The 60,948-nt window shown below is 37.5% G+C and overlaps 1 protein-coding gene across 5 annotated transcripts; it reads left to right on the top strand.

The window, feature by feature from the left end:
• The first annotated feature begins 3,307 nt into the window (after positions 1-3,307).
• On the top strand, positions 3,308-41,274 carry FAR1 (fatty acyl-CoA reductase 1). Of its 5 annotated transcripts, none has more exons than XM_084519834.1 (12): positions 3,308-3,331; positions 16,282-16,476; positions 19,576-19,751; positions 22,386-22,565; positions 23,547-23,724; positions 24,742-24,786; positions 24,878-25,005; positions 25,560-25,627; positions 27,132-27,303; positions 34,346-34,475; positions 36,175-36,302; positions 38,383-41,274. In XM_084519834.1, exons 2-12 carry the CDS (start codon positions 16,288-16,290, stop codon positions 38,543-38,545), a joined length of 1,557 nt encoding a protein of 518 aa, XP_084375960.1. In that variant the 5' UTR covers positions 3,308-3,331; positions 16,282-16,287; the 3' UTR covers positions 38,546-41,274. The 5 variants fall into 5 exon arrangements, with proteins under 5 accessions (XP_084375960.1, XP_084375961.1, XP_084375958.1 ...); XM_084519835.1 differs by lacking the exon at positions 3,308-3,331 and adding an exon at positions 3,724-3,847 and having other exon boundaries at positions 24,878-24,996; XM_084519832.1 differs by lacking the exon at positions 3,308-3,331 and adding an exon at positions 3,724-3,847.
• The last annotated feature ends 19,674 nt before the right edge of the window (positions 41,275-60,948 follow it).

The following is a 60,948-nucleotide window of genomic DNA, read 5'->3' as shown; positions in this document are numbered from 1 at the left end:
ACATCGTGGGAGAGTGAAATTGTAACAGTTTCTTCTCATGAGAGGTTTGCTCTGTTTTGAAGCCAAAGAAAGCTTTTAGTACTGTAACTAGTTTCAATACACAGATGAAAATAATTTCCTGGACTTTTCCTAAACTGGTTTAACTACTTTTGGTCAGGCCCTTTGCTTTCAACCATAGTATCTCAAATTAGAAAACAAATAGTTTTACGTGTATTAATTACAGTATCCTGTACCTCATACAAAGCCCTGGATTTGTGCTTTTGCAAAATCGCATCTCCCATATCACAATGAACCGCAGAAGCAAGTTTGTAAATTCTAGTATAAATTCTAGCATAAATCCCAGTCCTGGAATGCACTGCAGCTTAAGGGTAAGATCTGTTAATGCTCATAACATCATAAATACACTCTTTATAAACACCTATACATACAGCTGTTAACCCAATTCAAGTGTAGTATCAGCACAAGCACAAAAGTGCTACTACAATGTAAGTTTGCTGAACAGAAACTGTCTGTGTCCATACTTCTGGCAGCATGGAAAGTAAAATTTGATGATGACTAATACTTGAGCTAAATGGTTGCATTTACCATATAGAAGCTCACCAAACAGAAGTGAACATCCATTTGGCTCTCACAAGTAGCTAACTTGTGGTAAATACATGTCTTAGTTTATGCAGAAAAAAGCACCCTTTATAGTATGTCCACAGCCTATCGAAAAAAAAAGAAAAAAAAAAAAAGATGGTTGTTTGCCTAAAAACAGCTGTTTCTGAGGTATATAGTGATGAAGTTATGCACAGAGAAACAAAGTTTTTATATGAACAGCTTGTTCCTATGGCATGGCTGTCATTTCTAGTGATACTTCATGATTTTGGTACTTGTCCTTTCTCACTTCTGCTGGTGGCACTTTTCTCAGTTTCCAAAGCAGAGAGACTGGGGCACCTAGTCTGGGAAGCAGGGTGTAAAAGTAAAGACTTAAAGGTCAATAAAATGCACAACATTTTTACAACTCTTGGGCTCACTTAAAATTGGAGAGATGCAACTAAGTTAGTCCTTTGAACATTCCTGTGAATGAAATAACTTGTAGGTAGGTGTCAGAAACCTGAATGGATATAAAGACATGAACTGGGTCTCAGTCTCTCTTTCTCTTCCCCCTGACTGCGAATATGGGGGCATTTGTTTCATACTCTCACAGAGAACAAACCAAGGTTTGCCTTTGGAGGCTCTCTTGTTTGTTCACCTGGAGATTTATATAACCCTGTGTCACACTACATTTTTGTGCTGGGTAACAGGCTTTCAAACACCTTTTGTTTAAACTGATGCAAACCTATGTGTTAGTTTTTGTTTGTTTGTCCTTTTTTTTTTTTTTTTAGTAATTTATTGAGCATTCCCAAACTAGAGCATGTTTATGCGCCTTCTCATTTTTTTCCTCTGATGAAGATTTCACATTGCTACCTAATATAACCAGTTGGGTAGGTTCTTTGAGAAGCTGTATGTTACTGCACTAAAGTGCAAATGTATTGTGCTACCATGTCACTGTGATGTTTTCCTGCTCATAAATAATTCAGGAAGGATAAATTAATTGTGACTTTGACAGGATTTTCTGGGAAAAAAAATAATCAGATCATTGGATCTCACAGTATTTCTAAAATTTCTAAGGCTCTTGAGAAGATGAAAAAGTTTTACAGCATTGTGAACTCATTCCATATCACTGGAATGCTTTGCTTTGTTGAGACATTTTGTCATAGTGCAGCAAGAGGCTGAGTCAGACAAATGTTACTACATTGAAACATGTTGATATTTGGAGTTCACTGAACAGAATTCACCAATTATCAGTGTGAATGGATAAGGCTGTGCTATGGCTGCTCTTATACTTGTAATGATCTGATGGCATTGAAGGTAGCTTTGTGATGTTGTGCTCTGCTGTGTTGCCGCTAAGTCACCTCGTGGTGCTGCATGCACCTGATGTGTGCTGGTGATGTGGTGATCTCGTCAGAGGTATGGAGCCCACAGAACCCATGAATGTGAAGAAAAACTGTGACTTTCAGCCTATCGATTACATGTTTGATAACTTCTACATGTATTTTTCTGGTTTTCCCCTATTCTGCCAAGAAATTTGATTTAAAGTTCTGATGCCAAAATTGCTTTATTATTATTATTATAGACTACAATTTATATCGAGTGCATCAGCTAAGGTATTGTCATTGCATTACATCATATCATTAATGAGCTATGACAATCATTAGATTATACGGCATTTATTATATAGAACGTTTAAAACCCCACCATTTTCTAGCTGTTATCAAATGAGAAAATGAGACTGGACAAAATATACTGCTTTTCCCTTGTTGGAATACCACTAATATCTGCCCATTTACTTCCAACTCCTGTCATACACACATTTTAAAAAGTGACTTCTGAAAAAATGCACCCGAATTGAACCACTGTAATAATTTATTTGTGCCCAATAGGATGTGGACTTTTTTTTTTTTTTTTTTTTTTTTTTTTTTTAATAATCTTTTTGAAGAGTACGTATGCTGCACTGGAAGTAACTCTGCAACTGTATCTCTGAGCTGCTCCACCATACAGGGGAATCTGAAATGCCTATTTCACACAGGCATTCATTCCTATAGTCAGAAAGGCTACAATATGTCAAGATTTCACCAAAACAAGAAGGTGAAACATCCGTGCCATAATAGCTAAAAATTACTATAGTGAAGCAGTAAAATCTTTTAGCAGGATCATGGGAGATTTGAACTCAGATCTTTGCACTGCCTGAGTTCCCTGGTTCTCCTGTGTAGCAGATGATCGGATAATGCTTCAGCTTCGATAAGCAGGTATTACCTGAGGAATAACGTCTTTGAAAAACTGCCCACTAGATGTTCTGATATCCAGCGTTCTATGATTCTAAGCAGTCTGTTAAGAGATTAAGGTTTTCATATCCAGAGCATGGTTTAACTGCTATGTAATAAATAAATCACAAGAGACTCATCTAACGAGGAAAACAAACTGAATAGCTGCTAATTACACGAGCAAACCTCCCATTCTCATGGCCTGGATCAGGCAGAAACTGTTCCGAAAAAGTAATATGCAGTTGCACAAGCAAAGTCAATGTTTACGGCAGCTCTCATGTAATAATTTATATGCACTGTAATGTGAGCTAATACCAGTTGGGCAAGCTCATATTGGTTATTTCCTAACTTTTGAACACTTGATGTATTTTTTTTTTTAATCTGATGCATGTCCACCTGTGCAATGCGTAGTTGTGAAATGAATGGCGTACAGTGGCAGTGGATGGCACAACGGCACGTTGCCCCGTACGGCCCGGCGATATTTGGTAACAACCGTGGGGCAATGTAGCACAATAGCTTTTGTAACGGAGGCGCGATGTGTATGGGCAATAGGCCGGTAATCAGAGCCGGGCACAGGGTCCAGGGGCGTCTGGCTGGCTGGTTTCTCAAGCGTCAGTTCAGCCAGTGACGGCCGAAGCCGGCCTGGCGCCTCCCTGCTCCAGCCCGCAGCCATTACGCACAGCCGCGCGCGTTGCGGAGGGGCGCGGGGCGAGCGGCGCAGGCCTCGGGCCCGCCTCACGGAGCCGGCGTGGCGGGGGCCGCCCGGGGGCGCTGGGTGTGGCTCCCGCCCGGCCGCCAACCCCCGGCGTCCTCGTCCCTCGGAGCGGCGGGGCCGGGAGCCAATGGGCGGGCGCGAGCCGCGCGCGCAACGGCCAACGGGAGCGGCTCTTTTAGGACCGCTGCGTGGGGCCGCTCAGAGCGCCAGGGAGTGGTGGCCGGCGCGGGGGCACGCGTCCGGGGAGCAGCGCAGGGGGCTCGGCGGGGGGCGCCTTCCGCAGCAGGTAGCGGCCGTTGCGGAGGGGCGGGGGCCGCGCCGCGCCGCCCCCGGCCGGGGCCGCTCCTGCGAGGCGAGGCAGTGGGGGGGAGTCGGCCGCTGCCGTCGTGCGCTTCCGGGGGCTGGCGGCGGCGGCGGGGGGGATCCTGAAGGACAGCGCGGGGCTGCGCTGCGGGCCGGGGAGCTCGGCTCGGTGCGTGTGCAAGGGGCGAGATCCCGGCCTGCTGCCGCCGCGCTCTTGCGTGGGCGAGGCCTGCGGCCGCCGCTCCACCTGCAGGCGGGCCCGGCCCTGGCATCGCGGCCCGGCGGTTCCCCCTTCTCGGTAACGTCGCCGGGGGTGGCCGTGCGGGGGAAGGGAAACGGCCTCGTTCCGCGAACGGCAGTGCCGCTCCTGAGGAGGAGATCAGAAGTCGCGGCGGCCCCTGACCGGTGGGGGAGCCTGGGAGGGCCTCGGGGCCCGCGTGGGGCCGGGAAGTGGGGCTGGTGGGTGGCCAGCTGCAGCGGCACGCTGACTGGTAGCAGGCTTGGAATTGAAGCCAGCCTGAGTCCCAGGGAGGTAGAAACCTTTAATTTCACTTAACCTATTTCACAGCTCTAGCAACTGGAAGCTTTTAATATTTTAATAACCGTTTTAATAGTAATTAAAACAGAATTGGAGCACGTAGGAGTTTTACTGGCTAGGGCATCTCTGTACAAGCAAGCTCTAAATGCCTCTGCCCTCGTCTCCTCCAATTTGTGATATCTTGTCTACACCTCATAACTGAGGTACCAATACTTTAACAACTTGCAGGTTATGTATTAGGAGTATATTTCTAAGATTTCATATCTTATTTTTTTTCTGCTCTGTTCTTGTACTATCTACCCAAATATAAATCACTTAAAAAATGCGCTTTCCCAGCCCAAAAACTCTGGATATGAAAGATAGGCTGTATAGTCTTGCAACAGCTAGAACAAACTGTAAAAGCAATATGCAAATGCAGGTCTGTAACTTTCTACTGCGGGTACTGGGTTTAGTTACCTTATGCAGGACTGCAGGTCTAATGAAGCTTTACTAGAGACAATAGTTTCAACAGTAACTGCACCATGTTCAGTTGTTTTCCATTTTGTGTGACTGATTAATTTAGAGGTGTATATTTGCTAAATACTCCTTTCCTTCCAATAATTGCAATGGTACAAACTATCTTAATTCTCCCTAGGAGCTGGTACTTGAAAACTAAGTTAGGAATGAGGCATAACTGTGACTGGTAACAGTAAATCTTTTTTCTTCATCCAGTACTTGGTGTTCCTCAGATTTCTTTTTTTTTTTTTTTCTTGCAAGTTTACAGGATGTCTGCTGGCTAGGTGTGAGTAGAGAGCATCATTAAGTGTCAGTTCTCTAGTGTGTTTCCTGACAATACTTTTAAAAGTTGGAGTAACACATATCTTGAAATACGTGTACTAACATATCTCCTGGAAATGGAGGAGATGGAAGTGTCTATCCATAGAACCTCTTGGCTCCTGACAGGCTGAACTAATGCTTCCTCTGAAGCTACCGAGTGCTAGAGAACACACTAGATGTAGTCAAAGGCACAGCTGTATCATTGCAGGGAGCTCAGGTTTGGCTAGCTTCTCACCTGAAAGAATGTGTTAGGTTTTTTTGTGTGTGTGTCCCAAAATATTCGGTGTCTGAGGAAGGTTTGTGTTTGGTAAAGCATGCCTCTTGTCTGTAGGAAGCAGAGCAGCTTTGGAACTTTAAAATGCAAACAAACCTTTTGAAAAGCAACTAGTAGCATCAAAACTTGAACTTTGCTACTTTGGTACTCTGTGGATGGATGGATGGTTTATCTCATGTAGTACTTTAATGGCTGAGTATGGTTAGTGCTATCATGTACATCCATACTGTTTCTCCCAGTTGCTAATTTTGAGCCTTGCAGCAATCTGGCTGTAATGTAGTCCTCCAGCTAGGTTTTATTTAGCCTCAACACTTCAAAAGTGTAGAAGTTGCAAGCAGTCCTAGCAAGCACTGCCTTCCTGAATCAAATCGATACTCTTTTTTTCCTTCTTATCTTTCTGAGTAGGTCCAACATGGGGTTTCTTGTGAGGCTTTCTTTTATAAAACTTCCTCCTCGCCTTTGAGCTTTTCCGAAATCCTTACAAAGAATGTGACTCTATTTGAGTGCCCTATTGTGTTTTTCCTTAGGGTGTGGTTAGAAAGACTGTGTCTACTAGGTCTTGGTAAGCAGGCTTTGGTGTTACCTATACACAAACTACATCATGCCAACCTTTCTGTGTCTTTACTTAGCTTGATGTTTGTAAATTTGTAGGAATTCCTGTGCAAAATGGGTGTAATGGATAGATCTAAGTAATGTATGGAGCCCGTATCATCTACATAGTCAATAACAGCTGCAGAATTGGAATAAAATCTCAATTCTTTTGAGAACATGAATAGGGGCTCTGTATGCCATTTAATTGGTGTTCACTTGTGTTTGTCTTATGAACAGGACAGGTAGGCAGTATGTCAGTAGCATTTGCTTTAACTATGTATGTGTGTGAGCTATTTTTTCAAGACACACAAACTGCGGAAAAAGGTCTTTTAATTTTCTGATAGGGTTTTATTCTACAAGTTTTGAGAAAAGGCAAAGTAAACTATTTTTTTAATAAATATATGATTAGGCTTCAGATACAACCTACCAGAATGGTTGTCAATGAATGGGTTTTTAGGTTCTAGAAGTATTCTTGGGCACATCTGCAGGAAAGTGTTGGGAAAAGAAGCAATCTTCATTGCTTTGCACTGGAAAGCTATTGAATTACTTCATGTTGAAATGTTACATTGCTTGATGGCAATATACTTGTATGAAAAACTTTGAAAATGGCTTGTTTAATGTTAAAGAATTAAATTCATGGTTACGGAGGACTTTGCTCTAAGTTTAATGGCTGTAATTTCTGGAAGTCTTAACTTGCCTTTTTTTTTTTTTTTTACAGCTGTTCTACAACTTGCTCATCAGCAATGAGTGTGTTTATTAGGTGTGTCCTTTACTACAAAGGCATTAGAAGCCAGGGTTTGGTGAAACATCAAGGGCATTTGAGGATTTTCTTGTGGAAATGTAGGGAATTAGTACTAAACATGCAGGTGTACCTGTCAAATGAGGAATTACGGTATTTTTGTACCTTTAAATCTCTCTTAAAATACCTGAAACTATTTCAGTTGGGAGAACTCAGAGGATCACAAAGACTAATTGGTAAGGATTTCCTTTTAAATTGTAGGAATAATGGAAGGAGCCTGGAAGTGGTGATTCCTAGGACTTCAGATTCATTGTATAATGTCTGGTAAAATGTGACTCACACCTTTGCATTCCATGATAAATGTGTAACTTTAAAGGAAGGATAAGAAGGCTTTTTTAGATAACACAGAATTTGCAGTCAGAATGTTTTAATAAAATTAATCACACAGTTCAAGGAAATACTGCTAAAAGAGTAGCTCCAATGGCTTATTTTTGCCTTCTGATATTTTGAACGGCATGTCACAGAGGATGCAGTTTGAGCTGTTGTCTCTGTCCTGGCTGATCAGCGTGAGGAATGTGAATCTGGGTTTTAATTAAAACTTTTGTCTTTGTCTCTTAGCTATGAAACTAGATGTACCAGTGAACCCGTTTCTGTTGTTGTTGCTTTGGTTTTGTTTCTTCCTTCTCTCTTCTCACTTTTTCTTTTCTAAACTATTTCAAAGAATCTTCCATGCCACTGCAAAATGACAGTATCACAATAACAACTGGAACAATAATCCTGCTGCCATTCAGGCTTTTCCTAGTGGATACATGGACCAGTTCTCAGAATACTCTTGTATGAAGTTTTAATTGATGCCTTCAGCGTGTTTTCTTGATGCAATGAATAAACATTGAGCCATCTTGCAGCTTCAGCATTTTCAGTGGTAGGCAACTGTGAGACAGTGTTACTTTGTCCATCAATGTTGCAGACAATTCCTCAGGCAGGTTTTAATCTTCTAGGGTTAGCAGTAGAGCTGTGATTTATGCAACTATCTTGATACACAGTAAGACTTTCTTATAATGCTTTCATAACCAAAGTGCAACCAAGACATCTAATGTTGATTTCTAATTAACTTAAATAAAACAATATGGGCCTATGGTCCTGTTTGGTGAATCTTGATTGAAGCCTGGCTCTTGCTTCCTAAAACAGGTTTGAAAGTTCTTGTGGTATAAGTCTTAAGCACAGTTGCATGTGAACTGGAGATGAAATACAAGAAATGTTTTTTCTCTTATGAGGTATGTGCTTTATTGTAATAGTGTGTTGTTTTTTTTTTTTCTGGGCTGATTTATGCCTTTGCGTTCTGTGCAACTTGGAGAAATAGGTTAATTGTGTCAAAAGATATTTTCTTTCAACATGTGCTTGAAGACCAAGTTCAAACAGTAAAGAGTTTAGAAAAAACATCAGGTTACAAATGTGACTTCCTATAAAGGAGTAGTAAAAGCCTTTTACTTAATTGAATTAAACTAGCTCTTAAAAGGACTTTTATTTTAATTCCTTTTCAGTGCCCTTACTGCAAAGGAAGTGTAATTACAGCAGAGCATGGGTCTCTCCAGTACTCTTTGAAACATGATGCTTACTAGATGACAAGAATAATTTCCGGGTTAACTGGTATGGAATCCCTGGATAGAGGCATAACTGAATGCAAACTTGTAGTAAGATCAGAATTATGGGTGAAAGGTGTGCAAACATGCACATAGGAATTAGTTGTATAACTACATGCATCAAATTTGTGTAATGATGAAGTTTTGCTGAGATAACTCAAGTGGCCTGCACTGAGACTAACTTCCTCTAATCTTTCTGTATTACTGCAGGGAAGGTAAAGACCCCATGACTTAAGGCACAGCTCTGGTTTTCAAGAGTCTTGTTTTCACAAGAGTGTTTTTGTACTGCAAATCAAATAATTTGTGGGTTGGGTTGAAAGGGAAACTGATTACTTCAAATTCTGCTAATAAATTGTAGTGTTAGTTGGTTCGAGTTCACTGTCTTACAAAAGTAGTTGAGTTTTTTTTTTTTTGTCAGGGTCTTAAAGGAGTTCACAGAACTACTTCTGCTTCTGATATAAATTCAGATTTCTGTATCAGAATGCAGTGGTGTAGTTAAGTAGTTCATATGCAGCACTACTTAAGCCTAAACTAAAGCGGTTTAATAATGCTTTTTAATAATGCTTTTAACTTGAATGTATGCACTGAAAAGGATAGTATTTTACCCATGAGGAGAATAACTTGTGGAGTGTGTAGTCCAGGAAGAACTTCTAGTATCCAATGTATTCCTATGGGCAAGAGGATTTTTTTAAAAATCAAGCCCACTTGATTTGTGGACATACATCTATACGCTTAGTCATGTAAACTTTGGCCTCACTATATTAATTGCTCTAACTGGCGTCTTGTTTCAATACTTAAATCATGTAAAATAGACAAATATCTTCATTGGTAGCAGGCTGGTCTGCGAACAAATTCAAGATTGAAGAATATAGCTAGTTTGAAGTATTTTTTATTCACAAAATCTCTAATATAACCAGTGAGTGTCAGCCACATGTTTGCTGTGTATAGCTTCGGGGAAGCATGAGACCCTTACTGTCTACCATAATGCCCAGCTTAAACGAAAGACCAGCTAGTTAGTATTAAATTAGCAAACCTGTTTTGATAGCTCTTCAAAATGTAGTTCTAATTAGCTTCTAGACCTGGCAATGTTTTCCAGCTCCTGGAAACATAAATTTTCTTGGCAGGTTTATTCTGCAGTGGACTGTGGCTTACAGCTAGTAAAGAAAATCTCCTTGCAGAGAGGAGATAAGAATGTTAATAATAGTCTAAAAAATGGATAAATGTCTTTATCTAGTTGTGGGAAGAATCCCAAATCTTCCACATGACTGTCAAGTTTGGAATAGATAGGTTTTGAGGTTAACTTACACCAAAATCAGTTTACAATAGAAAATACTGTTCCACCATTTCAGTCTCTACTCGTCTTCCAAAACATATCTTTCACAGATAAAGTTTCTCAATGGCTATAACCTTGGACCTTGAAGGCAAACAAACTGTCCCTCTTTGGTGATATTCTGAGTAGGTATTGCCCAAATAGGGCAGATCACTGACCCCTGTGGTTGTTGAAAATGTGGACATTTTGCTGATAGCATTCATTGATCTATGTTTGTGGAAACAGGGCACCAGATGAAATGAGACATGATATGACCCAAGCTTGTCTTTCTGGCAGTAACTTTGTTTAGATGAGTGAAATATTACTTCCTTTGCTGCCTGAATCTATCCAAAATCTATCCTAGATTTTATTCTGGATTGCACTAGTGTTCTGTCATGTAGGGCTTCAACTGTCATATTGGAAGGCTTTACCTTCTGTAATGATTTATCTGTGATGTGGATGCATGTGTGTACAATTCTTGAAAGTACTTGTTGCATTCAGATTTGACCTCTAGGTGGACTACATCCCCTGAATACAGATAAGGTCTACAGATAAGGTGGAAGAAACTTTTATCTTTAGACCTTTTTCTGTTGCACTGCTGCTAGGACTAGGTTCAAGCTGTTAGGGAAAGGGGGAAGTGAGTTCATCAGGCTCTGTTTTGTAGAACTTTGGTTTGTTGCTAATCTGTGAGAGGTTGGGATATGGACACTTTCTGTTTCCTGTGACTGGATAATCTCAGTATGATTGAATTGGGAAGGAGCATGTTGCTGACCTAATGCTCGTCAGTGATAATTTAGAAAACAGGCCATTTATTCTCAAGGACATTGGTGCATACTCCTAGTTGCTGGGTTTAGCATTTAAACATTTGCTGGAACTGCAACAGGCTTTCTTGGCAATTAAAAGACAAATTTTTAAGCATCTTAATTTGTGTTTGGAAAATCTGAGAATTGTTCTTTCTTGTCTAAAGACAGACTTGTCCTTGTTTTGAGAGCCATAGAGACCTCTGTTTGAAGCAACAAGTTAAATATTGCAGCAGTAGCTCTGAAGGCAAACAGAGCTGCCATTGTTTGCTCCATAATAGCTCTTGCCTAGCCTCAGACAGGAGAATATATATATATTTATATATATATATATATATATAATATATTTTTTTTACAAGATGGCTAGGATCTGGGAGGTGGCTTGTATGCTTGTTTTTCTGAAGTGCTTAGAAGCCCTTGATGTCTTAAAGTACAGCACCCATCCAATGAACGGTATCTTCCAAGTGTCACCATTGGATTAGCCCTCAGCCTGTGGATTTGGAAGTACGCTAGTATCAGTTTCTCTGTAGCAGTTTAACAGAAGCTTCCTCTTCCAAAGGCAGTTTATCCCCATAAATCATCTGGTAACATTGATCATCCATGTTCTATACCAAGAGCTCTTAAGAGTAGTCTTACTAATCCTTGCATCTTTTAGATTGTTTCCCCCCTAACTGTTATTTGCTCAAAAAGTAGCCACATAATAGGAATTCAAGCTTTCCAAAGTGTGCATTAGACGGTGTTGTATTTAGTAGAACTACCTGTCGCCATGTGAAGGAGCTATTAATAAGTCATTGGATAACTGGTGAAAATATGTATTGCTGGTTAATAGATGCAATTGAGCTGTTGCAAGCATGCAACAAATTGTACTCTAAAACTAGATTAAAAGATTGCAGACACTTGAAACTAAAATGCTAAATTTGATTCTGCTTTATTGTCTTGCAAGGTATGTATCCTTTCTGGACCTACTTCAGCCTGTTCTGTATTAAAAGTCAAACTAAATTTACTCTGGGAAATACCAATTTCTTAACTATTTTTTTTTTTTAAAGCATAGGTATCATGTAGTTCTTCAGTTATCTGCTTTCATAGAATCATAGAATGGCTTTTTGTTACTCTTTGTATCCCTTGCCAAGTTTAGTTCTGTCAGTGCCTTGGCACTTTCCTGATCCCATCCCTGCAAATCCGGACATCATTTCTGCACTCATTCCAGGGCGTGTGGCCATGTTCCCACTATCTGTGCATTTCCTTCTTTTGCTGAATTTTGACCAGCAGATCCTTATTCAACCATGCTGGTTTCCTACCTTCCCTGCTTGACTTATTACATATGGAAATAGAGAGCTCTTGCACTCCAGGGAAAATATCCTTAAAGAGTTGCCAGCTGCAATCAGATCCTCTGTTCCTAATGACCATGTCCCATGGGATCTCATCCACTAATTCTTTGAGCAGCTGCAAGGTGGTTGTTCTGAAGGTCATGGTCCAGATTTTGCTCTTAGCCATGCCCGTATCCCTCAAGATCACGAACTCAGCCAGAGTGTGGTCACTGCAACTTAGGCTTCTTCCAATCTTAACCTCTTATTGAGCTCTTCTGCACTGGTGAGCACCAGGTCCAGTAATGCTTCTCCTCTGGTTGGTTTGTCTAATACCTGGGTGAGGAAGTTGTCCTCAGTGAACTTGAGGAGTCTCCCAGATGGCTTGCTTCCTGCCACGTGGCTTTTCCAGCAAACATCCAGATAGGCTCTCATACTCCTGGGGGATTGCAACTGAGTGTGATCCTTCCTGTAGCTGGAGCAAGAAGTCTCATCAACAGGCTCCTCTTGATCAGGCAGCCTGTAAGTAGAGCCCAACCACAAGAGGTCCTTTTTTGGTCTGGTCCTTAATTTTTACCCACAGGCTCTTAACCTGCTCTTGGCTGTTCATTACAGGGAACTCTTCACAATCTATCTTAGAATATCCCGAGTTGGAAGGGACCCATAAGGATCATCAAGTCCAACTCATGACACCACACATGTCTGCCCAAAAGTTTAGACCATGGGACTAAGGGCACAGTCCAAACGCTGCTTAAATTCAGACAGGCTTGGTGCAGTGACTAATTTGTTGGGGAGCCTGTTCCAGTGTGTAACCACCCTCTCGGTGAAGAACCTCTTCCTGATGTCCAGTCTAAATCTCCCCTGCCTCAGCTTAACGCAATTCCCACGGGTCCTATCACTGGTGATTACAGAGAATAGGTCACCTGCTTCCCCGCTCACCCTTGTGAGGAAATTTTGGACCGTGATGAGGTCCCCCCTCAGCCTCCTCTTCTCCAGGCTGAACAAGCCCAGTGCCTTCAGCCGCTCCTCATATGTCTTCCCCTCTAGGCCCTTCACCATCTTCGTCACCCTATCCATTTCTTAACATAGAGGGCAACACCCCCACCCTTCCTTCCCTGCCTGTCTCTCCTGTAAAGCTTGTAGCCCTCTGTTCCAATGTTCTAGTTGTGTGATTTGTCCCACTACATTTCTGTGATAGCAATTAAATCCTAGTTTCCTAATTGCACCATGGCTTCCAGCATGGGAAACAAGCAAGAGGAGTTGGATGTGTTGGTGTAGAGGCATGTCAGCTGGGCTATGGGCCACATCACCTTTTTAGAGGAGTCCTTCCTAATTCTTATGTTATGATTCACAGGTGTTTCCCAACACCTTTAAACAGCTTAAGCAAAAAGAGTGTTAAAAGGTAACACAACCAATGCATCATACCTGTAAGGAAAAGCCTCTTCTGAATTTGAAGTTAGGAGTTGCCAGCAATACTGTGCTAACTGGCATGTTTTGATTTCTCAGAGAAGGCAGGGAAGGGTGGATGGAGAATGGGACTGTTCTTTCCCTTTCTTGCAGTTGAGATGACTCCCTTTTCTTTTTGATAGGGCTTAGCATAGGCTGCTGCTTTATTAGTTTTTCTTCATTCACCTCCAGATTCTGTGGGTGCTCTTTTATCCTTAATTCAACTGTAGTGCTTCCAGGCAATTAATTCAGAATCCCAGTACTTATTGCTGTAACTTTGACAGCAATGTATGCTTATGAAAAGGTAAATATCTTTTGTAGTCGGAAACTTCCGGAGGAATAAAGCAGGAGAAGACAGTGTGGAAAATTGCTGTTAATAAAGACTACCAAAGACTGTAATCGTTGGAGAACAGGATAAAGGGAGATGGTATTGAGACTTCTTCAAAGGAAATAGTGCAGTTAAGAATACTTAAAAACAAACAAACAAAACAGCAAATATAGGTGTTCCTGTCTCTTAAGAGTGGGTATATGAATATTTATGCACATTTGTGGTTTTTTTCCTAGTGAATAAATTTCTTCATATGTAATCATAGCTGCTTAATGTATAGGTTTGGTGCTCTGTAAAAGTTTGAGGAGAATAGTACTGATATTTTGGATCTGATACCAGCCCCATGCTCATAGGAACATAGAAATAACCGAAGCAGGAAATTTTATGATTATTCTGGCTTTTAGTTTTCTTTATACCACATTACCCTAAATTTTGTCAGATTTTTCAGCTAGCTAGCTGAAAGTTGGACCATAGCAATGCACTTATTTCAATACCAGCAGTATTACTTTTTTCAGTTCTTTTACAAAACAGACATTGAACTGTAGCCTGTGTGCTGGGGCTTGAAGTGAGTTCCTGCACTTACTTAAAGATTGTCTCTGGCCATGCAAACAGGTTAGCAAACTGGGGATATGGCATTGTTTCCGAAGTAATACTAAACTTCTCTTAAAGGAAGGGCAGGTGAAATAATGGTGCGATATGCTGTGGCCAGTAGAAAATAGCAGTACTTGTTCAGTTCTGAACCTACTACTGTATCTCACTATTACGTTACTGCAATTCAGCAATAATTGCAGGAGCTGTTCTTGTTAACAAAGGAAGTTGAACAGAGTGTTGGCACATGGGACAACAAAGCACAAGACTTTGTATCCAAATTCCTGATACTGAAGCTCTTTCAGGTGATAACTCATTTCTGTCAAGTAACCACTTAGAGCACATCCAGAAGTGTTGTAATGGTATGAGCACATGAAAAGCACAACACAAGGGCTCTAATATAAAAGGTACCTGACATGTAGAAAATATTCCAAAACTATATGTATACTTTTTTTCTGGGCAGAAATGCAAATTAAGCCTGCAGTTCTTTACTCCGAACATACAGCACCTCATGTATATTCCATAATAAGTTCCTGCTTGCAATACCCTGCAAAAAAAAAAAAAGCAACAACAAAAAAACACTTTAGCAGTTGCATTCCTGTATTCTTGAGTGTTAGGTGAAAAAAGGCTATCATCCTCTTCAGGTATTCAGAACTGAAATTCTTCTTTGCTTAAGAAGCAGTCTCCCACTTTGTTTAGGGGGACATTGTTCTTAAACCATGTTTTTTATGCAGTCTGTCTATTTTGGTAGTGTTCCATAGATCTGCTATGGGGGACCACAGATATTCTTTACAGAATTGTAGAATTGCTTGGAAAGGACCTAAAAGGGCATCTACTTTCAACCCTCCTGCCATGGGCAAGGCTGCCACCCACTAGATCAGGTTGCCCAGGGCCTCATCCAACCCGGTCTTGAACACTTCTCTGGGCAGCCTGTTCCAGTGCCTCACCACTATAATTACTATTACTATAGTAATTCTACTATATCAGCTTGTTATTTTTTATGACAGTCTAATTAGAAAGGTTAATATATCATCATGGAACTATAGCCATGTCTTGTACATGGTCTTGTACAGTAACAGTAAGTTGTTTTTAAGGTTCTGGTGAAGACATTAGTGTATTGGACTGCACAGAATGGACTGAAGTTGGCCTGAGGCACAGTTTGAATTCTAAAGGTCATTAAGGTCATGTGAGAGAGAGCATTATATTTATCCTTAGGAGTTGTTCCAGTTTCTAGTATCTAGAATTAGATATGGTCCCCAAGCAGTTGCTGGGGGAGAAATAAGAATTTTATAGTAACTGAAGCAAAAGAAAAGCCTACAACACTTGTTACTCAAATTTAGCACAGAGGTCAATTCCTTTTTCTTTGCTTCATTAGAAGGCATATTTAAATCTTCATTCTGTGTAAGAATTCTAATACTTTTTTTCGGATAAGTTTTCAATTGATGAAAAGACTAGAACCTTGTATCATCTGTGGAAATGTGTTTTTTGTAATCAGTCGGAAAAACAACAGATCTCATGCCAAGCAACTAACAATCAGCTACCTTCTCTGTGACATAGCATCCTTTGTAGAAAGGTTCAGCCTAATACTGACAGGGGACTTGGCTCACTCAGGCAAAAATGCCAGGGCCAGTGTCAACATATTTGAAGTATCTACTTGTGATTATATTTCAATGATATGACCTTTTGTTTACATGGAATGGCCACTTAGTCTTAAAGGACCATGCGCACAGATAAAAACAGACTAAAAATTGAGCTACTTAAATGAGGTGGATGTCCAATTCCTTAAAGAAACTATTAATTGAGACAGTTTACAATAAGATCTGGAATGACTGTGCTGACCCTGTAGGACTCTTCAGACTGTCATGGGGAAATAAAAGACATTAGGCACTGGTTATAGGTTTAAAAAAAAAAAAAAAAAAGTCAGGTAAAAGTTTCTTTCAGGTATGAAGTTCAGTGTTTGCGTCTGTGCAGTTTATGTATCTTCGGCAAATCTGGGCTCCTAGAGGTTTATTAATATATTTTTGCTTTTTTAACTTCTCTTAAGGTCATAATGGTTTCCATACCTGAATACTATGAAGGAAAGAATGTCCTCCTGACAGGAGCTACAGGTTTCATGGGAAAAGTGCTTTTGGAAAAGCTGCTCAGATCTTGTCCTAAAGTACAAGCAGTGTATGTATTGGTAAGACACAAATCGGGGCAGACACCTGAAGCACGAATACAGGAAATAACCAGCTGTAAGGTATGTATCATGTACTCACAAAGTGCATTTTTGTCATTTTGTATCTTGTTCATAATGAAATGGAAGCAACTTTGGAAGCAACTTTGGTTTACCTAAAGCAAAATAGTTACTTTTTTTGTTCTAGCAGAAATCCTAAACCTAGGTTCTTACAGTGTTTGTGACAGTTTTTCAAACTGTTATTCTAGAACAAGTGCCATTAAGGAAAATTATTCTGTATTTAATTTAGAAGGAGGGTGTTCAGCTGTGATGTAGGATTGAGAAGTCAAATACCTGAGTTAAAACTTGTTAAGAGAACGTGTAATCAAGTGCAAAAGGTATTGTGGACTGGGACTTCCAAGACTAGATTAAGACCCTTCTTTGGAGGGTTTCAGGTCGCTTTTTCTCCATGTGCCTTATTTTCTTTTCTGCTTCGCTTCTCTTGAACGTGTTGTTGGATCTACTGGTATGCAAGGAGATATGTTTTCAACAGGGTGTTTAAATAGCTTAAACTGCATCTGTATTGCCCCTCTCCAATATGGTGTATCCCATTTATAATGGAGTGATCTCTAGCATAAACTTTGGTAAAACAGGGTTTGTTTATTATTGTGCTTTCCTCTCTTATGGGATGGCAGGGTTGGCAGTTTAATATTTCAGATGCAGTATGGTTTGTTCAAAGTGTGTGCTTAGAGGGTGCTTAAAGGGTCTTGGTAAGAGTATGACTGCACTTAGGGCATGAGAAGGTAAGTTATTTAAAGCAGGACTCTGAATTTCCTTACATCTCTGACTGGTTAAGATTATAGCGGATGAGAAGATAGCTTTGTCATAAACTCTTCTCAATAACCTTGTCAAAACTCTAGCTCGTTACCCAAAAGCATCTGCTTGCAGTTCAGTACCATGTTATAAAATGCAGCAGAATGAGCTACAGAGGGGTTCTGTCTTAAAATCCAGTTTCAAATTCTGTACATGAAGTCATCACTTTTTATTCTCCAAAACAAAGTTTCAAACTGAACTCCAAAAGGAGAAAGCTTCTCAGTCCATCCTTTGTATACACTATTAGCCAAGTAAAAACTGGATAGTATTCAGGCAGAGGGGAGGGAGAGTAGTGTTGGTCTGGGCTGACTTAAGCTTCGCTGAAGTTTAAGCCCCTGTATGTAGGTTTTGGGAAGCTCATGTCTTGTAAGAGGCTTTTACATTTCAGTCCAAATCTTCTGCTTATAGCCTATAGTGACTTGTGCTCAGTTAGAACAATCTGTGTTTTTTTTAAGCTGGGTAAGCATTTATTGCTGGAACAAGTTCAGATCTGATGTCCTGATTTAAAAAAAAAAAAGAGTGCTTGAGGTAGTCCTATATTTTAGTCCCTAGAGAAGAGTGTAAGCGGATGCTGTTCCCCAACTATCTACAGGGATAGCTAAAACCAGATGTTTGTTCTGCCATTATCTCATGGTTAGGCAAAATAGGTTTGAAAGTGTATAGATTAACTGGGATGCCTCCAAAGGACACTGAACATTTTTAATGGGACCTGTTGTCTTGATTTGTCTTTTGCAAGGGCCCTGCTGTTAATTTTTTTTTCGATTTAGATGGGCCCATTAATTGGTTCTACAGATGCTTGGGCATTCTTTCTTGAAGAGTCTAGTCTAAATGAGTGAATGCAATAGTGAAGATGAACTGATCTGCAAATAGGCCAAAAAATTGAGGTTTCTGTTTCCATTGGACTTCAAATATCTAATTCCTATGTAAACACAACAACTTGTCATGTGTTGCATGTACTCTAGCTGTTTGTTCTTACTTCCCTTTTGTACTGGTATTAGTGCTAGTATGAGTAATGTGATAAGGATGTATGGCTATGGATGTGAAAAGGAGCAGAACATACAGATTAAAAAAGCCATACAGGTTCTGTGTTTTTTAAAGGTTTATCAGTGAGACTGCTTTCTATTATAATTCATGTCACACATCTTAGTATGGTTAAAGGGCAGTGGTTTCGGTATGCTAGAGTCAGGCAACATTGTTCCAAGTAAAAATATAACAAATTTATTTAAAAATGACAAAAGGCTTCCAACACTTAAGTAAGCACTAAGAATCACAGGCTTTAAATGCTGCCTTGGCAACTTTGTGCTTTAAGGTGAAATTTCATACTTGGGAGATCAGTCCAAGACTTGTAGCACTGGATACGATCCATATTCTCACTGTAGTATTACCACTGTAAAATATTGGCATGTGTGCAATTAAGAAGGGTTTGCTCTGGTTTAAAAAGGGGGAAAAAAAAAAGGTGTTTTATTTCAGTCCCATAGTATTTTGCTCGGGAAAACTTGCATGTTGATTACCAGTGTGTTAGGCTGCATGATTAGAATCCACTTAATTAAGAGGGTGTATGATGAATGTAGTTAACACAGTTGTGGGTGAAGAAATCTTACCCTTAAATGGGTAGGATTTGCTTAGATGTTCTAATGCAGCAAGCAGCCTTTAACCCTGGCTTTTTCTTTCTTAACTGGCCAGGGAAACAGATGTTTTGTTGTGATTTTTAATCTGGAAGTTCCCCAGAACTGGCACAAGTCAATGATTTTCTTAAATGGTTGTGTGTTTTTTTTTTTTTTCAAGTTTGATGAAAGCTTTCTAAATCTGAGAAACAGAATGACTTGTGCAGGTTTGCAAGAATCTGAATAGACACTATCTACCTTGGAAACTGGCTAAGCTGTCATCTTTCCCCTGTTGAAAGAAAAGATAACGGTATTTAGACTGCTACTGAAAATTGCTTTAATTTTGTGTGTCTAATTGTTTCTTCTGACATTGAGAGATCCTATCTTAAGGATAGGCAAGAGCATTAGAAAAATTTTTTAAAAGTATACATCGAAATCTCACTGCTTTTCTGTGCAACGCATGCAATACTTCTGTTTTCACCACTTGGGATAAAATGTATATGAACGACATCACTGAGTATGTTCACGGTAAGTCAGTAACGTATTGTAGGACACCTAAAACACTATCTTACCACTACTGATCTTGAGAAATAAGGCAATATAGTTATATATGGCCAGAAAATGTCTTTTATCTCCAATTATAAAACATGCCTTTTATCTTCACTGGGTATTAGTTTGAATTCTTAATCCTGTTTTTTTTTGACAGCTCTTTGACAGGTTGAGAGAGGAGCAGCCTGACTTCAAAGAAAAAATAATAGTAATTACAAGTGAACTTACACAGCCTGAACTGGACCTAAGTATCCCAATCAAACAAAAACTTATAGACTGCATTAATATTATATTTCACTGTGCTGCTACAGTCAGATTCAATGAAACACTAAGGTGAGTTTAAAATACTGTACTTTCTAGTTCAGTAAGCTGATGGTACTCAGAGGGAAGGAGTAATTCAGGTGTCTGCAAAATCTTGCAGATATTCAGGCTGTCTAATCTCATACTAACCTCATTTTGTTCTTGTGTGTCTGGTCAATTCAATGATTCCCCGTCAGGTATTAACCTTTTCTCCCTACCTGAAACTTGCTATTGGGTGTTCATTTGCTTTTCATAGAAACACAGAAGACATCATTTAAACCTGCTTTGCCAGCAGTTAGAATACTACGCTATTTGACATGGAAAAAAAAAAATCACATCTTTAAAAAGCTTTAGGCAAAAAGACATCTATTCTTGGTGCTTAGAAGCAAAATAAATGATTTCTGTACTGTTATAGTCCCCTTAGTGTTTTTTACTAAATTCCTGTACCTGAATTTTAAAGCCCTTTTTGAAGGGAAGCTGTTGAGAGAGATTTGAATATGTTGTTTTTCCAAGTCTTCCTAACCTCATGTGTTGCTCTGATTTCTGGGATGGCTGAAGAAGCTATAAATAATCTGTAGCTGTATGTACTGTGCTCACTACTGATATCAGAGCTTTTTTGTGTAAGAGAACACAAACTATTCCTTTAGCTCCCCTTGTTAGCAAGTGTATGTGTTTAGAGGATGACTTTCCCAAAACTGGGATGGGGGTGGAAACTCTAGTACTTGCTTTCTTTACTTGATGAACAAACAGTGAATTAAATGTTGCTCAGCCTTCAGAAAGTCCTCCAGTAAGAAGAATGCAAGTTTGCATTGGAGGGTGTAGGGAGAATTAGGTGCAGAAGGAGAATGCTTAAGACTAAAAATTGAGTAACTTCTATCTTGTACAAAGTTTATTAAAGAAATAAACAACAGAAAAAAAAAAAAAAGGATTCTCTAAAGCAAGAAAAGATATCTGCTTTTTAGAAAAAACAACCTGATTTAGTGCTGAAACACTAGAATAAATAAACAATTTGGAGAAATGACTTTGGAAAAATAACTCCAATTTTTATGAATGTAAAGCAACTCTTAGGTAAAGAAAATCTGAGTTGAGAAATATTTTGATTTTTTTAAATGTTGGCATTACCTCTGAGAGTGCTGTACTGTATACTGAAATGACATAAGGTAGCCCATATTTATTGCTATTTCATGGACCTTCAATGTTAGGGAACTGCCAACCTGTCAAAAGTCTAGGACTTTAATGTGATTTGAAAAACTGGTGGAAAGGTCTTGATTCAGAAAGCTGGCAGTTTTACACTTTCCTGGAGGGCCTAGTACACTGTTTAGCAAAACAGAAAATTAGTTAATTAGTTTCTTAGGAAGGATTTTAGGCTGGAACATGTAGCAGATGTGCTAGAATGGCTTTTTTTTTTTTTTGAGGAACCTTACAAATCTGAATATCACTTACAGCAGCCTTCCTATATTTATTAATAGGATTAATTGATGTAAAGTTCAAAGTATTTAGCTCAGGGTCAGTGATAGGAATAAAGCCAAGAAAGCGAATACTCCAGCTTATTTTGGAACCCTTCCTGATTTGTATTGGCTCTGTATTTCTATATCTTAAAACGATGCTTGCAGCTATGATTATGAACTTTGACCTCTTTGAAAGAAGCACTGAAGACTTAAAAAAAACAAAACAAAACCTTATTTTAGATAAAGTAACTTTTTCAGAAGTAACACTTTCTAGACTTAATTGCTTTGGGATGAGGGTTCCTTGTCCATTGCACACCTGATGTTTTAGTAATAATATGTGATAAAGAAGCCTTAAACTGTAACACCAATGCAAAGATTTTTATGAGGTTTTATTTAGCAGTATTCTTAAAACTTAGTTGATTTGTATGTTTATACAAGCACTAGCCTTGTTTACAGTTTCTAGAGGCTGGAGAAAAGGTCTGAAATACATAATAATCATCTCAGCAGTTGGTCCATAAGCTGTATTCTGATACAGTGCAAAATGTAGAGATACACCTAGTCTCCTACAGTGTACTTAAGGACTCTGTTTTAATGAGAAGCATTGTGAAGGTTGGAGGGATGCAAGTGTGGATCTTGATTTTTTTTTTTTTTTTCTTCTCCTTTCACTTTTTTTCCTTCCTGTAATCCTGTTGTACTATTGAGTCTTGTGCTATCCTACATGAAGATCAGCTTACTAGCCCCTTAAACCTTCATTCTGAGGCCTTGACCTAGGAAGCTCAAGGCTGCTGTTAAAATTGACTGGCATCTATATCCTTTGGCAGCTAGGTGTCCTGTTGCAGTTGTACCATCACATTTTAGGAAACACTTACTGGATTAGAATTTAGCTTGAGCAGATCAATATTCTGACATTGCCTGTTTAGTAACAGAGCATGAGGATGCCAATAAGAACAAGGTAAAACTTAGGAAAGTTATCCTGAACACAGAAATTTCTAGGTGGAATGTGTCATATTGTTTTGAGTAGAAAGCTAGGATACTACTATCCATAGTGATTTTGGTGGGGAGGGGAGGGGGTGGAGGAAGGGGTCCAGAAATTAGAATTACTGTATATACATCCACCACCAAAGCATTTAGGAAAGAATTAGGGGGTTGACAAGTTATTCCTTTTTGCTTGCTGTTTTTGTTTTGCTTTCTACTAATCAAGTTTCTGTTTAATCAACAGAGATGCTGTTCAGTTAAATGTGCTTTCCACAAAACAGCTCCTCTCATTGGCACACCAAATGACGAATCTAGAAGTATTTATACATGTTTCGACTGCGTATGCATATTGCAATCGAAAACACATTGAAGAAATTGTTTATCCACCTCCTGTTGATCCCAAGAAACTGATGGATTCTCTTGAGTATGTGTTGCTTTACCAAGTTACTTCAGTAATCTGTAACCACTTGCTTCCTAGTAATGAAGTACCAAACAATGATTAAGAAACAGATGAAGAAACTGGCATATGATGTTCTGTTAGTCTAACGTAAGGCTGATGCTACCCTTTCCTGTAAGGGCAATAGGTTAAGGTTTCATGGTTTCTTTTTAAGCTGAGCTAGGTGTAGAACGGTGCTGAAAGAGGGAGATGCTCCAGGCTATTCCTGAAGCCTTCTGTATGAGGAGCTAGATCAGGAGCTATTAAAAACAAACAGAAGAAAGCTGCACTGTTCTAAATGTACTGGTGCTGGTACTGTGAAGGACAGAGAGCTAAGTTAGCAGCTCACCTTTAGCAGCAACCTTCACTACCTCCACCTAAGGCCATTGCAAGATCAGTCTGATATACTGAAATACTATTATTTAACTGCTCAGAAACAAATGTACAAGCAGTTCTGTTAGGTCTTTAATGTTGGTGCTTTCTGAATACCCATGTTCTATAGACTTTATATTGGATATTATTAGGGTAAAGTTATTTGTTCTGTATTGACTGTGTACATTTGCTGTCCTGAGATCTTACCTAGTAGTCTTATTTAGTAGCTGTCAAGCCCTGAGTGAAATGGACAAGTCACATGTAATGTAATTAATAATAATCTTATCTATAAATCAGTCTATCCCTTCCTCCATGTCATACAAAATCTTACCTTCTTGTAAGTTAATCACTTTTAGTTTCATAATTATCAAGGTAAGGAAGAAATCTTACTACTTACTATAGATGTAATAGCACTAGCATTAAAAATGAACTGAGGTAATGATAATACTTCTATGTTTTCCTGTATGTTCTTTTGAAGAAAAGATTGTATTTTAATTGCAGAATTATTTTTGATTGATCTGGTTATCATTTTTCCTTCACTTCCCCAGTAAAATAGTATGCAGTAACTTACACTTGCCTCTTATTTTGTTTTTGTAGGTGGATGGATGATGGCCTAGTGAATGATATTACACCTAAACTGATCGGCGATAGGCCTAACACATATACTTATACAAAAGCCTTAGCTGAATATGTAGTACAGCAAGAAGGTGCAAAATTAAACACAGCCATTATAAGGCCATCTATTGTTGGTGCTAGCTGGAAGGAGCCTTTTCCTGTAAGTTGAGTTTTAACATGACTCATACCTGTAAACTGTAGCACATGCTGACAGCTTGTGTATGTAGTGACCTTCGTAGAGGAAAATCTTTTAAACTTAAAGCTGTGGCTTGTCTGTTTCTAGATAACTCTCATGCAGAAGATACCAAATACCACATTTGTATATGGGAAGCTTAGGTGGATAAATTACTTCTATGCATAGAACAATACACTCCTGTTACAATGGGAGATACTATTTTGCACACAATATAGTTATACAGAATCTTGAAGTAAGGTTATTTCATCTATTTTCCCTCTTCAAGGTGCTTTGGTGTGTCAATAGCTGAATAGTATCATTAAGGAATCTGGGGTCTGCAGGATGTAAAAATGTTTGGACTCCACTTCTTTTAGCCAAGACAGGAGATAGTAGAAGCTTTATGTACTCTGTTATATTGATGTATAGTATATATGCTATATGCTTCTTCTGGTATGGGAGGTAGTGCTGGAACAGCTTTTCCAGTTCAACGCTGAATATTTCTTAAGCACTTAAAAACACATCAACATCACATGCCTTTTTGAGTAGGTACAATGTATGTATATGTCAGACAGTAAGTATATGAATTTTAATTAAACATATAATGTTTAAACGTTAGCATTGAAGTTGAGTGAAAATGTCTGTGAAACTTAAAAACAAACAAAAAAAACAGAACAAACAAGCAGTTTTGCTATGGACTGTTAAACTGAGTTGATATAAGCTAGTGAAATATTTTCAACACTATTTATTATGTAGGAAATACTTTGCAGTTTATTAACTAAAAAATAAGCAAGCAAGCTGGTCATTTGGAGGAGCCAATGAAACTACAGATGTATACAACTCATGTCTGAGTTGTAGCAAAATCTGATGATATAACAAGTTACTATGGAAGAACTTCATTTAGAGACATGGAAATTGGTATTGCTCTCCTGTGTTGTCAAGTTTTCACTTTAAACTGTTGACTTCACTACAGTAACTAAAACCTTTCCTTCCTACCTGTGATAGGGATGGATTGATAACTTCAATGGACCTAGTGGCCTCTTCATTGCTGTAAGTAATGGGAAAAAAATCTTTCTTCCTTTTAGAAGCAGCAAAATTTCATGTGATTTACTGGTGGGTCTTGTCTTTTCTCTCTTTTAAGGCAGGAAAAGGAATTCTTCGAACAATGAGAGCTACCAATGGTGCGGTAGCAGATCTTGTTCCAGTAGATGTTGTTGTCAATATGACACTGGCTGCAGCCTGGTATTCTGGAGTTAATAGGTACAGCAGGTGACGATAGAAAGTACTGAATACTTTGAAGTGATGGTACTGTGCATTTTGGTAAATCAGTCTTCTATTGAACTTCTAATCAGTGTCTTGCTTTCGTCTAGGACAAAGGGGTTCTAAGGTTTTAACAGCATTAGTCCACCAGAGTGTAACTTAGGATAATGGCCAACATTTAATGATGAAGAGGAAGACATCACCTATGATACTATTGTATAAGCTATACCTGATTTCTTTTTTCCTGGGCTTCAGTGCAATCAGTATGACTTACAACACTGTAGACAAAGCCTTCTCTAGGGAAAAAATATACATTTGTCATTTATATATATATAAACTGTGTGTATATACACATACATAGTTATAAGCTATCGTATATACAGTAGTTAAAGATGGCTTAAAATACTGGAAGGATTCAGGAAGCGAAAAACCTAATGTGAGGCTGACAACTTTTGCTTTATATAAATAATGGTGAGGGCAAAGGTAACTTTAGATATGGCTTTTGATGTGTTTTGTGTGTTTTTTGGTCTTCTGATGTGCTCTTTGGCCTCTTTCCCCTCCAGACCAAGAAATATCATGGTATATAACTGTACTACAGGTGGTACCAACCCTTTCCACTGGAGTGAAGTTGGTATGCCATATTTCTTTTTTTATGAGCTTTAATAGAAAAATAAGATCAGTAATAAAAGCACAGGCTATAGTTGAAATTAGTATAACAGCCATAACTCAGTTTTGCAGTGCATTGTGCTTTTTCATTCTCTTCTGTTAATTTTTTCTCCTTGTAGAGTTATCACTTCCATTTTGTTCTTTTTTTTTTTTTTTTAAATTCAATTTCTTTAAAATATGTCAGAACTGATTTTTCTGCTTGATGCTTCAATGACTTAATCTGTAGAGTGCGGGTAGTGTGCAAAGAAAAGCATTGCCAAGAGGAGTAGTGCTAATGTTGGGTTTAATGCCAACCTTCCTGTAAATATATGGGTAAACAGCTCAAAATTGGGATTACTTTATACAGATGCATAATTGAGGGTGTATGATAAGTTTTGCACTTGAAGCTTTTTTGTTATGTCTAACTTCATTTAATTGTTGGTTGAGGTGGCTCTTAATCTTTAGATGGTTATATGAGACTTCCTCTATACATGCTGAGGGAAAAGTAATCTCTAAGAAAGTAGGGCCACCTATTTTCATCTTAGATATCCTGACTAAAATGTAACCCACATTTTAAGAGCTCTGTAATAGACTTCTATAATAAATAGCAATGCAAGCTGGCTGGTATGGTAAAGCTTTTAATTAGCTCTTTTTTTTTTTTTTTAAAGAAATAATTTCTCAGTTAAGATCATCATTTTTCCTCTATCTTAAATACTTAAATCCATGTTATTTCTCTTGACAACTTTCTTCACCCTTTTTTGCTTTTGCTGATTTATGTATCTATATTTATAAGCCTTATCGCTTCAGCTGAAGTTGGAAAGTTGCTGGCTTCATTTATATTGCAATTCTAATTGGGGTATTTAAAGACTTCCTGTAAGCAATGGAATGAAATTACAAGAGATGACTACGAAGATAAAGTGAATTTTGATATACTTTAAGATGTACATGTCTGCCATGTACAGAATTTTCAGTTGTCAATGAGAGTTTGACATGGAGTCCAATCCTAACAATGATTTTAGACAAGCTTAAATATGGATAACTTGTTAAATGTAATTTGAAATGCACTTCAGATGCTTGCAAAGTCCTCAGCCTACTTCTTTAAAGAGTTCTTCATTTAAAAGGTTAGAATAGCCTTCTTTATGAAATACAGATGGATATTTGAATAGCTTTACATGCTATATAAACCGAAATTGCTGTGAACTTTCAAAATCAACTGAAGGTAGGGAAGAGGACCAGAAAGAGAAGCTACGGTAAAGCTGCAGTAAAATATTCTGAAGATAAAGGTATAAAAAACTTTGATATAATAAGAACCAGTTTAACAGTATCTTAGGTTTAAGGCTTATAGCTGTTTTAGTTTTTGTGGTTATTAGAGTTAGGATGGTTACTTAAATAGCATACTAAAGTAAATATTGTACGCTGTAATGTACTTTAAAAACCATTGAACTTTACATGGTTACCATCAAAGCTGTTACGCAACTTTTCTTTCTCAGAATACCATGTAATTTCTACTTTCAAGAGGAATCCTCTCGAACAGGCCTTCAGACGGCCCAATGTTAATCTAACTTCCAATCACCTTTTATATCACTACTGGATTGCTGTAAGCCATAAGGCCCCAGCATTCCTGTATGATATCTACCTCAGGATTACTGGAAGAAGCCCAAGGTAATGGTGACTAGCTCTGTCTCTTCTGTTACTCTTACTTAAACAAAGCTATGCTTACACTATGGTATATATTGATTTCTTCTTTCCCTGAATGTTGTGTGACTAAAACTCACCTTTTCTATTTCTTTTTTTTTCTCTTTGAGAATAGGTCATTGAATTAAAAGTGAATTTAAACTTTCTAGCAAAAATGAGGATGTCTTTTGTTGGATATTTTGTTTGGTGGGGTTGAGTATTCGAGGTAAACAGAATATAAGATCTAGAAAAACTATGTTCATTCTTGAATGATAAATAATTAAAATGTTGATCCTTATTTTTTCCTACAGTAAAGCACCTATATTTGAATTACACGACAAATCCGTTAAGCGGTGCAGTAAGGCACCCTAGCATGAGTCTTTGTTCAAACTCCCTTTTGCATCTCTGTCGGACCACAGTCTCCCATACATTGCCTGCATTTTTTCACGATGTTTTGCTCAGATTGACAGGTCATAAGCCATGGTAAGAAGGACAGGGCTAAAAATATTTTGATAAGGTGGTGGAGATGAAGACGACACAGCATGGGTACTACCTAGACTTACTAACTATAAGCAATAACAATCCATTGACTGCATTTCTAAGAGATTAATGTCTGACTCACCAATGTTGTCCAAGATGTATCTCAGGTCAGAATCCCAGTCAGTCATTAAACTCAGGAAAGTGGTTGGCATTAAGATTGTTGTTGCTATTATAAACTGAAAATGGAAGGGAGGAAGAGTAAATAACTGTGGGTTATTCCTGTAGATGATACAGCTTGATCTGGCATACTTTGTATCATCTCAACATTCCATTCAGTTTATAATAATTACACTACTAGCTGGCTAACTTCTGAAGTGGTAAAAATTGCATAATTCTGCCTAAATAGGCCAAACTAGATTACATAGAAAAAAATATAAAATGTCACAGCAATTCGTTTCAGATTTGCCAAGCCATATGATCTTAACTCATTGCATATATTATGTTTTCAAAAGTATTTGTCATCAGACTCTAAAATCTTCACTTTGGTGACAGTGTATTAATACAAGCGAGCATTCATTCATTGTCCTGTAGTCTAGGTCTATCTTACATTGCTACCTTTTATTGATCCAGTGCTAAGTATTAAATAAATTTTTCCCCTCCTTGTATTTCATTTGTAGGCAAACACTTGTAAAAACTGCCTTGGGTTCCATTGTTCCAAGCCTAATCAATAGCATAGCACTCACAGCAACAGTAGGGACAGGCAGCTGTGCCTGTGCAGTTATCTCTGCATTGAAAAGATTTTAAGCTCTATGTATCAAAGGAAGGTATTAAGCATGAATTCCTAGCTTTTATGTTCTTTTGCAATATAAAATGTTCTTCATAAAAACTGATAGAAATTCCCTGATACATGTCAAGATTCCATCACTTACTAAAAAATAATTATACTACAGATATCAACCTGCTGTCTTCCAAATGGGAAATAATGCTGCCAGAGTCACGTCAGTCTTTGGAAGTCCAGTCTTTTAAGTATTTAACCTAATGGGAGTAAAACAAGGCTATAAATAAACACATTGTTTAGAACACTCAACAGGCATGAAACATTGAATCTTGTTTTTGGCTTTTTCTGGAGTTCCTATTTAGTGTTCAAACACAGAATTTAAATATTAATCAGTACTAGTACAAGAGGTGACATTAAAGATGTATCTTCTGGCCTGTGAAGTATAAATTATATGAGTATTCCTAATTTTAGTTTTATGTAGTAGTGGCTGGATAGGTTTCCTATCATGCAGAAAATTTCAAGTTTGGAGGAAAGATGGGAGGTTCAACTAAATCAAAAACTGATTATTCAGTTGCTAAGGTAGCAAACTGTAGCACACTTTATTCAGTTGCTTGGAATTGAAACTTGAAGTTTGATGCCCAGCATGTAAGCATGCTATATAGCTTTCATTATATAGGGATTCTTTTCTTTAATTTTAAGCCTTTTTAAAAAGCTTTTTTTTTTTTTTTAAGAGTAATAGAGGGGAACTCTGATAGAGGTGCAATTTTAAATCCTAATGGGTTTCATGCATTATTTAATAATAGCAGAAAATTGAGCCAGATCTTTATTCTTCTGCTTTTTTTTTTTTCTAATTGTCTGGTTCAAAGTACTTTGAAACCTACTTTAACTGACAGGCTGGAGATGGTACTAGTATAGGGGTGTACTACTGTTGCTGTTATCATTCTGTCTGGTTGACCTCTGGTTTTAATTACCAAGTAGCATGCACTAGGAAACTTCTAAAGCCTTGGAAGCATAATTACAGATTTTAAAGCTTGTTACAATGCTTTTCTGAGTGAAGGGCTAGCTTAATCTAAAATGTGACCTCTCTGCACCACAACTTAGCAAGAACAACTTGACTGGTGTAGTAAAAATAAATAATGAAATCAGCACAAGCAAATGTGAATGTTGTGTTAACTTGACTTCACATGGTCTACGATCTGCCCTTTGTGTTGAATATGAATATATTTCTAGGCTCTTTATTGCATATAATATAGGAAAAACTAATCAGTGAAATTGCTGCATAGGTTGAACTGCACTATTGTCATACTGTCAGGATATATACCATCACCATATGAGAAATTCTTAGCAAATAGAACTAATTGGGTTTTATAGCCCTTTAGAATTAAAGGAATATGTTCATAACTATATAAAAAAATCACTCACAAAAACTAAGTCCTTTCTATTGAAGGGTTTGGATTTTTTTGGAAATGTAACCTATGAAATCTTTATGCAATATGAAATTGTTCTGGTACACTGTACTTGTGGAAGTAGATAAAGCTTTTAGTGAGACAAAACTTATTTTTCATTGCTTTTGCATCTAGTGAAACATTATTGAAATTAACAATTCTCTGAGTAAGAGTTAAGGAAAATGAAGGAGGAAATAATGCATGTAATTCTTCTGAACTTTGTAGATGGAATAAGTACAATAAGGATCAAATGACATAATGAGGATTTAGTATTTCAAACTACTTAAGTAGACTTCTGTAGTATTGTGCTTTTATAAAAATAGTGGTAATAATTCTCACTGTACAAGTTTGGCAGTGTTGTCAGTAGCTTGCTATATGTACTTGCATAGCAAAGCTTATTAATTGCCTAATATAAGGCATAGTTCTTGCCTGTAACTTTGCACAGGACTTACCACAGCAGAACCATCTCTTCTCAAAAGCAGCTCAGTATATTTGATATCTTAAAGCCATTTGAAAATATGCACCCAGCAGGTCTTTCCAATTACTCTGGAAGAACAAGCACAGGGAATATACCTGAATATGACAGGGCGCTTCTTTACTGTGAGGGTGACAGCACTGGAGCAGGTTGCCCAGAGATGTTGTAGAGTCTCCTTCTCTGGAGATACTCAAACCCACCTGGATGCCATCCGGCACAGTGTGCTTTAGGTGATCCTGCTTGGCAGGGGGGTTGGACTAGATGATCTTCGGAAGTCCCTTCCAACCTCAACCATTCTGTGATTCTGTAGCAGAAAGTAGCACGAAACATTGAAGCTGTAATTTATGTGTTTCTCCAGCAATTCATTTTCTGCTACTGCTTCTTAGAAAGCTACAGAGGAGGTAGAGCTGGTGGGTGCAGAGAGGTTTAAAGAGATCACTTCAGTTAAAGCTTCTTAAAACTTAACATGAAGCACCTTTGACATAGTCTCTGTCTTACAAACCAGAAATGAGTGAACAGTATATTTTCATTGAATAGATGACTGTTTTTTCCCCTTGCAAATACTTTGAAAAAAAGTTCTGCACTTACAAGAACAACAGAACTGCTAGAAACAAAGAATTCCTCTTTCTCTTATACTTCAAAACTTACAGCTAAATAAAAACTTACCATTTTACAAATATGAATACTTGTATCATATACCTTAGGAGGAATCTTTAAATTTTTTTTCCAACTGTCTCTAATGCTTATGCAGAGACTTGCGTATTAACAATGCAGATCTTCTGAAGGATATCTTGTATTGGCTTCAAGAACCTTTTAGCCTAGAGAAAATAGATGGTGTAAGACTTGAAAATGTGGTGATAACCTTAAGCCAAGTTACTTTTTGTCTGCTACAGAAACATGCCCACCTAATTTATGGATACTTGATTTGTGTAACTGTTGCTTAAAACTCAATTTCTGTGATGTGCTTCTTGATTGGTTGTGTTTTGATTGTATTTTGTGCTAATGGCAATAAGGGCTAGCTAGTAGAGGCAAAATTATACCTAGCGTAGGTGAAAGCCTTGCATATTGTCACACTGGCTGACTGCAGCAAGTGTTTAGCTCCTTATGATCAGCAGGTCTGATTTTTCTGTCCTAAGCTTATGAAGGTGTAATACAGTATTTGATATTACACTGACTTTTTATATATAGTTTTGATATTGAAGAATTGTAGCTAACTGTTATCAAGTGTATGTATCAATTTCAGGCTGAGAGAGAAAGGCTCATTACATACTTCTCACATTCTTCTTTGTCACCTGTATTGCTATTTGCAGGAGGAATGTGGTGCTATTGAAGTTTGAAAATCTCTCTAACAAAACTTAGTCTGCCAGAATAAGTGTACAGTAAATGACACTTATTGCTGATATCTCTGAATATAAGAGGTTGTCACTATAATTCCTTTTCTTTTGCAAAGTGGGTGAGAGAGGGGAACAGTTTCATGCCGATTTATTGCAGGCTACCAACTTGTCACTGAGGAAGCTGCCCTCCCTTAGCCACATGTTTCTGTCACTTCTTTCGTGTCAGATCTAGCAGTTAAGAGTATGTGGAGACATTTGATTATTTTGGCTGATATAATGAGAAGCTAATCCTAAAAAAAAAAAAAAAAAAAATACCATTTTCTGATGACGAACTTAATTAGCTGGTTCTGTTGCCAGTCACTAAATCCAATGTGAGACAGAATCTGTAGCTGAGGTAAAAGAATTGTCTTTAGCCGCTTGGGTTGTGTTTTTTTTTTTTTTTTTTTTAAATTAGCTTATCTGTGTTCTAAAACCATATCCATAAGTAGAGTCAGCAGGATTCCCTGTGAAGGTTAGAGACTCTTCTTAGAAAAAGAGCTAAAAATAATGTCAGGGGCTGGTAGCAAGCTCCAAATTTACACTTACTCAGATTTTCGTTTATACCATTTAGTTTTTTGCAGGGACCCAAGTTTTCTTGTACTAAAGCAGTCTAGGCACTCTGAGTAGAATCCAGCTATTCTTCCGGTTTAACATAACAAACTGGAGAGGCACAGTAAGTTCAACAACATTAAATAAACTTAAGACTGTCAGTGGGCAGGCATCCACAAAAGAGTCTGCCACATGTAGCTGCCTTGTCCTGTTTCGCATTATTGTTATCCAGGGCATTTTGCAAAGTGCTCTTCCTGGCTATTCTGACCAGTGAGCTCTTTGCTTTCTGAGTCTATATTTTTCTGACTTTTTCAGACTTATCTGTTAAGACAGCTGCTGGAGGATCATTCCTTTTTTTTTGGGGGGGGGTGTTTAGTTCAAACTTGTTAGCACAGGATATATATTGGACACGGTCTATATTATTAATTATTTTTTGAATCAGAGGAACTCCAACTCAGCTCCCATACAGCCAACTTGCCCAGCTGGGGAAACTATAAATGGGTGTTAGTAGACATTCCTAGATGCTTTCAAATGAAATTAACTGTTAGAACTGTATTCCAGTTTTAGACTTTTAATATGCTTCTGTGGAAGGTTTTAAGAAAGTGTTAATACTTTTGTACTTCAAATACATTTTGCTTTTTCAGTGGTCTCAGCCATTCATAATACTCTGTTTCATGAGACTTAGAGGCAATTTCACTATTCCTTTACATAGTGAGATACCAGTCATTAATGTTAGTCAATGTAAATGTTTGGAAGAGTTTCTGGGACTGTGCTGTCTCCTCTACAAGTATGAATGTACCAAGGCAACTTTCTGAGAAAAATCAGGGAATTATATTGCTGCTATGTATTTTATTGAACAAAACTTAGCTTCAGAAAGCCATTTCCTATTACTGCTGGGTTGTTCTGCTTTCTTTGCTCTTCCTATGTGCCCCTCTGCTCCGCTTAAAATGACCATTGTGCCCTCCTGTAAGGATCAAATTGGAAGCAATTCTTTGAGATGGAAATAGCTCAAGCTCCATAAGCAGAAATGTAATAGCATTTCATGTAAATACAACCTAGTACTTACTAAAGCTAAGTGATCATCTGTAGCTCTGTAACACTTGCAAAGTTCCTACCTTTACAACAAGAAAACTCTCTCTAAGAGTGGATAACTCATGTTTTTTGGGTCTACTTCAGGTATTCTGATCAAAGGGAAATTTGCCCAAATTGATCCTTATAACATAATTTCTCTGCATTCCAAGTGATATTTTTATAGAGTTGTCACCCATGTGTAATAAAGGATAATGGAAGGTATTTCTGCATATTTTGAAGTAGCCTGGAACTGATCACCCAATTAGCGGGATCTGCTATGGTTTATCTGCCCATTGAATAGATCCTGCTCTTTGCTGCAGTAACAGTAGGGGGCAAAGCTCTATTTCTGGTGGTTCTAAGCCTTGGTCTCTAACTGACCATAATAAATGAGTTTCTTCTTAGAGATGTGGCATTGCACAGTGTGCCAGAAGGTTAGGGAAATTTACTCCCTTGCTGTGTTCTGCACTGTGTAACTATTTTAAACATGTTCATCAAGTTAAATTGTTCAGTACAGCTAGATTTTTGTTATGCTGAAATGAGAAGTGTTAAGTATCACTGTCCTAAATTACAAAGAAAGGATGGTAAAATTCTGTCTTCTGTTGGCCATTCGTTTTAGAGAGGAAACTTACTGTTCCATGGGGAAGTAGAATTAAAAAAAAAAAAAAGCTGTCCAGCAAGTTCTGCTTTCATATCAAGATTGGACAGCTAAACTCCAGTAACATCTTGCTTTAGACTGATAGGATACTTCTGTGTATTAACTTTTTTCATGATTTGGATACAGAGTAGGATGGGTTATGTTGAAAGAGAGGTGCGGGGTTATAAAACTTTATTTTATTGACCACTGTTCCTTGGACTGTAGGATGATGAAAACAATATCACGTCTTCATAAGGCAATGATGTTACTAGAATATTTTACGAGCAATTCTTGGATCTGGAATACTGAAAACATGACTATGCTAATGAATCAGCTAACCCCTGAAGACAAAAAGGTAAGTAGCTACATGATATGGAGACTGAAAGTGAAGTACAAACTTATTGTTCTAATATGACATGAATCAGTAATGCTGCTTACTGCAATGTGGAATGAAGCGTGGTAGGAACTCAGTTCTGGATAGTCCTGCCACAGCCATTTGAATGTACCAAGGTGTTTGTACAGGGCTGCGTTGTAAGCCGGATCAGTGGTCTGATCAGAGATAAGGACAGGACTCCTTGAAGGAAGCTGTGTACAAAAGGCAGTTGTTAGGGTGGCTTGATCATACATGATCAGGTGTTGCCCTATATGTCAGTCAAGTAGCCAAGCTGTGTTACTGGTTTAACTTGCATCGTGAGTAAAACAAAGCTTTATTTCTTGACCACTATCTCATTTTTCTGAGGAACAAGAGGTAGTTTTTGAGTTTTTTTTTTGTTTGTTTCCTTTTGTGTTTCAAACTAGTGACAGCCTCTGGGTACACTTCTTGTGCTTTGGCAATACAGCTATATGTCCTCAAATTCTCTCACTCATTGTGAACTAAAACTGCCCTGTGCAATGGGGAAGTGTACCTAGAAGCAGGATGACAAAAGTCCTGAAGGTGGTTGAGGAGGAACAAAAACTGTTGTTGAACAGAGGACCTGAGTTGAGTGAATGAAACTTCTCATAAGAATTCTCATAAGAAATACCTTATTCTTCCTGTTGTTCCATCCCTTCCCCTTCCAGATTTTGATAGCTTTTCTAGGATTAGGTATGTTATTTTCTGAAACACAGTGGAATTGTATATTTATTGTTGCTAACTACATTTTATAGCATAAGCTGTAGTCAATTTCAGACTTGCCCTGTTTGGTGACATTTCATTATCAGCTTGTTCAAATGTCATTAAATACAGTATTTTTAGTAGTTAAGCATCAGATTTCCCATCTCTGCTCAGCAGATTATTTTTTCTGCTCTTTTAACGTGTCAAAGCTGATCACTGAGCACTGCAAGACTTTTAGTGTGATCATGTAACCAAGGAGGAATTGTGAACAACAGAGGAGTGAAACTTGCAGAAACAGTAAACAAGCTGTTGTATTAGCTTGCGGTTTCATAGAACAGTCCTATTAGGCAAGTTCTTACAGAGCAACATTTAAGTATTTTGTTCAGAAACTGAGCTAGAGGTTTTATTGTCTTTATTGGGACTTAACTGGCTGCTGTACTGTAGTATTGTTTGAGATGGAGGTACTGGACATCAGTGAGAAACTGAAGTTGTGAAGTTACCGTAGTAACTTCTGCAGCAGATATTCTTATGACTCTTTAAAACATAGTGGTACAACTACAAGTACAGTTAAAAGAACTGCATCTCTATCAGTGAACTTAGTACAGAGCAGTGTGCTTATTCTACAGTATGTGAGAATTATTTCCTGTCTGGAAAGGAAACAAATAGAGTTCTTTATGGACAGATTAAATGTGAAACTAGTGCACTTGGAAGCTGAGAGAAGAATGTTACTGAAGAGGGAAAAACAAGGCATGGAATAGTTTAAATTTGCAGGAGATAGATTGTATGAGAAGCTGGTGGTTGGGTCACAGATCTTAATGTGAATTATTCTTATGATTAAAGACAAAATATTTGTCATTGCAATGAAATCAATCTGATGTAAATAAAATAACTACCTTTCTATCTTTATCAGAAATGATTGACTTTATGGCAGTTAATAGTGAAAGCTTTTATTTTTATGCAGACTTTTAATTTTGATGTTCGACAACTACATTGGGCAGAATACATGGAAAATTACTGCATGGGAACAAAGAAATATGTGTTGAATGAAGAAATGTCTGGCCTCCCTGCAGCTCGGAAACACTTGAATAAGTAAGTGTACATCTTATTTTTGTTTCTCTGTCCTTGTCAAATTTCACTTTCCCATTTTATAATTTACTGTTCTTTATAGCATTTGTTTAGTTCCACCAGAGTTCTTCTATTCCAGGCATGTTGTCTAAAGCATTTTCTAATGCTTTAGTCAGATGCCATCTTTCTTTCTTCATTTGTAGATCTTGCTTTGTTCTCTATATTAGTAATCCTAGTATGTCTTGGTTTATGCCATAGCTCTGATTGCTACTGTATACTGGAATCCAGGTTTCTGATGTTACTTGTGTATCCTTTCTGGAACATCAAAAAGGTACACAGTAGTACAGGGTCAGAATGGTTTGTTCAACTATGGTGGTTTAATACAACAATAATTGTTTCTTTTGGGAACATGACTGCTGGAAGCAGGCAAGTAAACAGGCATGGACATTCCACTGCAGCGCAGGAAACTTTGATGTTGATGCTGTAAGATGAAGTCTCTTAGCCTCTTATCTGTGGCTTAACTCCTCCAATTTAAATGCATTGTAATTATTCAGAATGTTACTGGTATAGTGTCACTTGTTTTATTTTTGGGTGATTCATAAAGACAGTTGATATTCTTTAAAGAGAAAAATCAAAGATTGAAAAAAGAACAATTTATCTTGTTCTGCAATATTGCTTATCTGTTATGCTGACAACCTGAGGGAAAGTGGTTTAGGTCATCTTCAAAAGAGATTGGCATGGCACAATCTCAGTGAGAATCTTGGCTAAGCTTGCCAGTGTTAACCTTACAATAGCATATTCAGAGACACAGCGGTAATACATGCTTGTAATATACACATGGTATAGCAACAAAGTAATCTGAATTTGTGAGAAATTCTGGGTTTCAGCTAGATGTGTTGTAAGCCTGAATTACATTTGCAGGCAGTTTTTAATGGGAATGAAGGTTTTCTGGATTTCCAGAGATTAATTCTGAATCTTGACTAGGACTTGAATGACAGAATTAACGCTGATAGAAAAAGACTGAAAAGTGAGGGATCTAGAGGACCAAGTAAATATCCTTGTATGTTTAGTTTGACTACATTTTTCCTGAATCCTCTTATGATGAGGCTCTTTTCAAAGAAGAAAAATAGATGATTAATATCTCTTAAAAGTATATTTGAGATTTTAAATTTCATCTTTGATAATGGTGGGCATAGCTGAAGAGATGTCCCGTTCTAGTTTTGGATTTGGATGCAGTTCAGAAATGCACTGAACACAAGTGACATTGTTTGTACAAAGGATCATGCCAAAATGATGTGAGAAATAGTCCTATATTGGAATGGCATCTGGTCATCCTATGTAAAAGAAGGCCTGGTGGTAATAACACCCAGTATACCTATGCAGCAACATAAGACCAGTGAGTATTTTCTTAAAAAGAGCTGCCTTTCAAATACAAATTTTTATGGTCTACTGAACCAAAGATGTCACGTTCTTTTTAAGAAATCTGAGCAAATTCTGGTTTCAAGTCATCTTGGAGCTTCTGTTTTTACGTGAGAAATTTGCTAAAAATCACAGATACCCTAAAACAGTACTTCCTTTTTTCCTAATCCTTAAAGGATTAAAGAGGAAGTTCTCTGAGAAGGAACAAGTTTAAAATTGCCATGGAGACTATGAACTTTGTAGCTGGAAAAATCTTGAACTTTTTTGTCAGCAGTAATAGGTGTTTCTACAAATACATTATTTTAAATGCTTGGAAGGGAGCTAGGGTGAAATTAGCCTGGTTTTGGGTGAGTGGCTGTCTTGAGGTGAGTCAATGTGTGTGACCTTGGCATTCAAAGGTTTTACCAAGCAACTCTGAAGCAGTAATACATGTAGTTAGCTACAAGGCTGGTTCTATTCCTGAATTTTCACATTTCTCTTTGAGCAGTGAACAATCAAAGGCCTTCTCTGCTTGTTCTTCAACTTACTAGCTTGCTTAATACGCTAACTTAAGATACTTTATTAAAGTGGTGTTGAGATGAATAGATGAACAAGTTAAATTCTACATTATAAGTTATTTTAATGTTCTTTTCCCTGTAGTTCTTGGTACCTTGGCTTTTACATGTTTTTTTTTCTTCCCCTTTAGGTTAAGGAATATACGCTATGGATTCAATACAATTCTTGTGATCCTGATCTGGCGTATCTTTATTGCAAGATCACAAATGGCAAGAAATATCTGGTACTTTGTGGTTAGTCTGTGTTACAAGTTCCTCTCATACTTCAGAGCCTCCAGTACTATGAGATACTGAAGAAGAGAACTGAGCATTAGGGCATCTATGCATATGGTGGTCTAACTACACAAAGCCTGTAACGTAGTCATCTCACATCTTGTAGAAGCATTATTTCAGGAGTGCAAAATATGGTATGGTATATGTACTGTTAATTGTATATCTTCCAGAAGACATAGAAAATAAAATGGTCAAGTGCCGGTCTGAATTGGCGTTAGACAAGCATTTAAATAACTTTAAATCATTGACCTAGGGAGAGAATGTTTTAGACCACTGACCAACATAACTGTGCAATTTGGAACATTTTAATTGAAATCTGCCTTAACATACTTATTCTATTCTGTTAATTTTTACACCACGTTAAGGAAGGTAAATTGTCATAGTAATTGCTAGTTTATTAACCATTCTTTTTGAAATCCTAAAACTGCAAAGGATTTTGAGTTTCAGAAGTGTATAAATGTTGGTGGATCTCCTAGAAAAACTAGTGGAGTACTTCTATAATTTCTTTACTTCTGCCGCTTCTTCCCTTCTCAAAGTATGGTCATAATGGTGACTACTTTGCTTTTAAAAGGAAAATAAATCTCCCTTCATTATGGAAAAGCCTTTTGTCCTATCTGGTTTTCAGAATGCACTCAGTAATTCAGTTCTGTGCTCAAAATCAGCCCCATTCTATTTGTGTTTATCAGCATGAGCAATTTGCTTTTCCAAAAGCAGAAGTGATCCTATCTGAAAAAGATGAAACGGAACATTACCATGGGGGGGGGAAATATTTGTTGACCATCCTCTTTTTTTTTTTTATGGTTTTTGTTGGGAATACAGAGCCAGCACTTGATTGTTACATTTCTGACTTCAAAAAGTAAATGTATTTAAGAAGAATTTATTATGCCTAGTTGATACTTACATTATTGGTAACTGTAGTTGGACAAACTGTAGGCTTTCATTGAGAGATACCTGTTCTTAAATTCTAAGTAATGTTAGCAAATACTTCATGAACTTAACGCTTTTCAAAAACTCTGAGCTATGAAATTTGATGCATGGATAGACCAATGCATAAGCACACTCACCTCTGTCCCAATAAAACCCTTTTGTTTCACTGGGCAAGCAGAGCAAGGGGCATCTTGCTTCAAAATTTGAAATATATTAACAGATTTTAATCTATTTCTTGGATTTCTTCAGATTTAAACCTAACAATTTAAACTTTTTCTGTGTAATTTGTTTTGGTAGGTAAAACTCAGACAAATAACAAGTTGTAAGAAAAGCCTGAGTCCCTTTTTAAGGCAATACAAAAAGATTCCTTGAAACTCTGGTTGCACAGAATTCTATTTGAGAACACTGTTCCTCTTACTGATGCACTGACCAGCACCCTTGCCCAGTGTTTGTTCATTAAAATCAATTTATACTGTATTTGAATGTTCTTGAATCTGCTTGGAAAGGCAAATAATGACTTAATTACACAAGAGCTACATTATACTTGCCCTTGGTAGTTTTTTGTCCTATTTGAATTAAGTATGTAAAGAACTTATTTTGCTATTCTTGTGGAAACTTACTTTAAAGAGAACACCTTTCATGCAGGTGTATGCCATTTTGAAAAGATAATGGCTTCCTTGTTGAAGCTAAGTATTCTGTAGTAAGTAGTAGTTAAGCTGTAATTCCTTTTTAAAATGACCTGTGTGTGTGTGTGTATATATATATATATATAAAGCTAGCGATGGAAAGCCTAAAAGGTCTAGGACCACACCTTGTGTGAGAGACCTTACTGTGGCTGAAAATAAATTATGGCTTCTGTGACTGAAGATGTTATACTTTAACAGATACATTAGGTATGTTACATTTTTAGTTACCTCCAGAAGCATCTTACTAGATCTGAAAGTATGCTTAAGCATTCCTGCACTGCAGACTTTTTTTTCAGAGGTGCCTACAATCCAGTGATGTCCCTCTTCCCGTGTTGGCATGTGACTGAAGTTTGCAAAAAGACACATACATCATATTCTGAAAATTATTTCTGTGAAGCAGTTGACTTTAGACTTTTTGTTCTTTATCACCATTACACATAATACTTTTATTGTTGATTTGTTTATACTGGGAACTATGAAGCCAATTAATTGATTACTTCTGATCCATGCTACTTAGGAATCTATTCTGTTGAATACATAACTGAAGAAAAGGATTGCTTCAAATGTAAGGACACTTAACCTCTCCTCTTTAAACACTTGGCAGTTTAGAAAACCACCTTTATCTTTGGGGGCTGTGGTTATCTGTTGACTGTTGGTATCTTAAACCCATCAGTCATTCTATTTAATTGACAGCAGATTCAGTGTCACACTTATTACATCTGTTTTTTGTGGTCAGTCTGTGAAATTTCTATCTGAAGATAATATTTTATTTCCATATCAGAACTGTTTTATTGCATTTCTTCATAAGTGTTTGCATGTAATGGATGTTGGTCAGAAACAGACTTGAACTTTATTTTTGATAGAGAAAGTTTGATTCTCTGTACTGACTAGCAAGTTACAGAAAGTATTTTAATTGGTTAAATAGGAGAAGCAGTTGAAACAAGAAACAACATGGTCACTTAACAGTTACTGGTATTTAAATTTGGGACCAGGGAAAAACTGCTTTTTCCTGTAATGTTTTTCTGCTATAGGAACACATGTTTGGAAACAAATGCTAAATCTGTGAGCTTTTATAAGACAAACAGAAATATTGGGTGCCTTTTGTTTGTAAACCAAAAATAAACAAATCCCTTAAAAGTGTTGTTAGTGTTTATTGTATTTTTGCTGGTTTTAGTGGAAAACTAATGTATAAATTCTGTCTTAATATACATATATATGAACATGTTCTTTCCCTTATGAGAGACTTGGAAAATCAAGTTAATGGCTAAAATTGCATTTAAAAATCGAAGAAAAAAAAAAAAGCAACACCTCCTTTCTCCCCCAGCATCCTCCCAGATCAACCCCAAAATAATCAAAAGGTAAAAAAATTAAATCTTCATGAGGTGATAATGAAACATGTGGTGCGTGGTCATGGAAACTTCTTGAACTTCAGGTAGTTTTCTTCTTACTGTTACTGTCATCTCACTTGTAATATCAATTTCAGTTTTGTTTAAATAGGTAGGTGCTTTTTCACATAAGTTAAAAGAGCACTTTTTTTTTTTACTCAGTAGCTTGTGGATTACCATTTCAACAACTGCAAGCAACCACAGCTGTTGTAGCATCTACATTTTGTGGTGAGGCAGAGGAAAGTACCATTGTTAGACTAAGCCACAGCATTTAGGTAATACACTATTTGGCTTCTGTTTAAAATGTTAATTTCTCAGAATCCTCAAACTTACGGGATAACAACCTTATAGTGATATCCCTCATGTTTTGTGCTCTTAAACATTTTGCCCTTTCTGTGTAGTATAGTATTACATAGTGTATTTTCAAAAATTATGTACAGGCTGACAGTGGTAACTTGAATCTGAGAAGTATTCTGTACAGTGTTGGGAAGCATAACTCTTCATATTACCATTTTTTCATATTTCAACAATCTGCTGAGCAGACTAAAAGAGAAGTGAAACAGTGACCGGAGAAGGGCTACTCAGGAAAAATGTGGGTTGCATTAAAATGTGTTTTGCTGTTTGTCCATCTCTGTGCGTGAGACTCATATGTGAGACTTGTTTGGAGTCTTTCATTGTGTATTTATGAATATGTATGAATAAATCCATAGAAATTTTAAAACAGCTCCGCAGGAGCTACTATTGTCTACCCCAATTTTTAATATATACTGTAACTAAACTTAAACACTAAAGTTGGCAGGTGTCACTCTTTACTTTAAACTCTAGGTTTTCTTGCTTTCTTTTTCTAGAGCATTCTTCAGAGCTTCCTCAGACACCTTTGTCTTCCTTTCTGTCTGGAGATGACTGCAAGTTAAAGGCTGCTTAACCAAACTGACTTAAACTGAGCTACTTCTGTGATCTTGAACTAAACTTAACCCTGTGCTGCTTTTTAGATATTTGTTGTGTTCCCTTATGCTATCCTGGAGCTTCAGTGCATAGTTGATGCATATTTTGGCTTTCTTTGCTTTGCAACCACTATGACTCACTAGTAGTAATTATACAATTGGTGATAGTAATTATACAACTGGCTTTTCTAGAATATTGAACAATGACAGCTTTGAATGGCTTTTATTCTGTATGTGTATGATCTTAATTCAGCTATATTCACTAACCGCAACTGTAGCGATTCATTACCAGTAGCCTTTAATTTCATTATAATTGATTTTTATTTTTTTCAGGATGGTAATTCTGTTGTTACAATCACTTCCAAAAAAAATAATATCCTGCTGTAGAAGCAGGACCTATTGATTGTTTTTTTTTTTATGGACACAAGGAAGATTAAAGCATGAACTTTTATCCTGAATCGTTATCGAATTTCCATAAGGTTCTTTGAGGAAGTGAAAAGTTTTTTTTTTAAAAAAACACTGCTTGATTAACCTTTTCTGGATATAGGAAAAGGATTAAATCTTCAATTGCTCTTGGCTCGTAAGGTATGGCATACAAAGGACATATGGGACAGTTCTATCTGTAAAAACAGCAGTTCAGCCTCCTACAAGAAGGGTCAGAAAGTAGTTGTACTCTTGTTTTTTGTTGACAGAAGTCTGATTTACTAGTTGCACTTCAGTGCAAATTATTTAATGCTTAGCCACTATTAACTTTAAGTAGCATGTTAGCCTTAATCCAGATTCAAGACAATGTCATGTACCTGAAAATTTTTATCCTTAGGAAGTTCCATATGTTATCTGTTCCTTCATTTCTGATGAAATTATCTCACAACTGGATGTCTAGAGACACAGATACTTATGGTTTTAGAAACGTAACTAAGGCAGAATTCAAGAATCGGAAGTTAGGAGGCATGATTTCCTCTATTATAGGTATTTTCTTACTAAGGTTCAGAATCATAAGGCAAATGCTTAAACAGGGTCTTCTCAAAAGCAGTCATACTGCAAGGTGGAGAGAAATACTTCCTTTGGAAGTGGAAGGGAATAGTATTAAGACTGTTCCCATCATTCAACTGTCAGTATTTGTTCTCATTTTAATAGGTATGTGGTGTTGTAGCTGTTACTGACACTGCTGTTACATGGATCGTAATTTGCATTGTATATAAAGCTTTTTGTCCAAGAAAATCAATCAGAGAGCAGAAGCTAACTCTGAGTAAGTCTGTCATCAGGTGTGTTCTCACTTAATAAATGTATACTCTCCTTGGACAGTAGTCATTCCAGGATAAGGGACAGCAGCTAAGGAGATGCCTGTTTACAATATTGCTTACAGGGCATAGAAGTCTGCAGAGTCTGTGGAAGCTGAGATCTTTGCAATTTATGGCATAGAAACTTTTTTGCAAGTTTGTTTACATGACATAAAAGGCAGCAGTATGTTCCTCAAACACACATTAACAACTCCTATGCAATATCATTTCAAATGGGCTTTAAAAAATGTCATGTACTTCAAGGAGCTAACTAATCTTGAACAAATTGTGTAGGCTAGAACAAGACATCTTGGTATCTCCTGCAAGTCCTTAGCAGGAAGAATGGATACTTCCAGATCAGTTTGCTGTATTGTAGACTTCCTTGCTTCATGTTCTTTCAAGGACGTCTTGTTCAACACACTTAATTTTTAAATTGTAAATTAGTAAGTATAATTATTTAGTTGTTAGTCTAGCTTTTTCTTTGCCTGTATCTTTCAAATCCATCTACCTTTTCAATTTCACACAGGCCCTCCCAATTTTCATCAGAGATGCTTTTTGTTGCATAAAGCACACAGCGAATACTTTCAGAGTTTTGTGCATAGGAACTAGGAAAAGGATTCAAGCCTAATACAGGCCAGAACAGTGCAATCCTCCTCAATCTGATGAGCCTTCACAGAGTAAACTGTGAATCAACAACATATGGTATTCTGACTGTTCATGTGATGTTTTCCAAAACTGCAAGTGAAAGACCTCTTTTATAATGCTGTGTTGGAGGACTCATAAAATCATTTTCCACTACATTGTTTGTTGTCAGCGCACTTGTCTGTAATCAACTATTTAACAATAGTTAGGTAGCTTAGGATTCACAATCATCACTTGTTTCTATATCATATTTTATGAATGATAATCCCGTAGGTTGCTTCTGTGTTTGGATTTTTACTCTCCCATTTCTGAGGGGGTGCTTTTTTTTGGCTTCTTCGTTTCTTCCCCCACTCAACTTCTACCATTGTTTCCTATGGTCTTGCCACCCACTCAGTTGACTGACCCTAGCCATGGTGCTAGGCCTATTGAGATTAAAAAATTGTATGCTTTTGATGGTAAATGCTGCATTAACTCCAGGCACTGAACACATCAGGAAATTGGCCAGTTAGGTTTTTTAAGAAAGAATATTAAAATCTGACTCTTGGAAACAAATGAAAGACTTCTAGTTCCTCTGTGATAACAAATATCAGTCTAAATTATACACTTGTATGGTCACTTAGCAGAACAGATGCCTCTACTTTTCAATCTGTGTGTGGTTTTAAGCTGCAACTAATCTTTCCTTATCAGTCATACCTGTGTTTTTCCTGTTAAATATTTGATTTTGGAAGAAAAACATGCAATGTAACTTCCACTCTTTGACTTCAATTTAAAACCAAGCCTATTCATTTTTAATAGGAATGTGCTGCTCTTAGGCTAGTAAGCCAGTTTCTGGATGAATTAGTTACTTCAGTGCTGTTTTGTGTGCCATCTAGTTTCTATGTTTCAGAACCAATAGGTGCTTAGCATCTATATATACGTATTCAAAAAGTATGAAATTACTTAAAATTAGAATAGTAAGCTGCTGAAAATATTTTATAGTCTTTCCAACAGTATTCTGTGAAGGCTTTCTTCATAAAAACCTTTAGTTAGAGAGAGGTGAAGAACACTCGACTTTTACAAATGCTAAGTGATACCGCTTTTAGATCTGTCTCCACTATTAGAATGGAGAGAGAGTTAAACCACTAGTAAGAAATACTAACTAGCTATGTCTAAATTAAACTATTTTTAGCTCATTAACCCAACTTCATAGAAGAGAGATACTGGAAGAATTCAGAGCTGCGAAACATAGAAGCAGTTGGTGCTTTTCTCTTTAAACGTGGTGCCAATACCTATCAAATAACTTCAACCAGAACTTGACTGCTACTTTGTTAGTTCTTTTCTGTACAAACCCAACACCAGAAAGGAAGTATTGGGGGTGGTGGTGTGGAAATCAGTCCTTGACACTTTTTGTTCTTCTAGAATTAAGTGTAATCTCGTCATTTTAATCATTCTGTTGTAGACTCAGATTTTGTGCTTCTTGTTTGTCTTTTGTGGAAATGTCAGGAGTTATTACCCTGTGTGCCAGCAGTGGTCGCTTTAGCTGGCATATTAAGCTGAATGGGGAATCTGAAACAGATGCTCCCTTCACTCATGGTAGCTTCACAGGTACTTGGCATCCAGATTTAGTAATTAACCTTTTTGTCTTACATCTCTTAGATTAAAATGGATATGAAGCTGGATATGCAATGTAATGGTAAGATAGCTTGCCTGAAAAGGCCATCTCTTTCAGTCACTTGTCATGGGGAGAGCAGAGAAAAAAAAAATTACCTAGAATAGCCATGCGAAGTGGGAAGTCAGTGTCAATGCAGTGTCACTGTATATTTAAAGTAATACCCTTTCTAACTCCTGAGGTGGTGTTACCACTCATGAATGTTTTTGCATTTGAATGTTTTGCTCCAAGACCTGTTAAAACCTAAGTGAGGATGACAACTTGTATCTTGATATTTAAAGCATGACATCTCTTTCAGGACATCTATCTCCTATTTCTGCTTCCCACCAATGAAAGTATTGGATGGCTCCTATGTTATGACAGATTGTGTTAGAAACCCAGGTGGGAGAGTTTAGAACAGGTACTTAACATTTCTTTTTGTAAGAAGACACAGGCATTGCACATAATTAACTGCCTGGGGCTCTGATATGGAATGAGAAGCCCACCTGGGCCCCCAGTCCTGGTGAAAAGAATGGGCTGCCACTGCTTTCAACTGAAAGTATCTGTTGCTGGTCTTTCTACATGGTTTGCTTCCCATTCCTTTCATTCCTTGATCTCCAAGGTTGTTTGCTGCTGCATCTTCTCAATCACTTTTAGATGCTTTTGCTTACTGTTTTCATCAGCTATTTCATAAGGTTCCATAGGAAGTAGGTCTGGAGATGGACATAGGCTTTCAGGTAAGGCAAAAGCACAAATGAGTGTTGTTTCTCTACAAGGAGAGAACAGAAAAAGGCTGAGATGTTTTTCTGAATAGCAGCTTGGTTGAACTGACCCATGGTGAACTCCTTGCTGATCTGCCTCTTCATCTATTCCATGTAATGGACATGCCCCTCCATGCTGGCTTGTAAACAGTTGCTTCCAAAATGACCGTTTGCTTCCTTTACTTCACTGCATTTAATTAAAGCATTTGTCCTCAAATGCAGGCCTTTTGGCAAGCATAGCTCTTTTGATATGACAGCAATTTTTTTTTCTGTTGGAATTTATATTGTTTTAGCTGGCATTCAAATTTGTTTAATGTATTTTGGGTTTTGTAGAGCTTCTCAACTGTCCTAATAAATAGACTGCAAATGACTTCCCTTATGTAGGGTAGTGCTTCACTACCCTACACAGTGCTTCAGTGTCCTTTAGTTTGGCTGTGGAGATGCAGTTCACCAGAAAAATACTGTTGTGATTTCTTGTGCACAGTCAGCCTTCTGTAAGGTAAAACAGATTTTTTTTAATGTGAAATATTGTATACTGAAAAATTACTTTTTGACTTTTCCAGATGTGTAATGTCCTATTTTTTTAATTGTTAGGTTTTATGTGACTAACTTTACATGCAGTACATATAGTTTCTGTTGTCCAGCTTTCTGGATTATTGCTCTTCTATTTACACTCCTTGGAAATAGTCTTTGGCAGAATTTGATTTAGAAGTTGAGTTGTCTTGTTTCTTTGAAGTATTACTCAGTTGTGTTAATTACAATGCAAAAATTAATACTAATTTGCACGTGTAGTATAGTAACTTAAGAAACTTCTGAAATGCATGCATGTCTCATCTCAATATTCATGCACATGCATATAAAGAACAACATGTATATGGCCAGTCTTTCTCTGCTCTGTTTTTATTCAGGGTTTCTGTTTTGCTGTTCTATCAGGGACTATTTTTGGAAATAAGGGTGGAAACATTGTTTTCAAAGTCTAGCTGCTTTATTAGAAGGCTAATTATACAATGCCTATGGTAACTTGTGTGAACTATTGGATACCTGGCTTGTATCAAAGCTGCACTAGTCTGGTGTCCTTTCTCTGTGTTGTATGAAGGAGCAATCTCTGGTCTGAGAAGAAAACATGAAGTTGACCTTGGCATAGTATTACTTGAAACTTCTGGGCTACTGACTTGATGCTGTGATGTAGAATTAAATATTCTTAAGCATGTGTCTGCCAGTAATCTTCTAAAGAAGGCCTCTGAAGCATACACAATTAATAGATGTTAAAATGTTAATAGATTTAACTTAACTTTTACTGCAGGCATCAGAACTGAAGTGATGGAAGCACAGATTGTTACCTGGTATCTCTAGTGTGTTGATGTAAAGCGAGGGAGGGGAAAGAAGCCTTTTACTCTTATTGCAGGAATTACTTCCCAAGACTCCTATAAAGCCTTCTGCCTTGCCACTTCTTGAAAGTAAGAAGCACGGGAGCTTAAAAGAAAAAAATGGGAAGTGGTTAGAAAGTATTATTTTATACAACTGGTTTAATACAACTTGTATAGCATGTGGTAATATCTTCACTTCTCCAAAGGAGAAGTGGAAAATGCAAGTTAAAATGGAAGCTGGATGATGAATCAGCTCTTAAAATATTTCAACTGTTGTTCTTTTAGGGTGGAAAATATGAGATTTGTTTTGAAAGTAAATATTCTTACTAAGTTATTTCGAAGACTGATTTTACTCATGCAGGAACTGATCATAGTTCATTAATAAAATTGCTGTTGGATGATTTTTCTTGGGCTTTTAAATTCTGTTCTGCCAAAATAAAATATTTGTTGGAAGATAAAACTTTAAAAGACTGTAATTGAAATTTAGTTTGTACGGTAGGTTTTGATCAACAGACTTCTGGGCACTGTCTGGGATTGCTTGGAGCTAAAGTAACTTGAATACATGTGGTGTTAATTGGTATACTCTGCTTAAATTTAACTGCTGAATCAGTTTGGACTGCATGCATTAATAAGCATACCAGAAGAGCAATATTCAGTGTTCTGAATATTCAGTGTTCAGCAACATAATAATTGTCTTTATAAACTCAGACTAATATTATCACAGTAGATTTTCTGACATCCCTATTCTGTCACCTTTTTTTCCTTTAGAATAAAAGAATGACTATGAAGATTAATTGTTGGAAACTTTAAGAAACAGATCCCAGATCTCTCTTACCTGGCAGTTAATTTCTTTAGGAAAGAGTCTTGCTTCAGAAGACTAAGTGATGCATGTCTGCCCTTATAGGGTTTTTAAAAGTACTGCAATGAGTCATTAATACAGTCAGTATTTTTTTCAAATAAATTGAAGTTTAGCACTATGGATAATACCTGCTGTATTGTGATTTTGCCAGAAAGCTCTAACTTTAATTAAATTAAACGACTTCCATGTCATTAGTTACTAAAATACTAGCCCAAACTTAAGTCTTTCCAAATAAAAATAATCCTCTAGAATACATGACTTCCTTATTTTTGTCTAAACTCTAAGCATGTGTATGCATATACATGTATGAATGGCTTTTCAGTGTTTATCTCTAGCAACATTCTCTACAAACATAGCAAACATTTGCAGTTCAAAGTGTATGAGAGGATTTTCACTGCTTTACAGAACTAAAAGGTTTATCATTATATGTATATTAAATGTAGTATGCAGTTTAGACCCATATCATTGTATTTTTGATATATTATTAGCTACTGCATATAGAGACAGTGATGCATGTAATGTTAAGTTCTGCTCCAAAACAATTTAATTTTGAATAAAAGTATTAAGAGTCTGGAAATACTAAAGGCTGCAAGTAATAACTTTTTTTCACTGCATCAAGATATGTAGGTTCTAATTTATTTACCGTTGGGTTTGAATGTTTGATCACTAGTAAGTAAACCTGCATGGAGGCTATCAGAATTTTAAACACACCTACTACATGCTTAAGCAGGTAGCAATAAATGGAAAGGTGAGAGAAGAGTAGCAAGTTCAGCTGCAGTCCATGAAAGGCACTTTTCTGCTGCTAGTTAATGAAAATAACCTGGGAGCTTGTAACTGCACATGCATGCTTTGTGTGTGTCTATCGTTTTAGTTTTATTTTTTCCTGCAGCTCTGTAGAAGCTGTATTCTAGGATTAATTTCTAGAGCAATTTAAATATGCATCCAAGCAGAAGCTGAGTGAAAGTGCTGATACACCAGTAATGATATTGCAGATGCTGTTGCTTCAGTGAGTTTATGGACTGGCAATTCATTTGAATTGAGACAGCATGCCAAAGGAGGAAGTTTTAAAACAGGGATCATACAATGGACTGTTGCACTGCAAACTGTCAGGTAGGCAGTGATAAACAGACTGAATGCATGTCAATGGCAATTACTGTGTGCTGTGTTTTGAAAATGTGTTTTCTGACAAGCCACAGCAGTAGTAATGCTGTATTAAGACTATTGTCTGACTTCCTTAGTGTAACAGAATTCCTTGGTGTTGGATACCTTGAGACAGGCATTTAATTTTTTGTTTCATATACCTGTTCATCTCTTGTTACATGGTAATGATTACACTCTTAACAGGTGGCATCACTGTGAATGTCCTGCTCTGCAGAGATGAGAAATTCAGATGTCTGGCTCCAAGTTATTTATGTTTTTGTGAGGTCACTCCAAGCCCCTGTTGTTACAAAGCTGTTTCTGTAGTAAACTCCAGGTCTGCTGCCTGCCTTCAGGGTGGGACTTGGCCAGGCTTGATTTTGCTGCCGCTGATCTCAACTGCAGGATCATGAATAAAAAGAGAGAGTAGGGTCTTCTGAGGAGTTTAAAACAGATTCTGGATCACGGATACCTTACATGGCAAAGCCAACTCTTTCCAAGGTTTTGTGCACATGTGCGCACTAAACATCTTTTTGGGGAAGAGGATTGTTCTGATTAAAGGTAATTTTCCCAATAGAGAGGGGAGGAAAAATGACCAAGCAGGCAAACAACGCAGCTCAAGTGCTGTTTGAGGCTGATGGCTGATTAAAGCCACAACACAGCAGATGACTTTGCCTAGCAAACAGTGAGTCTACAAGTATCTTCTGTGACTCAAGGAATCATAAGCTACTAGAGAGAACTTCATGTTAGTGAAGACTGCAGTGCTTGCTGGGAGTTTGTGTACACAAAGTATTCCAGCTGTGACAAAACAGAGCTTTCCGTGGGCTTGATTGTTCTGATAAGAAGTCAAGATGGTTAGCCTCTGAGCTTGGAGAGTTCAGGATATTGACACTTCTGGGTGATCAAATGGTCAATGTGTGTAAAATGACATGCAACATAAGAGTGATGTTACAGTGTTTCTGAATTGGTGTTTTTTTCTTCTCTCTGATTCTAAGTTAATTTAGCCATTGTGCTATTCTAACCTTTGCAGTGGCCACTCATACAAAGTTAATTTTGAGAGATGAAATTCTGGCTGTATTTAAATGTATCCTTTAATAATAGGGTTTTATATGGGAAACTGGATATTTCAACATGAATATATGAGAAATGAATGAGGGTAACTAAAAAAAAAATCTAAATTTTTAAGAAGTCTTTAAGCTGAAGTGTTTCTAGGTCTGTTCTCAATGTTTTTCCACAGTTGTGGAGTTTAAACAGTTGCTTTGTATATTTCAAGCTTATTTTTTTTTCTAGGAAGCAGAAGAATCTAGGCTAAACACAGCTCACAAGTGAAGGTCTGTGAAAGGATAGAAAACTGGAATGTAACTGGAAGTTCCTTGTTCTCAGTGTTAAATCCAGTCCAAAGGATGGGCTTTGTGGCACAGCAGTGTCAAACACACTGATTTATCTTGGGTTTAGAAATGACTCACAGTGAACACACCTGTTAAGCAACCAGTAGTTTCTTGCATGATTCTTTACTGTCTGTAATAATGAAAATGCTGGACACTAGTTGAATTATTAACTCTTCATGGTCTTAAATCTGGAATCCTGGCAAGGTGAGATGAGGGGCTGAAACTACAGAAACATTTTTGGTTTGCTTTCTTGCACATGGCAACAGTTTGGGACTCCAAAGAACATATTAGGTGCATGGAAGAACTCTAAAATAGTTGAAACAGCGTGGGAAGAAAACGGCTCTCTGTTTTGGTGGAGAAAAGCATGCAAAATCTGCTAACCTGATGGGGTAGCTTATTTGGAATAACTACTTGAATGCCAATGGCAGTGCCTCCATTGGCTGTCTTCTGATGTTTAGCCCACAGCCATGGTACTTCTCCTGTTTTCAACTCCATATGACATCAGTGTCAAACTTTTTTGTTTTTGCTTACTCTGGAGCTTAAGATGTGCGTCACTGAAATTTGCTATACTTAGATTGCAGGTTTACCTAGCCTATCCCATTTCCATTCATCCATCCATTCCCACATGTACACACAGTTGGAGTGATATATATATACATTCTTTGTTGAATGAGAAAATAACAAAAGCTACAGCTTAACTCTGACCTCTGTTCTGAAGAAGGCAGAAAGTTCATGAATCATGAATTAGTGATCTAATCGTATGCATATTGCATTAGGGCAAGGAATAGTGCAGCAAGTGATGTACTCTAATTCAATGTAACCTAGCACATAGTAATTCAATGTAACCTAGCACATAGTGGCACAAAACTACAGTATTCTGCAGTATTTGTGAGCTGCAGTGTTCTAGGGACTTGACATGGCACTTTCCTACATGAAAAGGGTTGCATTGTGTACAAAGCTGTAAAAGAAACACTGCCACTCAGTGTTTTTCAGCTGTTTATCTGTAGGGAGGTAGTATTTGCTGTCAATTTTTTGTTTTTTTTTTTTTTGTAGAATTGTCCAGAGCTCTTTCATGATCAGCATGGTGCTGCTCACAAATGTGTGGCAGACCCCTATGGCAATGAAGTGTAAGTCGAGCATGTACAGAATTTGTGGATGTTTTTGTTCTATCTCCTCTCCTTCCTTAAGATCAACTTTTATTCTTAAGTTGCTTATTCTAATTGAAAACTGCTTCTGTATTGGTTGAATTCACATTGTTTTGAGCTTGTAATAAATGTATGAACCGGTCTTCTACTGCCACATAGCATACATAGCATTATTCCAGAAACATTGTAAGTTGAAGACAGAGTTGACATTAAACCTTAGGTGGCCTATATTTCAGTTGTTCTGTGTAGAAAGAATTTTGCTGCTTGAACTATTGCTAATTGTGTGGAATATCACACATCTGCTGATTAAAGGCAAATGCCACTTTGAACATAATGTGTTTTTTGTGGTGTTATGATGTTCATTGTTAGGAATGTTTTAACAATTCGTGTCCATAAAGAACAATCCTGTCTGCCTCTGGGCCCTGCACTGGCAATTTAATTCTTGAACCACAGATGCAGTGTGTCCCAGTCTTCCCTTCATTCTAGTCAATTTATCAAGTCTTCAGAAAATACTCCTCAAATTTATGAACCTGTTTGCTTTTGTTATTCTGGACTTCTATTTCTAACAGTTACAGCCTTTTTTCAGTCTTCTTTGAGATTAACTTAACACTGCTATAGGTGTGACTGTCCCTGTGAATGGCTGGTGAAGAATGTTTTAATTACTCGTGAAGTGTCAATAAGAAAGCTATTTGTGTTTGTATGAAGTCTTTGATGTCTTGGGGTTTCAGAACAACTGATAACAACTAGTGACTGTTATGGGATACTATCCAAACCTCTGGTATCTGGCCAGGTGGCCAAGAGATTAAGAAGAAGAAAAAAGAAGCTGAAGGACGGCTGGGAGACAAGACCTGCAGAAAATGTTCTATAAACTTGGTACGGTGCCAAAGGAGTACAAAGGGGAAGGACTTGGAGAGGAAGACTACGAGCCCTCAGCATGAAAGACCCCTAGAGACCCCCAGAGGAGACTGATGCGCATTCTCCAGTAGGAGGGACTGGACCCCGGAAGCTAATTATTATAATCTATTTTTTTAGAAGTAGTAATGAATATGTATTAGTCTAGGAGCATAAAAATCAGCTACTTGATGTAACTGGTGTGCGTCCTGGTGGAGCGGAGACTCCTGGTGCACCCAGCGCTGTTTGCTTACCTCTATTCTTTTATATTCTTTTAATAAATCCTATTTTTTTATTTAATCCTAATTTGAATCCTGAGCCGTTTATAACATAAATGCTACTTTGAACATATGTTTTTTGTGGTGTTATGATGTTCATTAAAGGCCTTCACTGGTCAATTCTGTTAAAGCACTACAGTCAAAAACTGATGTGGTTTAATTTTTATCATGCTAAGGTCTCATATCAGCACTGGAACTCCTTTAAAGTTAATTTTCTTAAGCTATGAAGAATCTCCTATAATCATTTTTTTTACCATATTTTGCTTGGAGCTTGTTCTGGCCTGTCATTGCAGATATGATGGCAGTAACTTAAACCCTCAAACTCTGGCATCTACCCAATCTTGCTGAGACAGCTGAAATTCACCCCCTCCAAAGTGGGGTTGAGATGGAATGGCTGTACATCCATGTCATCTCTTCATAGCATGCATGATCACATTCCTGGTGTACAAAACATTTTAGTAGCTGCATTATTTAGCTCTTTCATATTGTACCCAGAGTATTTGATGGAAGCTCTCTGTATTTACTGGCTGTTCAGTGGCCTTGGCGTACTCAAGTTCTTTTCTAGTGTTCCCTAAGCTCCTCTTTCCAAAGAAAGACCATTTGTCTTGAATTCATTAAGACATTCATTAAAACATTTGCCCAGTGTGTTACAGACCTGAAGTCTCAGCCCTGCCTGTTTTAAAAGCAGGGACCTGAACTTCATCCCAGATACCAGTTCTTGCTGCTGGTTCTTCTTGCCTCATCTCTCCACAATTCTTTTTGCAAAGACCTCAGTTGTGTTGACATATTCAAAACTCTGAAAATGCTTAATATCTTGTAAGATGGACTTCTAATTTTTTTTTTGTACTCATAGCTAACTCTGCTACTGCAGAGATGGGGAATCTGTCTCCTTGGCTTCATTAGAAGGGTTTTGTACTTCCCCTCTTTAATCCTTCTGTGTGGTATATACCACAGCTCTGTACACGGAGCATGTTTCACTAAAAGGGAGAACAAGTAGTTCCATTGCTGGTTGATAATACCTAAGCAGTGAGTGTCCTGTGGTAGAAAATACTGCAGGTGGTTGTAGTGGTAGAAGCAGCTTGCCCCTTTGCTTCTTGGCAGAGGGCTAGTTGTGGAAGTGGGAAAGTAAGCATGTTAATCCAGTTAGGAAATCTTAAGCTAGCTGAAATTTAAACAATTCCAGAAAACTTGGACAATGCTGTATCACTGCATATCCACATGCTAGGATGAATCCTGCTTAGATTTGTCAAAGGGAGAAAATTCAGAAATGACTGTCACTTGCAGTCAGTATGGGTAAGATACAAAACTGGCAAAGCCATACAAAAATCATGTAGGAAGAGCTGCGTTGATTGTGTCACTGTTGTTTGTAGTAATTTTTCTTTTGATTAGATAGCATTTCAGGTTTCTTGGTTTTCTTCAAGTTCTCTCTGCTGTCATGGAAACAGTTTAGAACTGACTCTTTGAAAGTCTGTTAAGAGGATTATGAACAAGACTTTTGATCAGTCTGATGTGTTTTTAGATATTTCACTGGATTTAAATGAGGTTTGTCTTGCACAACCCATAGCAGTACAGGAGGGAAATTTTTTCTACAGATACTTTCATAGCTGTGTGTTTGTAGCAACTATCACACTGTCAGATGTAGCTCAACGACACCTGTGACAAATGGTGTTGCTCTGCCACCTTATGGCAGAGCTGAAGCCAGACACACCACTTCCTACTTTTAGTTTCAATGGAGATTACTGTGTTTGTATTAATGTGTGGAAGCTAGAGCAATAAACGTGAGTGCAGACGCTTCTGAAAGGGGCTGTGTTTTAATTATCAATAAACAATTTTATATTGTCTTCTCATTGTTCTTACTAACTTTTCACTTCTGTACTAAATTGCCTGCTCTGTGGGCTTGGGCTGACCTTCCTTGTACTTCCTGTATTCCTGTGTTACTATGATAGTGTGAGATAAAAACAGAACTGTCTACTGACTCTGTTAAAGATTTCTTCTCTGGCTTTTCTGTCTCTATTTCCCTATTTAAATGTAGGGACCATAATGTCTGCCATCTTTCACCAAACCAAACCAAAAAAAAAAAAACAACAAAAACAAACAAACAAACAAACAAACAAAAAAACACAAAACAAAACAAAAACTACTGTGCTCTCCCCCAAACAATCTCCCGCAAACAAAACCACCATCCTGCTCTGATTTCAGTCTGAAAACTACCCCTAAAATTTTAAAATCTGCCTTTCTGCAGTTCTGGCACAAAATTTTCTAGGCATGCTTCTTTTGCCGTTCTTTTCTTGATGGACCTCTTGGTCTAAACCAGTACCTGCAGGCTGTTACCCTGCTTTCTGCTTCTTCCTATGCTGACTGCGTTGCATACTGGGTCCTAAAAATAAGCTATTAAGCCATAGAGAGCAAGCATGGTCAAGAGCACGTAAACTGTGGTTATGTGCTACTTTTATGCAATAGTGGAAGCTGTCTCATCAGCTGCTCAGGAGCAACAACATGGATTACTTTAGGATGTCTTGCTCTTGGAATTTTAAGCTACTTTGACAAATCTTTCATCTCTAATACCCTATCATTTGGACTTGGTTTCACCTCTGCACTGGTAAAGCAGTGATACCCTCACTGAAATCAGCTGCACAATGATACTGAGTTTTAGACTTAGTACGTTAGACTTAATGGGATCACGGAGTGTGGTCCTTTCATGTCCTCATGTTGATGTGATGTGAAGTACAGACATCACACTGGCAGGATATCCACTCCAATGTGCTACACATTTATCTTTAGTATGTTTCTGAAAAAAATATGCATTTTATATTATATGCATAAAATATGCATTTTATATTTATTATTATATGAATTTATCTAATTGCTGTTTGACTGAGATGGGACAGTCATGTATTTTGAGCATATTTCTTAGCACTGTAATGCTGTAACTCTTTTTCCCAATTGTTAAAATCAGACATTAGAATGTGTGTTCACTATGTTCTCTGAAAATCAAGTTATTTGTTGGCTTTATTTTGGATGATGTGTCATGTCATTTAATAAGAGATGTGCAATTTAATGAGAGATGTTCTCCTTCTAGGACTCCCTCTGTTGTATGTGTGCAAAACTGCAGACTGAGACAGCTGGTGGGAGTGGAAGGCCTGTTTCTTCAGTGTCAATCATTTATCTCTTGTAGTTGAGATACCTGCTGAGGGGGGAGATGCCCTGTACCCTTTGTGCTCGTAATAACTGTGGTACAAGGCCTTGTGAGCTCGGGTTCATTGCATTTCAGGCTTTGCTCTTCTGGATGTGAGAGGGTGCCAAGTATAAGTTCTAGATGCCTGCAGAGGAGGAAAACAAAAAACAGTAAAAGCTAGCATGTTAGCTCAGCATATGGTAGTACAGTTGCGTGAAACTAATGCTTTAGCGTTCCTACATTTGTTTTATGTTTACTGAGGCCACTGTTCTTGGACTATGTATTGTCACTAATGAAATACGTTCCTGAGGGGATGCTATACGTCTGTGAGCTAAGCAACTAGGGTACGTTTGACCAGCACTGATTTCCTTAGTACATACGGCAGTCTGTCCTTAGCTAAAAAAGGGTAGTATTGATCTTTTCTTACGAAGCATTTTGAGATACTCTGACCAAATACTTAAGCTAAGCCAAATTTTGCTCCCTTTCTCTTTCTTCATTTGTCCTTTACCAATTAATCAGTTATGCTCTAGGTCAAAGGCTGGACTTTATCCAAGGAAAGATTTGGCCTCTTTCTTAACATGTCATGCTTTTTATAGTCTGCAGTGTTTTTGCATCTGTTGACATCATTCATCTTGATTGGTTTTGATCTTGTTTACTCTGAAGGATAAAATCATCATCAGTTAGAAGGCTTAGTTACAGAGGGAAAAAGTATTTCACGGCATTATCCATTACAGATACAAGTAACTGAGCATACATGTACATCTATGATACTCATATACTGCTGAGTTCTGAGAGCAGGAATAACAGAGCTACTGTGAAAAGTGGGAAAATGCTAGCAGGTGTTGTTTCTTTTGGCTTTCAGTCACTTTCGGCTAGTATAGCAATTATTCCACTTTGCTTTGCATAATGAAAAAGACCTTAATGCATTTTCTTTTGAAGTTGCACTTTTTCTTTGCACAGGAAACTCAAATAGATTTTGATGCATATCCAGAAGTTTGAAATACAGACTAAATGTTCTGGGGAAATAAAGTTGTGGGTCTCTTCTGTGGGTTTTTATTCTACCAAGTACTCTTCTGAACATTCTTGCTATTGTGAGCTTTGATTTGTGCCTTGACGGGTCAACTTAAGAATTTAGAAATGTACAGCAAGATAAAGTAAAAACACTGTCAAAAGCCAACCTTTCTTGTTTTACTGCTCCCTCTGAGTCCTTGCCTTAGTTAATTAGAAACAATAACTAAATGTCTCTCTGTGAGGGAAGAACGCTGGCCCTTTCAGTTGTGCTTAAAGCTGTATTGGGAGCACAGTGGTAACGGAGGAGGAAATGATGAACACAAAGTCTTAGAAAGTAATCTGTATCTAAGGGAATTTGTTATATTGGGCTGACTAATATTTGGGAGGATGAGGAGTGGGTGTAAGCTGTGCAGGGGTGGTAGCAACTATCCTGTTGAAGCTATGGAGATATAGGGTGACCGTGCCCTTTAACTTTTGTTATGCTGCTAAAAATGTATTAGGATGCTTTGTCCTTTCAGGGATCTTCATGCTCTAAGAAAAGGAACTTTCTAGTTCCCAGAGTGTGGGAGTTGAGAGTTAAATATCGCAAAATGTTCAACTCAGATGTATTTGCTAACCAGAACCAGATAGGAGGTTGTGGCAAAGCTTAGAATAGAACTGAAAACACTAAGTCTGGTTTTAGGACAATATCATGTCTAAAGTCCAGTCTGGCTTCAGTTTCATGGTTGGTTTAGGTATTCTTAATTATGGAGGTTGCAATCAAAAAGAATGAACTGATCTGTTTAATGTATGCATTCATTCCTCCTCCTTTGTGTTGGCACAAGCATTCAATTTTTGAGTAACAGCTTTAATCAAGAAGCTAATTCAGCTATGAAATCAAATCCAGCTACATTTAAAAAAAAAAAAAAAAAAAAAAAAAAGAATATTCAGCTCTCCTCACAGCCTGACCTGAACTGGGGCTAGCACAAGGGGAATAGTAGCAACAGGGGCTTTTTTTTTTTTGGAGATTGGCACAGCTGTCTTTTTGGTAGCAGCCTGAACTTGGATTGGTTTAAAGCAACTGTGAACCTACAAGCACAATGGGAACATACTTATCACTTGTGAAGAATTTGCATTGTGTGTTTTTAACAGTTTGTCCTTTGTAGAGTAGCAATCCATCATCAGCACTGTTTTTGTTAATAGATTCAGAATGGTCAGGATGGTCCTTGCTGAACACTTATCTCTGGCCATTTTTTATAAATATTTATTTGCTTAATTTTCAGTAAAAATCTAGCTTCCTAAAAATGTTCTAACTGAAAAAAAATGGATATGAATCTTTCTGGAAAATGAGTTGATAGCATTAAGAGCATTATTTAGCAAAATTTTAGTATGTAGTTCTTTTCAGCAATGTTTGCCAAGCATAACTATAATCATAAACCATAAAATAGCTGAACTAGGAGCTGCGGATTGATGTGGGAATATTGAGGTGAAACTATGTGGTTTGTAGTATGCAGGAGGTCAAACAAATTTATTGAATTATCTCTGCTGGTCTAAAAGTACACGAATCCCAGCTATGTAAATCCCAGCTGAAGGTATAATAGTAAGGCAGAGTAGCATACATATAGTTCTGCTCTGACATGAGACATAATTTGTGGAGGCAGAGGAGAAAATGTTTGTGAGTAGATGAATTATTAAACATTTTGAATCTAGGAATGGATGATTTCAAGGAGGGAACTCCTTCAGCTTTTCAATACATTGCTCTCTGAAGTAAGATGAAGGTTTTGTCTGAAAAAATAGTGAACAAAAAGTTAATCATTCACGTGTGCAGGTTTGTGCGTGGTTTGTTTTTATGCTCATTAAAAATGAAGTGACTGTTTTTGTGCTGGTTATATGTGGTGTCTTTTATATGTATCTGAATTACTTTGGGAAAATGTTAGGCAATAATGGAATAATGAAAGTTAAACTTGATTTTTTTGTTACATCAGACTGAAGCATGATTTGAATCAATTGGAATTACAGTAGGCTAAAATTGCTGAAAAAATGAGTTTGGAAAGTTGAAATACATTTATTTCCTATTAAATCTTCATTAAAACAACTGGTTCTCTTTTCAGTTAAGAACTACTGGATTCATAAATGTAATACATGAATGATAACATTTATGAAGTTTTATATTTAAACCATGTTTTCAAAATACAGAATTGTTAATTTTATCGAACAAGTTTTCCAGTTTTCAAGCAGTGACCTTGCAAAGAGTTCAGATAATTGGTGACCCTTAAAAGCACAAGCCAGTGTTTTCAAAACAAAACAAAACAAATTTCCTATTTAAATATCTCTTTTCTAGTGACCTTCTAAGATGTTAATTACTAACCAGCATTTGCTGCTTATGTTACGATCTTCATCCTACATCCTTCACTCCTTATCTCTTCTTCTCTTAAACTTCACGTTACTGTTATTTTCCACCTTTCTTCTTGGATGGATGGCACAACATGAAACAACTTTTCTAGCCAGAATAGAATAATGTCTGAAATTTATTTATGCATTTACATTTTTCAGTCTGGTTGTGTCAGTGGTCCACTGACCTTAACTGAACAGCAGACTGCATTCCCTCCTACCAGCCCCAACCACCCCCTAGACCAGAAGAACTGAGCAACCATTCTGGAAGGTTCCGATGATGAACATTATCTATATTCTTTGCCTTCTTCCAGTCTTAAACTTATTTGTACTTTTTTGTTGTTGTTGTTTAATAACCTGATAGGAAGAAGTAGCTATATACATTTCTACAGCATTAAGCATCCTATGGAGAATTAAATGTTTGTAAATCAAATGCACAGCAAAAGAAGAGACAGGACTGGCAGAATGTTATTGATTCGTGCTGTTATTCTGTGGCTAGGGACTGGATCTACCTGCTAAAATGGGGATCAAATATAGATTTTAAGCACACA

Source organism: Aythya ferina (genome assembly GCF_964211825.1).
Source record: "Aythya ferina genome assembly, chromosome: 5".
Classification (NCBI taxonomy): Eukaryota; Metazoa; Chordata; class Aves; order Anseriformes; family Anatidae; genus Aythya; species Aythya ferina.
The sequence above is the reverse complement of the archived record's forward strand: the minus strand, read 5'-3'. Positions and strand labels throughout refer to the sequence as shown.

Bases quoted from the DNA above. Each gene is read 5' to 3' on its own strand.
- FAR1 (XM_084519834.1), top strand. From the start codon at position 16,288: ATGGTTTCCATACCTGAATACTATGAAGGAAAGAATGTCCTCCTGACA. The intron at 19,752-22,385 runs GTGAGTTTAAAA...TTTAATCAACAG, and splicing joins AGATTCAATGAAACACTAAG to AGATGCTGTTCAGTTAAATG. The intron at 24,787-24,877 runs GTAAGTAATGGG...CTCTCTTTTAAG, and splicing joins CTAGTGGCCTCTTCATTGCT to GCAGGAAAAGGAATTCTTCG.